This window comes from Electrophorus electricus, chromosome 1 (assembly GCF_041902795.1).
Source record: "Electrophorus electricus isolate QZ-2024a chromosome 1, ASM4190279v1, whole genome shotgun sequence".
NCBI classification, from domain to species: domain Eukaryota; kingdom Metazoa; phylum Chordata; class Actinopteri; order Gymnotiformes; family Gymnotidae; genus Electrophorus; species Electrophorus electricus.
Window position 1 is genome coordinate 25,191,394 of NC_137497.1, and position 72,089 is coordinate 25,263,482.

Consider the following 72,089-nt stretch of genomic DNA (forward strand, 5'->3'; position numbering starts at 1 on the left):
GGTTCACCAAGCTTAATCTGAACTGAAGAATTACAGGCTGTGGAAAAAAAAACAATTAGCAACTTCTATGTAATATACAACTGATTTGCAGTAACCTCAGAACTGCAAATCTGATATAAACATTTAAACATTATACAAGCTCCTTCTGTTCTTCCCCACATATCTGATGTTTGTGAAGTTTCATATGTTCTACCTTATATACCCCAGATAAAAAAAGTTCTCTCTGTCTACATAAATAATGGTTTAGTAACAATAACTAGATAATCCATGAGGACACTTACCCTCTATCTGTAGACTCACATCACAGATGTCTTTATCATTACAGGCGCAGGTGTACCAGGTCCTCTTAGTGTAATCAGCATCAGTGATGGTGAGGGAGAGATCTCCCTTCATGAAGATTCACCTTTACTGAAGGAAAAGAGCCTGAAAGAGACATTAAGAAAAGAGAGTTTAAAATGTTACACTGGTGCTTGAAAGCTTAGGAACTCTTTAGAAGTTTCTATATTTCTGCATATATATGAACTAAAACTTCATCAGATTGCCAAACAAGTCCTGAAAGTAAAAAGAAAAACAAATCAAACTAATTAAACCAAATATTAGACCCAATATTAGTCTATAATAATATTATTTATAGAGGAAAATGACCCAATGCTTCATATCAAGGCAATAAATATCAACTTGTAAACAATATTTATTATTTAGAATGTTATTTATTTTATCTGTTATATCCATGCATGATACAGCATATATAATACAAAAAATAATTCCCTACACAACTGAACCACAGTGGCTTTTAATGGAAAAATATCAGATTGGTATTGATATTAGACGACATTCAAATGCAAGACATCAGTATCAGATCAGTAAAGAGAAACTGGTATCATGCTCTCTCTATAAATACAGAAAAACAAAAAATAATCAACCCATTCACTCAGGCTACTTAAATATTCTTGGTTACTCAAAGATGCATTTCTATGTAAGAGCAGAACTGACTGATACTGCTCATTAGTACGGCTGCAGGGACATCTGTGCCTTCTATGTCTGTGTCTACATGACCATTCTGGTGATCTTTTAATGAAAGGCTTCTGAAATGCAAGTCTATTAGCAAAATGACAGGCAATCTGTCCAATGAAATTAATTAATTTTAGGTTTCTCACTCCGGGGGCGGGCCTATAGCAGCCTAAACCTTCTCAGTGTTCTGAAGAAAGGGTTACGACATTATTAGTAAAGCATCACTGTGTTCATGCTGCCTTAGCCATCTGACTATGAATGGGGTCTATGAGTGAGACAGACACTGTAGTTATACAGTAGGTACGACGAGCCGAGCATCCACAGTGCGTTATATAGTACAGTTCTCATGAATAGCAGCAATGCAATAAATATGTTTACAATCCTTTTAAATGTTAAACAAATGGATGATATTGTTTATGCTGTGCAGCGCAAAATGAATTATTAGAAACAACCATCAGGATGTATACATTTAATTTATTTGAATAATTATTTTATTAAATATAAAAAAGATTAAATAAAGATAAAGGTCAAGCCGGTACAATAGTCCGGTTAACACACCAAAGTCAAGGATGAAATTCTGATGACCTAAGAGAACCTGTTCTGTCCACTTACCAGCTATGACTGTCAGCAGCTGTAACAGCAGAACACAGTGACACCTGCTCAGCATGACTGAGGAGACAAAAGAGAACCCAGTGAGTACTGTAGAAAGGAGACAGGAGAACCCAGTGAGTACTGTACAGAGGAGACAGGAGGACCCAGTCAGTACTGTACAGAGGAGACAGGAGAACCCAGTCAATACTGTACAGAGGAGACAGGAGGACCCAGTCAGTACTGTACAGAGGAGACAGGAGAGCCCAGTCAGTACTGCACAGAGGAGACAGGAGAACCCAGTCAGTACTGTACAGGTAGGAGCAGCTGAGTAAATCTCAGAGTGATCACTATTAGTTAAAAAGTCACTTATTTACAGTACCCTGATTATACCCCCTGCCATAAAAGAAACAGGACTAAAGTGGCTACTGAATTTATGTATCACCGTCTCACTAAAACATCCACGTGTGAAACGCAGCTTTAGTTGAAAGAAATCACAGAATATTTCAGACATCTTCTGCACAAATTCTGGCATTTAATGAAACTGCTTATAGTAATAATGACTTGGGTTTGAACATTAGCAGGTTAGGGAAATTTACTTAAAACCTCTGAGAAGTCATTTGCCTACTCGAGAACTTCCGTGACTGGAGAAAAAAGCGCCCAAACTCTGATATGTGAACCCTGGATATTCGCCCGGGATTAAAACCCCCTGAGATTACAGCAAATAGCCATTTATAGCAGGAAAAAGGCGCAAGAATTCTTGCTGACGCTGCAGTAGGTAAAATGACTGACATGGCGAGAGTAAAATCACTGAGGAACGCAAAAAATAATTACATTACCACACCTTGCCATGTCAAATGAATCCTGTCTGAATATTCTTAACACACATGAGGTTCTGCGGACCCACCGCCCTGCACAGTTGCCCATCTGATCCAGCTCATGAAAGACTTGATGACCCAGAAAACCTAAAACTCCGCCAGTGGATGCAGTTACCAGCCTTAAATGTTCATGACAAACACGGAAATAAACCTGAAACAGTTTTTCTTTGGGCTGATAAGCTGTTCCTGGCAACATGCAGAATGAATTACTCTGTAATGCACCTATAAAACAGGAGTATTGTAACGGTCAGTAATTTGCGGACTGTCCCCTTAAGTTACGTTTACGTAAAAGGCGTGTGCACGTAGGCCACGCGGAAGAGTTGGTTTTGTACTGTACGTGACGGACGTTGCTGGACCCAGCTCTTCATTTATCGTTATTTACTTCTTTAGTAACGCGTTATGAGCTTTGGATGTTTTTACAACTCATGTTTGAGCTGCCTACAATACTCCAGGAGCGAGCCTGTGTCACGTGGTGAAAAACCAGCAAGTTTACTACTAAACTGAGTGAGTCTGGTCCGCATCTCCTCCAGGTGCTTCACACGCTTCTCTCTACCAGTTCCAAAGATCTGCTAATCTGGGTTGGAGTATAATTTAAACAGGACTAACTCCAAGCGTTACAGTATGTACTAAAGTAAACAGTTACTGTAGGTGCAAGGCAGGTGTTCTTAATAAAGTGACCGGTTAGTTTATGTAGCAACATTCGTACTTTTGGTCAATATAGCACGTGGATGTTCACAAGCGTTTGTGTTATAACTCGTTGGTGCACAAGTGGAGAATGAAGCGTCTGAGACACACGGAGCTGGTTGGTCTGATACTCACAAGTCCATGACTCATGGAGATGAGCCGAAGTGCCACAACAAGCAGCTACTCGCGTCTCCTCTCAGCTTCTCACACAAGCGCGATAATGTTTGTTAAGACTCTGGTCTGGTGCACGAGCTAAAGTCCCTAAATGAACACATGAACCCGTTCAACAGTCCGCGAGAACAACCAGAGTTCTTAGCAGACATGCAAACTTTAAAACAGCTGCACTAAATATTACATATTTACTTATCATCTATGTAGTTGGCTAGTTGCGTTCATAAATCAGACTTTCTGGCAACTAGCGCGCATATTTGGACGGTAATCAGAAGTACATCGACATATAAACACTTTTAAACTCACCGCTAAATGTCGAACTTGAACGTGAAACACGTAATGTTTCATGTTTTCCTAACTATCAAAAAAAGGTTCATTACTCGAAGCTTCATGATATAGCGCACAATACAGTGCGATTCGTTCTACAATGGTCAAGTGACCACAGAGCCGGAAATAGTGAGAAAAAGCGTTCTGAATTTTCAACATTTAACTTTTGCCATCAAATAAAGTAGAGTATTTTATAAGAACACTATAATAATAATAATAATAATAATAATAATAATAATAATAATAATAATGTATTATTCTTTAATTTATAAAGTCATAAATTGATGGCATTTTATCAGTTTTGTTTAGTGATAAGCTGTTCACAATTTAGAACTTAAATTTAAAATATATAAAATTGTTTTGCTCTTAAATATGACTTAGTAAGATGTGTTCTGGGTGCATTCTAAATGTATTCTGAATATATTACTCTTTTATGTATTGTAATAGAATACATCACATTATTCAGCCATCAAGGTATTCTGCCCTGGATGTATGTACCCACATCAGCAATGAGATTTTGAAGACATGCACAAGTTTTAAAAGATGGAAATAAATAAATAGATAACTAACTAACTACCTAAATAAATAAAGATCCCTTGCCAACCAGATGCACAAAGCACTTTGAAGTTTTGGCCACCAGATGCCGCTATTGTGCACTGTATCATGAAGCTACGAGTAATGAACCTTTTTTTGATACAGTTAGGAAGAAAGTGCCAGTGCGTTTGCCATCACTACTTGCCACGCTGTGCCAAGCAGCGTTCCTGGGTCCAGCAAAAATCTTCTAAATCTTCTATACCATGTTAGTAATACTAGTATTATTATAATTTTAAATCACTATATGAGATAATGAGAGATTATGAAATACATGTACATCTGCTCTGCTCCTAATCAAAGACATTATAATACAATAAAGACTTTGTCCTCTCTCACTGTCTATGCAATTAAACACACAAGCTAACTTTCTCCCACTACCTACAAGTTTAGAATCATCAGAACCTGGATGTAATCTAATAACCAATCAAATCATGTCTGTTTTTGAGACCTAGGTTAATATTATGACCAGGTAAACACTGACTACTAAAACAAGAAATACTCTCTGGTGTTACTTTAAAGGGACCTTGGTTATCTTTGTGTATGACAGGACATGTGGACCAGCTGCCCACAGGGTGTTAGAGGTGTGCTGATCACATGGGACTTTAACATCTGTTCTGTTCTGTTATTTAATTGTTACTGGGTAGAAAGTAATTGTTTACTTTGTACACTTGGTCATGAGTATCTGTAAATGTGTTACAAACATCCATGGAGAATCTATCCACACTCCCAGGAGCCTAACCATTGACTACTTGTTCAAGTGCTTGCTTATACAACTATACAGTCATTTTAGAAACCATGTGTATTTATTTGAAAAAGGTATTTCTTTGGCTTTGACTAGAGATGAAAGAATCCCTATTTGTGATTCTGGCATAGTGCTGACCTGATATTGGTACTGTACTGATCTAGTTCTGACCTAATACCTGCATAGTAGTGACACAGTACTGACCTGGTACTGACATAGTACTGACCTGGTACTAGCTTGGTTGTGGGTCTTGTGCTTGTACAAGTTTGTGTTGCTGGAGGTGATATATGTGTCAGTATCACTGTTGAGTTTAGAATATCCAGCCAGGCATCATCGTGAGGTGAGAAACTGAGCACTGCTGAAGAAATACAGGATGAGGTCTGTATTACATATGTAATGATGAGATACAGGGTGAGGTCTGTACTACATATGTAATGATGAGATACAGGATGAGGTCTGTACTACATATGTAATGATGAGATACAGGATGAGGTCTGTACTACATATGTAATGATGAGATACAGGATGAGGTCTGTACTACATATGTAATGATGATGAGATACAGGATGAGGTCTGTACTACATATGTAAGCTGCGTCACATCCCAGTGTGCTTCAACGAGGGTGAAAAGACATGATGATGATGATGATGGTGATGATGATGATGATGATGATGATGATGATGGAATATTGGAGCACAGTGTTGTAGAGTAAATGTCTTTCAACAAACATTTTAGGTATAAACGTCAGTGCCTTCAGTGTCCTACTTTGGAACACTCTTCCTATATGACTGAATAATTATATTTTCCTGTAGGCCTGAGTAACTTTTACTCTGTATGTTCCTGCATGTTTGAGTAATTATTATTGCACTGTATATTCCTGCATATCTGAGTAATTATTATTATTATTATTACTCTGCATTGTCACGGTTCTCCCCTCCCTGTCATCTCGGTCACTTTAGCAATCCTGTCAAGCTCTGTTTTGGCTTTACAACATGGTTTTCTTTCCATGAGCTTCTTTGTTTTGATTTTTCTGTTACTCCCCCTTGTCTGGTTGTTCTGCCTGTTTTCTCCTGTTTCTAATTGTTCCTTGTTAATTCGTGTATATATTCCTTGTTAACTCGTGTATATATTTCTTGTATCTCTCCAGTCTTGTCACCGGTTATTGTTCACTCAGCCTGTGTTCATTGTACTAAGCCTCCATTTATACTAAGGTCCTATCATGTTCGCTGTTCATATCGCCTGTGTTCTTCATTTCATGTTGTTGCCTTGTAACCTGTTCCCAGTTGTGTTTCTGTCAGTGTATTGGTTCTGTCGTGTTTAGCTTTCATTTTCTTTATCTTTTGTGGGTCTGTCCATCTCAATATGTTGACTCATTCCACTGACCCTGATTTTCTGTCCAGTATGTTCCAGAGAGCTTGCGTCCTCTCATTGGCCTGTTCCAATATTCTCCAAAAGGCCGCAGAGCACCATTGGTCTGTTCCAATGTGCTTCTCCAATTTGTATTGGCTCTGCCGTTGCCATCCCGTTGCTGTCCCAGCATCCTGCCACACTTCTGACTTACAGCATTTGGTAAGTGAAGCCAGGCTCCCTTTTTTACATTTTCCCTGCAATTTGTTTTTTTTCTAAGTGTTGCGCTCAATTTCTTACTATGGCTTTTATTCCCCGTCTTTGTATGTCCACACTTTACTGTAAAAGCGAGATTTAATGGGCGAAGTTAGTGGCCAGACCGACAGACCGAGCTAACTAGCTGCTCGTTAACCTGTCTGTGTCGGACACAGTGCAAGTTTTCTCTCAGACATCTTGGTTATCAGTTGTGGGTGAATGAATGAAGTTATATTTAGTGAGTGATGATCTCTTCTTCTTTTCTGTGGTTACCCTCCATTTATTTCCACTTCATCTGAAGTTAACATTTGCGGTACAATGACCTGTGCTACTGAAAATGACTGATTGTTATTTCAAACAACAATTAAATAGCACTTAAGCTTCACTAGCTGGGGATACAGAGTTATCTGGTTAAATGCAAAGAAGCTCCTTTTATCGAAATCCATTTTCAAACATGTTATTAACACAGTCCTGAGTAATGTACATTAATGCTGATTTTAAAAATGTTTAGGCATCAATTTTAGCATTAATTTTGGTTTGTTTCTCTTGATACCTTAGAATGTTTTCCAAACTGGTATCTCCATATTCCAGGCCGGCGCCTGTGAGGGTGAGGTGAGTGGCTACATATACAGCTGAGAGAGCAGAGACATACACATTAGTGGAAGGTGTGCTGGTTAAGTCCACCAAGAGGGTTGCTACTTGTGCTCTCTCTGACGGGGAGCATTTTGTAGTGGCCCATTTAAAAAAATGATGATTATCATCGGATTGGTTGTCTTATTTCATCAATGGCTACAATTTATCAGAAAAATATGGTAGCTCTAAAATGTATTTCAGTCCATCCACAGGAGTGTTTATAACAGATGAGGTCACAGTATCTTCAGATCTGGAAGTATAATGCTGTCTGTCCTCCCTCCCCAACCTATAAAGACCTTCCTGACTGGAAAGCAGACTAGTGTGCACTCTCAGGGAGGGTTGTCAGTGTAAGTATTATTTGTAAAAATATTAGCCTAATTAAATATGTGTTATGACCCATAGTGTCATAAGAGATAAATTTTACCTTAATCTGCACATATCTTATACCGACCATAACAAGCCATTACTGAAATGACAAACATGACACTTGTTTTTAAACTCTAAACTCGATTGACTGTTTAGATCTTGTCCATTGGTGTCCTCACAATAGCAGAGTGTAAATGAATTTTATATATTGTATCTAAGAACATTTATATAAATACTGTCTATGAAATCATTTCCAAATAGCATATGGCTAACAATACACTTTCTTACATAAACTGTGAGTCAGTGAAAGCACCACAGCAAATGTTGATTTTGCCTTTTAATACAATGGCATCTTCAGTATTTGAGAATCTAATTGGATGTGTTCCATCAATTATGTATTAATGCAATGAATGTTATGTTAAATAGCCTCGTCTTTTTATTATTGATTTGTTTTTTAAAGTTGACTACCATAAAACTCCAAAAGATGGGGCCGTTTCAGCCCGACCACTTGGGCTACTTTCAGGAAAAAAGCACGCATGAAGTGTCTCTCTGGAGAGAAGTTGCACTACACAAAATCAGCATGTCGGATGACCTGGAAATCAGTCACCTCTATATTAGAAAAAAACAAAGAAGACATTCAGTTTAGTTCCACTACCCATACAGCTATGAAGGTAAATCAGTTTTTTCTCTCTTTTTTCCTAAATTGTAAGTTTGTAAAGGTGCAGGTGGAAAAGGATTAAGAAACTAAAGATTTTTATGGGCTGGCCAAAATAAACTTACAAGGTATAGCAGCAGTTGTACCTTTGGGACAAGTCCAAATTGACTCAGGAATGTGCTATCAATAATTTTATGTCTACACAACTATAATTTACTTATTCCATGTGCCAATGCAAAGCAATATGATAGATATTTAAACGAGACCTAATTGGCTACTGGCTGAATCATAAGAGAGTATTCCACAAAATTGCTTGTTTTTGCAAGTTACACTGGCCAACCAGCAAAAATCTATACACTCTCCAGCCACCTTAATAGAAACACCTACCTTGTAGATACAGCTTGTAGATGTTCAGTTAAAGACTATATCCTGTCTGTTTCCATACAAGGTTTAGGTTAACCATCGTCCAGTACATTATGACTCATCCGTTTCTGATCACAGGTCAGCAGTATTTTTTTATTTTTCTTAACCTACCAATGACACTGACACACATGAAACCCTGGCAACACTACTGTTACTGATGTTTCACAGCAATGCCACTGCCATGACAGTGCTAACACTTTGTTGAAAATGGTTTATAACCTAAACAAATGCCTGGTTAGCAGTGTTCAGAAACTGACCATTGATGATCTGAACTCTGTAAAATGCACATTCAAAATGCAGTTATAAGCTTGGACAGGTACATAACAGTACGCATACAAAAATATTAACTAGCTAAAGCCTATTTGTATCTGGGTAAATGAAACAATGTCTCAGCCCTTTGTTAATATTATGCTTATATAATCACTGCATTAAGATAATGGTGTGTTTCTCTTTCCATAGGTTCACAGATAGCGTTAAACTTCATATTTCCTAATGTGACGGACGAGGGTTAAGATGGACACGCACACGCACGCAGACTTGAGGGGGGAGGGGCCATACCGTGACAGAGCCCCCCCTCAAGGGCGCGACTACCGGGCTGCGGCCCCGAGACCAATGCCAAAAGGTAACGCTGAAGGACCAGACAACCCACCACGGGCCAGTGCGAGCAGGGCAGCGGGGGAAAGACGGGGACCAAGACGATGACAGACAGGGACGCATACACTAACGGGCACAGACACAAAGAGGAACAAATCGACCGGTACATTTAGTGTAATCGGGACAGACACGGTGACAGGCACAGGCACATGAATGACCCCACACAAATTCAAGAGCCTGGGGAAGGGGGGAGGAACTCCAGCCAGTCCCCCAGTTGTCGACTGGGTCAAAGACTGACCATCTTGGCAGGAAGTGTCCCTCGCCAGCCTAGGTAGCGGCCACTGTCCCGGTTCTGGTACTGGTGCCTCTGCCTTTTTGCCTGCTTCGGCGTAGGTGCATACGCTCTAGAGTGCCTCGCCTCAGGCGAGGGAGTGTCCATATTTGACAATAGTGCCTCCCTGCTAGTCGCCTCTGTTCGCTAGCTCGCACCTGGGCGGCATGTCCTGGGCGGTGCCTTGCGTGCTGGAGGCTCCTTGCTGTGTCAGCTTTTGGCGTCGCCGTGGGAGAGAAGATCCCTATGAGGGTACTCTACCTCCATAGAAGTTTCCTCCTCACAATCGGAACAACTTTCCGACTGCAGACAGACGTCGCTGCACTCCTCTGTCTCTCCATAATCTGTGTCTCCCATATGATCATCCAGGTAGGGATCGTAGGACCCAGCAGACTCCATCTCCCAGTAGCGGTCCTCTTGATCCGGCTGTTCTCCATAGGACTCTGCACCGTTCGAACCCAGACCATACACAGGGCCCCCGCAAAATTGTTCAGCAGGTTCCTCCCTCCCGGTAGTTCCTTGGAGCGAGGCCAGGATGAGGGAAGGCCTCTCCGTTGGACAGTATGAGTCCACAGAGTTCGACTCTGAGTACTGGAAGTCGTTGTACCAGTCCAGGTCCCCCGCCGGGGGTTCCGTACACCTCCCCTGCTTCCGTACCTGGATCTGCACCTGGAGTCAGGAGGGTGCCCAGGACCACGGGAGACCTCGCTACACGTGCTGTGGGAGGGCATTGACTTCCCTTCTTTCCCTTCTTCTTTTTGCCTTTCCCAGGCATCCTTGGTAGGTCGGTGTTTCTGTGACGGACGAGGGTAAAGGAGGATGCGGGGACGAGGCACATCGAACATAAGCATACGTTTTATTTACACATTAAACATACACGTATTAACAATACTTGGATAAAACACCGACAACTTTGACGATACGAAACGAGACTTATATATACTCATGACAACTACACACAACAAGGATCAGGTGCACAACACAAGAGGGCGTGGCAATACGAACACACAGACATGCACACGCACGCAGACTTGAGGGGGGAGGGACCGTACCGTGACACCTAAAAGTAAGATGAAGCTTTCATATTAATCTGTGACTGTTATAGTATTTAGCTATAGCTGTTAGTAGTGATATTGTAGCCTGTTAAGGTAACTTTTTGTCAAATTTCTTATTTTGTTTGTCTTTTGTTACACTGTTTGCAGGTTTAACAGCTGGTGAAACACTTGACGGTTTGTGTAAGTGCAATTTGATACAAATTCATAATTCATATCATTGACATGTGGGCCTGATTATGTACTGTATGGAGTGACCTTAGTATGACATGATGGAAATGAATGTGTTTCTGTTCTCATGCTTGTTTGCAGGTTGCCATTACACCTGCAGTCAGTAGATCAAGATGTAATAAATGAACTTATAGGTGTATATGGAAGCACCAGATAGCTCACTCGTTCTTTCAGTAACTCTTCAAAATGCACTCTTAATATAAAGCAGGATCATATAAGTTGAAAGAAATCACATAAAATGTTTACAAGAATTTAGACATTGTTTGCAAGATAAAATGTTTTTTTTTTTAGACATGTCATAAGTTTAAATATTTCTATTTTGTGTTTCTATGTCCATAGGTCTGTCAGTTACATTAAAGGTGAGTAGAAAGTTACATAACTGGGGTGGTTCTGAAGTTACTGAGATTGTCCGTTATATGACAATATCAGTGTACTTGAATGTGTAAATTAACAATGCATATATGAAGTTTAAATTCTTTTATCATATGAGTATTTTTGTGCACAATACAAAGAGTTAGCTGTCCACATATGAAATCGACCAATGGATTTTGACTTGTACTCAATGCAAGACAAGGTTAGTCAGCTAACTTCAGAATGCAAAGTGTTTTTATAACTGGTCATATGTCATATTGGATTCTGTTTAAACACATGTAATGCAAGGGATCCCTAGTGTGTATGTATACTCAGGTTATTTGCTGCTAATAAAAGGGTAAACACACTAAGAACATATTAATTAATAACAGATAATGCATAACATAATTATGACATTTTGGCCCACATTCAAGTTCCCCTCTAGGCTGGACTTTAGCTTGAGTATTATTGACACTTACTTCTCTGTTTTCACATGAGCATCTGTATTTGATAGAGACTAGAAAGCACTTTTATAAGTCATCAAATGCTGTAAATGTACACTGATGTCCACATTTATATTTCTGTAATCATGGATTATTAGTATAATAAATGTGGTTGCTAAGGTGTTACCAATTTGCTTCTATGGTCTCGATAGGTGGTTGCTATGGAGTCCCTAGATGGTTGTTTTGGATGTTGCCAAGATGTTGCTATGGAGTTGCTAGGGTAAATGTGGGATATTTTGTTGTGGGGGTAAATTTGGTTGAGGGTTAAATGGCTGAGTGGTAGTTGAGGATGAGGGGTTGTTTAGTGTTTTTTTTAATGTTGATAACATGATAAATACTGTGAAATATCAAATGCAGTTTACATATAAAATGAAATCCTGAAATACTATTGAGCCTTCCCAGGAAGTTGCTATGTGGTTGCTGTGGCGTCCCAAGTGGTTGCTATTGTCTTGCTAGGTGGTTGCTATGGATCTTGATAGGTGTTTCCTATGGTATCCCAGGTGGTTGTTAGGGTATTACAGAGTGGTTGATATGGTCTCACTAGGTGGTTGCTGTGGTATCTCAGGTCACTGCTATGGGTTCCCAATTGGTTGCTATGGTCTTGCTAGTGGTTACTATGGAGTGTCAAGGGGTTGCTAGTGTGTTGCTATGGCTGTGGGGTGGTTGAGGATGAGTGGGTATTTACCTGTTGGGGTAGTTGTAGTTCAGGGCTTTTAGTGTAATGGTGTAACTGTTGTTGAGGGGTTTTTAAGCTGTGGGGGAATTTGTTGAGGGCAATTTGGCTGATTTGGTTGTTAATGAGGGGCTGTGGGGGTAATTTGTGGTGAAGGCTAATTGGCTGTGGCAAAGTTGAGGCTGAGGGGTTATTTAGCTGTTGGATAGTTGTTTTTGGATTATTTATCTGTGGCGGTACTTGTGCTAGAGTGCTATATGGAGGTGGTGGTAATTAGGGTTGGGATAATTGGTTGTGGGGTAGCTGAGGCAAAGGGGTTGTTTAGCTGTTGGGGTAGTTGCTTTTGTGGGCTAGTTTATGATGAGGTGTCATTGGGATTGAGAGGTTATTTTGCTGTGGGGAAATCATGCCTGAGGGCTGTTTAGCTGTGGGGTTAATTAGGGTTGATGGGTAATTGGCTGTGGAATAGTTGAGGCTGAGGGCTATTTGACTAATGGGGTAACTGTTTTTTAGGGGTATTTAATTGTTGGGGTAGTTGAGGGGATATTAAGTTGTTGGTGAAGTTGGTGAGGGCAGTTTGGATAATGGAGTAGCTGTTAAGGGGCTGTGGGGGGCTATTTGGCAGTTGGGGATATTTAAGTTTGAGAGACAATAACATCAAAGGAAAGAAAGAGGCAGCTCTGAAAGTTCTCTGAGAAAAGAAGTGGCAGAGAAAGAACGGAAAGCTTTTACCATGAAGAAAGTCTGAAGGAAGCAGATGACAGCACAACTCTCCTCTTCTCCTCCTCTCATTCACTCTTTCTCTCTCTCTCACACACACACACACACACACACACACACACACAGAGAAATAAGTGCTATTTATGAAGTTATGACTGACTGGGTGTTTTTAATTAAATTTAGGCCCTGGACCTTTATGGGGCCTGGCTGATTGAGCCTATGTGAGTGTGTGGGTGCACCTCAGTGTGTGCTGTGTGTGTTTATCTGAGTGTGTGAGGACCAGAGAGATGTGAAGTGCATCTAACTGTCTACTGTGTTGTTTACCCAGTTTCACCAGTGTGTGCTGTTTTGGTGTTATGGTATGAGATTTTGAGTGTTGACAGTATTTTATTGTAAAAATCCTTTAGGCATTACACTCATACTGTGTACAACATCTGCACCTGTATCAGTCCAGCACACAGAAAACAGAATGAAAAACCTTTCACAGTTTCTAAAGAGTTCCATGTTTAATGTGTAGATTTGTACAGAGAGTTTAACACAGTGAGGTTATGATTGCATTGTGTGTGTGTGTGTGTGTGTGTGTGTGTTCATGAGGTAGTGTATACTGCGAGAGATGTAACGTGTGTGTGTGTGTGTTTGTGTGTATGTGTTTTATACTCAACAAGCATGTGTGTATTATGATGTTCATCAGTTGTGTGTGTAGAGGAGTATGTGTTTCCCTGCAGACTCTGGTGTTGCTCCAGCACACAGGAGGCTATTCTAGCTCTCTCACACACACTGAGGAATGAGACCACCAAAGTCTAAACCCTGCATAGAGGGACTCAGTGAATGTGGGGTGGAACATGTGTAAGTGTGTGTGTGTGTGAGAGGAGACACTGTAGAAGGACAGAGTGCTGGCAGGCCAGTCCAGATACACTCCTACTCTGTTGGAGCTGGAGGGGGGAGCAGAGATGTCAGTTCTCTTCTTATTGTGCCAGACAGTGTAACTGTTGTCATAGCAGTACAGACTCCAGGACTTTACATTGAATCCAAACACACAGTCATCTGTGACTCCTTTCCTGCTGATTCCTTTATGTCACTGCTAGAGCAGCATCTTCACTCCACTCCACCTCCCAGTAACAGCGTCCAGTCAGACTCTCTCTACAGAGAACCTGATACAAGTAATCAAATCTCGCTGGATGATCAGGATATGACTGCTCCCACCCCACACGCGTCACCTTTCTGTTCCCCTCAGACAGAGAGAGAAGTGTGTGTGCTGTGTTTTACTGTGTACTTGTATATATCTGAACACTCTATTTACCTGAAGAGAGTGAGACTGTTTAAATCTCAAATAAAAGCATTAAGTGCCTCAGGCAGTTCCATATCACTATTAAAACCATTAAATCTAACTGGTCTGGTGTCTCTCCCTATCACCATTAAAACCGTTAATCCTAACTGACCAGTTTGTGCAATCAAAACAACTCTGCAGACACTTCACTGCATCGTCAATCCAGACCTGAACCATTTTAGACTTTGTTTCCTCCCTCTTTAAAACTGGTCTATATACTGGGACCAGATGAACAGTGTGGTGGTCACACACACCCAGTGGGGGTTCCTGGATGCTCTATTGGCATTTTTATAGACACATGACCATGGTCCAGGATTTTATTTCCTCTTGTAGGGCAGATAATGTACTGCTGGACATCTTTGAGAGTCTCTCATATTACAATGATTAAAATCTCCCATTGTGACGTTTGGGGTGCCAGGAGAGAGAGTCTGAAACTTGTGTATGACTCTGTAGATCATATCAGCAGTGTGTTTCATGTTGGCTTTTGGATGTTGTCAAATATATCCACCCTCCTGGCGTCACTGTCTCCGTGGTTTCCCGATCGTGTCTGTTTTCTTTTACTTCCTAGTTGTTCCATTTCTTGGTTTCATTTTGTCTGCTCCTCATCTGTTTTCCACACATGTTCCTTGTTTCTAGTCTTGTTAAGTTCCTGATTTAAACCCTGTCTTACTCTCTGTGTCTTGGCTGTTTATTAAATGTGGTTGTATTGGATGTTTGAATGTTTGGATATTTTTGAAAGCCCATATCTGTATCTGTAAGTTTGTACTCTGTGTATCCTAGTCTGACTGTTTGTCTTAGCCTTCGTGTTTCCAAGCCTCTGTTACAGCCTGCTTCCCTTGTTTGCCTTCATGTGTTTTGGTTTATAATGTATCCCCGTAAATCTCCGTGTTGGCTCTATGACCCTGGACTATCCTAACGACTACGACTCTGGATTTGCCCTTAATAAAGCCTGCTCTTCTCTGCACATGCGTCTGCCTCCTTACCACTCACCGTTACAGATGTACACAAACAGTTAAAATATTTGAGGAAGCACACAGAAAAAATAAAATGGACACACCAACACAGGTAGATGTTCAATGTGTGCAGTGTATATGGGAATGGAAAGCTGGTTCTCTCTCTCTTTGCCACCAAGACGGTTTTACGTGGTCGAGCGCCAGTGAGTCGTGAGAACAGGCATTTCCCTTTTTATGTTACCGGTTGTAACTTTAGTAACTTTATTGTTTATACATCAGATTAGATTAGTTAACTCTTTCCTCTCACCTGTGATACAACCTCCTTACTCCTAGAATTAGTTCCCCCTTCAGCTGCTTCAATGGTTTCCCCTTTTCCCCCTGACACATCTATTACACGTCACTCGTGTTCTCTCACCACGACTCTTGTTTGATTAATAAGTTTAATTTGTCTTGTTTTGGTTGATTAGATAGTAGTAGATTGCCCGTTGGTCATTCCCACAGGTTGCTTAACACAGTTTCACTTTTCTTTTTTCGTTATTAGCCTAGTTAGCTACTTTTATTCACCACAAATCATCAGTGATCATTTTCACACGGTTATGATCGTTATAGTGAGTCTAATGAACTAGACACTCCTGGTCATTAATAGAATCCTAGTCAATGATTGTTTTTCTTATCTCTGCTTATTCAATAAACATACTTTGGTTATAACGTCTGCGAGCCCAGAGTGATATTATAATGTTTGGTAGACGTGCAATAATCACATATCAAATTGGCGACTCTCATGATTCGAGACTGAATTATTAATCACTAATAAATTATTTAAAATTCATAAATATTTTCCTGTTAATCAGGGTCGTGCCCCAATTAACCTTATCAACTGTTACTGACAATTTATTAAAATGTTTAACCGCTACACTTTCATACACACACACACACACACACACATTGACACACTCTACACCTTTCTCTTTCTCTCACACAAATACTCTTACACACACTACGTTTCTCTTTCTCACACATACACACTACACATCTCTCTCTGTCACACTCTATACCTCACTTTGTCTCACGCACACAACACTCACTCACACGAACACACACACAATCCACCTCTCTCTTTCTCTCTCACAAACACACACACAAACATGCACTGTACACCTGTCTCTCACATACACACCTCTTTCACACACGCAGCCTCTCACACACTTCTTTCTTCATTCCCACACACAATACACCTGTCTCTCTCTCTCTCTCTCTCTCTCTCTCTCTCTCTCTCTCTCTCTCTGACACTCACACACAGTATAAATGACAATCTGTAAACCAGAACTCTGATGCTCCAACAAAGGACACCACACACACACCACACACAATAAATGATGCTCCAATAAAGGACTGAGCTGCAGTTGATTTCTGTACATATGAAATAAATACTGTTCTACAAGTTACACATGCTGTGGAATCATAACCTCACTGTGTTAAACTCTGTACAAATCTACAGAAATCTTTCCAATCAGGTGGAAATCTTTGGAAACTGTGAAAGGTTTCTCATTCTGTTTTCTGAATGTCGGAGTGACAGAGATAGAGATGTTGTACACAGTATGAGTGTAAAGTCTTGTGACAGTTACCCTCCACCACAGTGTGTACATATGGACTGTGTTAGAGATACACATGTGCTGTGTGTGTATATATATGTGTGCATGTAAATTAACACACAGGAATTGTTTCGTAAAACTTTATTGATGATGTGATTTATTAAGTGATGGTTAACATGGAAATAGTGTTATTTAGTGAGGACCTGCAGAGGAAGAGAAATATGTGTAAGTATTTGAGATTAAATATTGTTCTTATAATATATTACTAGAGTTTAAGTATAATGTTTATCTGGCCAGGAACGTTTGTATATTTTAATGAAGCAAGTAAAACAGGTTAAGAGAAAAATAAATACCTGTGAATTTTTTTTTTTTTGTGGAGAAGCTTCCATGTTGTTTTGGAGGGAAAATAATTTCCTGTTTTTCCTTATATAGGTTTCTAAGGGAAATTCAGTTGAGTGTTTTGAAGTTGATTGGGGTTGGAGAATTTATGATTTTTTTTACTTGAACTTACATTTTCTTACTTACTCTCTCTTTCTCTCTCTCTTTCCATCTGGAGTTTGGGTCCCCATGCGGCTCACCCTCTTTCTTTCTCTCCCTCTATTTCTCTCTCTCACTCCATCTGTCCATCTGGAGTCTGGGTCGCCGTGCAGCCCTCCATCTTTCTCTCTCCATCTTTCTCTTTCCATGCGGAGTCTGGGTGCCTGTGCGCACATCCCTCTCTCTGTTCCACTGTCTCTCCCTCAATCTGGCGTTTGGGTCACCTCCCTCTCTCTCTCTCCCTCTCCGAGACCTGGACTCGTGAGAGAGAGAGAGAGAGAGAGAGAGAGAGAGAGAGAGAGAGAGAGAGAGAGAGAGAGAGAGAGAGAGAGAGAGAGAGAGAGAGAGAGAGAGAGAGAGAGAGAGAGAGAGAGAGAGAGAGAGCCAGACGGAGAAGGACAGAGAGACATTCTGAGATTTCTCAATAACGTTTAATAATCAATTATGATATTCATACACATTCAAACACAGCATACAATTTCAAAAAGGAAAAAGAACATTTAAATTAAAGAAACAGCAAAACCCACTTCCTCATCTGTCACAGAGCACAAAACATCATTGTAACCCCAAATATTTCCAAAAGTAGTCATATCATTCATAGCAGAATAAAACTTAAAATCTAACACTATACGACTCTTCACCAATCTTTTAAACACATTTACAATACTGCTGTCTCTCTGACCCTCAATTAAACACTTCCTACTGATCCACACTGCCATCTTAGATTGCCATAAAATGAAATTCAGAAGTTGACATTGCGCTTTCTTCTTCTGTGTGTAATTATACCTACAAATAAAGCGTGCTCCCTTTTGTGAGACTGTCGTTCATAACCTCCAGCACATCCTCTCCAACCACACACCAGAAGGATTTGTAAAACTCCACTGGCAGTCCATCAATACCATCAATACCACCTTCCATGCTCTGAAGGACATCCTGCAACTCCACCAGGGACAGTGGCCCCTCGAGACCCAATACAGCCTCTTCTTCTACCTGAGGAGAACCATCTAAGAAAATATTTTCCGACTCTTGGTGTGATTTATATTCACTGATATATAGCCTAGTGTAAAATTGTGCTGCTCTTCTATGAATCTCCACAGGATCTGAGAGTAGAGTACCAGACTTCAAGGCACATATCCCAAGCAGGTCGACTACTTTAAGAGCCTCAGTATCCTCCACTACAAATTGTGGAACCCAGCTGTTGGGAACGGGCAGAGCCATGGCCCCAGACGTGACATAGCCACGCCCCCAGACATGGTTCTGTTGTGACTAAGAAAAGCTTTACCTTCTCACTCTCTCAGCCACTTTGCTTCATTCTGTCTATCACTCTGAGTTTCTACATCAATTCCTTTAAATTGGATTAACTGAAAAAGCTGTGTTCTTTTATTTACATCCCCAGCCCCATTAATAAGGAGGCGGACACGCGCAGAGAAGAGCGAGATTTATTAGGGGCAAATCCAAAGTCGTGGTCATTAGGGTAGCCCAGGGTCATATTACCAATACGGAGAGTCAGAGAATACATGATAAATAAACCAAGGGCTAGAATAAACGAAGGGAAGTAATGACAAACCAAAAACACACAAAGGCAAACAGGGAAAGCAGGCTATAACAGAAACTAAGAAGTAACATACGGAGGCTAAGGAAAAACAAAACAGCTAGAATCAAACAGGCTAACAGACACAGAGGCTTAGAAACAAAGATGGGCTTACATACATCCAATACATTCAAACATTCAATATATTCCACACAAATGCATGCAATGAATAGCAAAAACACAGGGAATCAGACATGGTTTAAATACATGAACTTAACAAAGGGACAGGAGTGAGCAATCAAACGAAAGGTGGAGAAAATGAAACTACGGCATGGAACTAAAATACACAAGACAGAGAAAACATGGAACATGGAAGCTGGGAGGGACTAACCGTGACAGGATACAGTTACAAATACTTGAATTTCTACATTCTCCTCATCAATTAATCTTCTGTGCCCTCTCTCCTCTAGACCTGCAAAGTCCTCCCCACGTGCTCCCTGGCTTACACTCTGCTGCCACAGGAGAGAACTAAGGAGGGTAGTGGAGGAAACCTCACCTAGATTCAGACCTCAGCTCATACCAGTCTCTCCTTTTCAATTTCTCACTGGAAGTAACATCTGCAAATTCAGAGAAAAATTTGAATCATCAGCATGTGATCCATACAAGCTCGTCACTATTTTTTCTTCTCTCCTTAATCTTCCCCCTCCCCCTCCTTCCTCATCTCTTACTCAGGAGGATTTCAGTACCTTCTTTGAGGAGAAGGTTGCAGCAATCCACCACTCCTCTTCCTCTGTTCCCACTCTTCCAACCAGTGTGCATTCCCCAACATCCAACTCTCTGACTTCTTTTTCTCCTCTCCTCAGATGTAATTCTTCAACTCCTGACTTCCAGCAATCCAACTACATGTCTGCTAGATCAAATTCCTTCCACTCTGTTCCAGACAATCTGCTTCCTTTCATCTCTGTCATCATCAAAAACTCCTTATATTCGGGACATGTGCCAACTGTATTCAAAACCAGCAGGGTGGTACCAATCCTCAAGAAGGCCACACTCGATGGCTCCAATGCTACCAATTGCAGACCAGTATCACTTCTCTCTTTCCTTTCAAAAGCCTTTGAACAAGAAATTTATAATCAATTGTCTCTTTTCCTCATCCAGAACCAGTTGCATGAGCCCAATCAGTCTGGCTACAAACTGGCACATTCTACAGAAACTGCCCTCTTAGCAGTTATGGAGAAACTTCATGCTGCTAAAGTTGCCAAGCTGTCATCTGTTTTGATTCTTCTAGACCTTTCAGCAGCCTTTGCCACAGTAAACCACAACATTCTCCTCTGTTCTCTCCAGGCTTGGTGTGACTGGCTCTGCATGGAAATGGTTTCAGTCCTATCTGGAGGGACGGTCCTATCAGGTGACATGGAGAGGATCCACATCCAAACCATGTAGACTCGCCACAGGTGTTCCACAGGGTTCCACAGGTGTTCCACAGTATTGGGCCCCCTTCTCTTCTCTTTGTATATTTGTTTTCTTGGAAAAGTCAAATCTCTCATGGTTCCTCCTATTACTGCTAAGCTGATGACACTCAATTACATCTTTCTTTTCCACCCTCTGACACACAGGTCTCCAGATGTATCTCAGCATGCTTGACTGACATTGCATCATGAATGACAGCCCACCACTTGAAGCTCAATCCCAGTAAAACAGAGCTTCTATACATCCCAGGTACACCCAACTCTTACCATGACATCACAGTTTCCTTTGAGAACTCCCTGGTATCACCAGCCAAAGCTGCCTATAGCCTGGGTGTAACTTTAGACAACCTGTTGTCGTTCTCATGTTTCAAATCTAACTCGGTCTTACAGATTTCTCCTTTGTAACATATGAAGGATTCAGCCCTTTCAGGAAGTTGCCCAGGTACTTGTGCAGTCTCTTGTGATCTCAAAGCTCCACTACTGCAACTTGCTACTTGCTGGTATTCCTCTAAGAGCCATCAGACCTCTACGACTGGTCCAGAATGCAGCAGCACGACTGGTCTTCAGTCTTCCGAAGTTCACCCGTTATTCCGCTGCTGTGCTCCCTTCATTGGCTTCCAGTAAATGCATGCATCAGATTTAAAACCTTGATGCTTGCCTACATAAAAAATGGTCAAGCCCCTCCATACATGAAGTCAGTGGTCAAAGCTTGAAATACCATGCTTCAAGTCTCATGGAAGACAAGCATCAAGAGTATTCTCTGGCTCCCAGATGGTGGAATAAACTTCCACTTGCTGTTTGGACAGCAGAGTCCCTTGCAGTCTTCAAACGCAGACTGAAGACCCATCTATTCGTTTTTTATTTATTTAAATGACCACTGACCTTGCTCCTATATTGACTAACTAAACTAGTACTTATTGTAGGGTATTGTTTATAACACTGATGTTATCTAAGAAACTAGTACTTATTGTTTATTACACTTACACTTAGATACACCTCATGTATCTTGTACTTCTAGGCATCAGCAGGGATCCCTGTATTTCTACAGTGTTCTAGCTCATTGGTATATTGGATTCTAACCTACTCTACTAGCTGGGATGTATTTTATGAGTAAATGACAAAGCATTTTATAAGTCATCTGGATAAGAGTGTCTGCTAAATGCAATATATGTAAATGATCTTTGTCTTCTTGTCTACTCTGGTTTGCTGCGTCTGATCTTTATCTCCTGATTTCCTCAGGTTTACTGTGTCTGATCTTTGTCTCGTGGTCTCCTCAGGTTTGTTGTGTCAGATCTTTGTCTCGTGGTCTCCTCAGGAAGCCCCGAGTGGAGAATGTGAAGAAAGCAGCAGCAGAGCAGATGGAGCAGGAGGCTCCAAAGCCAAAGAAGAAAGGGTTCCTTCCCGAGAGCAAGAAACGCAAAAAAAACAAGAAGCCCACCATACTGGAGGGAAAAGACACTACAGTCGCCCCAGCAACTGCAAGGGGAGGGGTGGAAGGGGGGAAGCAGAAGGAGGAAAAGAAAAGAGGAGGAGAGGAAACAGACTCCACCTCCTGTTAAAAAGGCCAAACCTCAACAGCTACAGAGCGAGAAGCAGAGAGGGAGGGACAGACAGCAGGTCAGCACTGAGTGAGGGGCACACAGGGACTGAACAGAGGAGCAGGACAAAGACTCTGAAATGGACCTGTGTAGACCAGTGCACATCAACCCTGCTCCTGGAGATCTGTATCCCAGCAGTTTAGCCCCACCCCCTGCTCCTGGAGATCTGTCTCCCAGCAGTTTAGCCCCACCCCCTGCTCCTGGAGATCTGTCTCCCAGCAGTTTAGTCCCACCCCCTGCTCCTGGAGATCTGTCTCCCAGCAGTTTAGCCCCACCCCCTGCTCCTGGAGATCTGTCTCCCAGCAGTTTAGTCCCACCCCCTGCTCCTGGAGATCTGTGGCAGTGGTAGGTACTTGACTTGTATTTGTAATCGGAAGGTTGCTCGTCCAACCACTGTGGCCCCACCTCTGCCAAGTTGCCACTTATTACTAAATGTACTAGAGTACAGTGGTGATTTGGGTTTTCAGATCAAGAATGCATAATACTCTTTTGTGTCTAACTGGCTTATGGGTGTGTTGTGAGAAGTGTCTAAGCATAAAGTTAAAGCATGAAGTGAGGCGAGGGGATGGACGCAAGTGCAGAGGGAGTTTATTAACAAACAAACATAAATAAACATAGTTGAACCAGAATAATAAAGATAATGAAGGTTAGGGCACAAAACAACAAGAACCTCACATACTGAACGAATCGAAGGACACACCAGACAGACATGGTTCACCAAACCTACAACCAACTAGATGAACCAAAATAACCGACAACGTGGGAAACAAAACACAGGGCTTAAATACATGATCTAATGGATGCTAAACAAGAGACAGGTGTAAATCATGAGGGGTGGAGAAAACGAAACTAAGGAATGGAATAATAACAAGGAAGTAAAGGAAAACAAAGAGGCGACAGGGAAACCATAGAAACGGGGACGCCAGGAGGGTGGCCAATCGTGACACTAAGTGAAGCTTTATTTTCTTTTCACTTAGTGTACCAAAGTAGCATATTAGACTAGTAGGCTACGAGTTATAACATCCCAAATGGAAGAAGATAACCTGCTTATACTGCAGTTGTCAAGACTGTTACTTTATCATTTACTATATCATCCATCCAGAGAGAGAGAGAGAGAGAGAGAGAGAGAGAGATAGTGAGTGAGTGAGTGAGTGAGTGAGTGAGTGAGAGTGTCATTTGGCATTTAAGATGGATAACGTCCTGGGTCTCTGAGGACTGACCATGGGAGGGTAAATTTTTGTCATTTTTTGTGCTCATTAGAGTGAAGTGGCCGTTGTGTTTGAATCAGGCCTGCCATGTATTTTATTTTTGTGTTCTGGTGTAATTAGTATAATTATGTAGGATTTTGTTGGGTGGGGAATTTTAGGTTTATGAAAGGAATAAGCTGAGAATAAGTTTGTTATATCCATTTTTATCTTCTCTTTTCTACTGTTATATAGAGATCTGTGTGCTAAAAGGTAATATCAAATAATTAATAAATATGTCATATGCAAATTTATGACATCCCACTAGTCATTGATTACACTCTGTAGTGAGGCTAGAAGTTCTCAATGGAATCTGGCTGTGGACTGCTATAAAGGACACCTAGATAGCTTACTCATAGATAGCTCACTTAATAGTTGAATACAGTTTTCATATGATGAGGAACCTGTGTTTGGTTCCTTCTTCTAACAGAAGAACACTGCCAGTGATCCAGCTGTTATTTATTCTTACTGTCTTGCATCTTTATCTCCTCTGCATGGCATTTATTTAATATAAAATGTAAATGATCAACTGTTATGTAACCAGCAATGCTAATACACATTTACTGCTATTCTTTTACTGTTAGACTGTGTTCTGTGTTCTATGTGTTCTAGGTGTTCTGTGTTCTATGTTCTGTGTGCTCCATGTGCTCTGTGTTCTGTGTTCTGTGTTCTATGTTCTGTGTGCTCCGTGTGCTCTGTGTGTTCTATGTGTTCTGAGTTCTATGTGTTCTGTGTTCTATGTTCTGTGTTCTATGTGTTCTGTGTTCTATGTTCTGTGTGCTTTGTGTGTTCTGTGTTCTAAGTGTTCTGTGTGTTCTATGTTCTGTGTTCTCTGTGTTTTATGTGTTCTATGTGTTGTGTCTTCTTTGTGTTCTGTGTTCTATGTATTCTGTGTGTTCTATGTATTCTGTATTCGGTGTTTATTATACAATATAATATTCTTATTTAGGACTCCTAAATTTGTCTTACAATGTAGAATATTATGTGTTAATGTTATATGGAGTTATCTATTGTGATTGTATCTAATGTGATTTAATAAGAAGTTTAATTCTCTCAAAAAATCCACACCAAATGTAAAACCTCAAACTGGTAGTTATGTTTCGCATGAATTTAATTGTGTTATTATTATTATTATCATTATTATTATTAAGTATGCCATGTAGTTTTCTGCTGTACCAAATACAGGTAAACTAATAAATAATTTTTCCACAGTACTTGAAATAAGCACGCACACACACACACACACACACACACACACACACACACACAGAGACACACACGCCCAGCATTCAGCCATTATCTAAATTACAATCATTCGTAAGTTAGATCTACAAACAAAATGGTTTGTTAAGTTCCGAAATGTTTCAACCTGCCGACATAGTGGAGATTTACTCTCAGCCTAGCCGCAAAACAAGTCCGTGTAGGCGGGACTGTGAAGCCATTGGCTGTATAGACTGCTTAGTCTATGATTGGCTGCAGCAAAATGATGGACAGCTAACTTTGGCTGATGATTGTCTTAACAAAAAATGACTGGAATAAGAAATCGGTTGTGTAATTGGCTTCATACGAAAATGATTGACATGTGCTCTACTTACGCCCACTGATGTTCCTGTAGTTAGTTCCTTCTCAAGAAAAGGAACTGTCTGAACTGTCACCATTATTGAAAGTTTGGCAGATTGGAGATATTTAAAATATTTAAATAGTTTAAAATATTTCACGGTAAATTAATCCTATTTGTTAAAATGCGATGTCGGTGCAGTTTAAACAGCGTGTCTTGTAAGTACATAGTTCTGTTTAAATCGTAGGTCCACCCAAACGTGGATTAAATGTAAAGATTAAAGTCCTGGTGAAGTTAACGGTACGCATCTAAAATGACGGACACTAAAATGGCCCAGTACGATCGCACAGTTATATTTTTAAATAATATTTAACTGGCTCAGATATACGTTGTCAGTTATTGTAAATCTCGATTTTAAGTCGTAGTTAGTCAGTAATCTTTCCAAATGCTCCCAGTTTAAACTCCTCTGGCCTAAACGTAAAGTTGCTGCTGTAACGTTTGTTTTTTACAGTTAGTTTCCTGTTCAGTTTCAGCCATTTTTAGTGTTGTCCAAATCCTTAGTGGACAGTTCAGATTCCCTGTATAGTTCATTATCTGTATTATTAGCTATAGTTTGGGATCGGACGGTCATTACTGACGTTTCTACGGTTGTTTGGAGTTTCTGAAGCGCAGCGTTTTGAAACACTGACCCGAAGTGTGGCGCAAAACGGCCATGTCACGTGACCACGGCTAAACGAAGCTTGTGTTTCTACAACTGTCATACAGAACCTGCCGCTCCTGTCTTTGACTGACAGTGTCTGAAAAAACCTGATCACACATCTGTCTCAGTCACAAACTCTATGAATGCTTATAAGTCAAGAAAACACACCCCAATTTTGAGAATTTTGTGAGAATAGAGAATTTGAGAGAAGGAGAGATGTCTAGATAGAAGGTTACTGATAGGACATATTGAGTGATATGCTAATGAGAGAAATCTAGTGAGCAGTAGGTAGGATAGATATAGTGACATTGATATATAGAAAGTGTATGTAGAGAGAGATTCTCTGGTTTACTGACAGGAGTGATGTACTATACATCCACACATTTATATAATGGTAAAAACACCTGTGCATACCAGCAAAAAGTGTACTATGTGAATGAATCTTTTCAAAGACTGAGGAGGTAATTTGGGAAGAGAAGAAGCCCCCAAAACAGCAGAAGAACTAATATTTTATAATATAAATATAAATAATAATAAATATATAAATTGTTCCTTTATTTTACTTTATTGATCTTTATTATCCATAATCATAATGATCTACATTCACAACACTTCCTTCTGCTGTAGATGAAACCTGTTCCACACAGACAGTTCATTAAATAGGTCTGCACTTCATAGACTACAGAGTTTATGTGAACCCACACAACCCTGCAGAGTTTATGTGAACCCACACAATTCTACAGAGTACATGTGAACCCACACAACCCTACAGAGTTTATGTGAACCCACACAATCCATGTGGTTATTTATCCCAGTAAACATATTGGCCTTTTGTTAATAAATTATCTTTCTAAATGTCATGATTTACACATGAAACTGAAATAACACGAATTTGAAATACCTTACAGAACACAACAGAAAACAGAAACATCATTTGTTTCTTTGTTTATTGTGATGATTTCTCTGAAATATTTATTGATCATATGTATTGATAACCTGGCATAACCCAGCAGAATAATATCTAGCCAAAGTAGTTCAGACTTTGTTGTTTCACAGAATAGAATAATCAAAATGTTAGCAAAAGTGGTCACTGTGGAGATCGTTGTCAGATTGCTTCTGTTCTAAAGGCCCAGAAGTGATGGAAGAATTATGAGTGAATATTATTTACTTTTGTTTTTCTATATAATATATTTATCCAGTTAAACATTGTCATTGGCTAAAGATATTGGTTGATTATCCAGTTAAACTCTGTGTCAGTGGCCAAAGATTAGGATTATGACCTTAATTATGATTATTCATAATTCATATTATTCATTAATCATAATGATTAATTATGACCTTCAGTAAAATTCATAAAACCAACCATATGGCCAGATTCAGAAAACCAGTCATATAAACTTTAGGTCAGATTCACATGCCAGAATGCCTAGATCTGCAAGACTTTCCTGGAATACTGGATTTTAACATTTCCCATACAGTGTTCGCTCGGAAGCATTGCAACAAAACCAAACTCAAATAAGGAAAATTCTTTATTAATTCTCATGAATCCAACAAGATATTTGATTGTGTGGACTATGAATCCACAGTGCCCCTTAGTGACTGTAACAGGTTCTTCAACCTGAACTTTTCTGAGTCCCTCTTTATAAATGTATGTTAACTTTCCCTGTCTTTGAAAGGCTCTGAGCGCGAGCAGAGACGGAGTCCCAGTATGGTGAATGCAGTTTACCTATGAATGAACCTGTCATTGCTGTATTCGCATATTAACATTTATACTTGCTATTATGTGATTACCTCTTCATTTCAAGTATAATAGACAGAGGAAGACTATTTGATCTATTAATATGAGAACAGTTATAATATTTGTGTAATAATCATGCTTTCTCTTAATGAAAAATGTAACTGTTTCCTATATATAGTTATGAGCTTTATATTGGTGGTAAGAACTTTTTCTTTTCATTTAGAAATATGTGGACTAAGTGCTCAGGTAAAATTAGTGTGATAAAATTGTTCCCACCTATTATGGCTTAAATGACATGTGACGGCCCGAGTGCCGCAGGGCAAGGAGCAGGGCGCGCAGACCTCTCTCGACGGAGACACACATTTATTAACGTAAAAAAGAAAAGATAAACAACACACGTTAACGGCATTCACACGTAACATCCAGTACACCATGAACATCTACTGTGAACACACCTAACATTTAACATGAACAATGACCGACTGCAAACTACACACAAACAGGCATTTAAATACATACATAAACGAAACCAAGAACTGGGTGCAGGTGTGTGCTAAAAGGGGGCGTGGTTACAAACAAGTCAGCATGAACAGTTAACAGTGAGCCCACTGCACGCGGTGGGCCATACCACGTGATCAGAGGGAAGGGGAGCGTACCATGACAAGACGATTACCACCCAACCCCAAGTAGCAATATATCAATATATCAATATCTGTTCCAGTTGTTTATTCCCCCTTTCTTTCCTTTTTACTATATTGAATTAATCATGTCTTATAAGATAACTCGAGATTAATGCCTGCCTGAATCAAAGCCTGAGACTGAGACAAAAAAAACTATGAATATGCATGAAAAGAGCTGTTGAGCCATTCCTTCCACGCTGCCCCCGAGATCAGTAGTTAAAAATCAATTCTCAGTATCAGATAGTCAGTTCAAACTTTACAAGAAGATACTTAAAGTCTGCACCTCTCACGAGAAGAATTACGTATTTATAATAGTGTTTAATTTCATATGTTTGTCTTAGACCCAATCTGCAAATCTGTCTAAACTTATTTAATTTGTTCTTCACTATGCCGTCAACTTAATCATCTTCTTTTTGTTGTTGGTAGAATTAGCTTTTGTTCTGTTTGGCCAACAGTAATTAGTTTTAATTTAGCCAACCACCAGCCTTAGGTTTAAAACAGTCTACATCACCCGGCTACAAACCTGTGTACTTCCTGAAATACCTTTACAAAATCTCAGGAACTTTGGCGAAGTTCAGGGCACTCCAAAAGATTCAGCCCGGCCAGTTTTGCTGACTTGGGTGATGATCTAGGGCCGCTGACAGCGCAGAGAAAAGTTTGGGATTATGTGTGGCATCAATTCATCCAGAATTCAGCCACTCCGAAGCTCTGCAACCTCTCCCTGAGCGGACTGATCATCTGGCCCTTCACTGACCCTGAAATGTAAAATCTTCTGCTTCATTCACAGGCTAAGCTCGGGGGGCCAGCCATGAGCCGTCATTCACATAGATAATTTTGTACTGATTTATTTTTCTCTCCTGTTAGCTCAGATAGTAACCTCAGGTCTAAGTTCATGTTAGGATTCCCCAGATAGTTGTTCTTCCCTTTCAGGTATTTTTACTCAATTCTCACTAATTAATTAATTTAACCATAGTAGCCTCTTGGCTAATTAGCGTTAGCTAAATTCTGTGTGTGTGTAGTTCTGGGTCTCTTGGTTACTCAGTTCTTTTTTTTCATGCAAGTCATTATTCTCTACTCAACTTATTTCAATTTATAATTTTTTTCTTTTTTCTTTCATCTCTCCTTCCTTTTTTATTTGTCTGCAAGTCTGCTACTTGTCTTACAATGTCAAAGATTTGTTTTATTCATTAATCAGTAAACTTCACATTTATTCATTAAGTTGGACATAATGTCAAGTATATCTGAAACAATGGCATTCGGTCCCTGCACAAAATATGAACTAATTTAATTTGGTAATTAATCAGTAATAATTGATAATCCTTTCCCTACTTTTATGATCATGCCCCCTGTTAATATTTCATAAATGAATGTAATTTTGCTACAGCTGAATCCTGTAACACACTCTGTATGTGTGTGTATGTGTATGCTTAATTAAAAGGAGACATGGCTCCTAGCCATAGTACAGACTCATGTATATGACATGCAGCCGTCTTCATTGTCTGTCTGTCTGTATGTATATACTGTATATGACTTACAGCCGTCTTCATTGTCTGTGTGTGTTTACTGTATATGATTTACAGCCGTCTTCATTGTCTGTGTGTGTTTACTGTATATGACTTACAGCCGTCTTCATTGTCTGTGTTTGTATACTGTATATGACTTACAGCCGTCTTCATTGTCTGTGTATGTTTACTGTATATGATTTACAGCCGTCTTCATTGTCTGTGTGTGTTTACTGTATATGACTTACAGCCGTCTTTACTGTCTGTTTGTGTGTATATACTGAGTGTGACATACATTGAACCCCCTAAAGACACCAACACTTTCTGAAATCTTCATACAGATTTTCTCATACAGATTGTTCTGTACAGGCCTGCCAAGATACACAATAACAGATAAACTAAGACATTTACTAAGACTCTGCTGGCTATGTGGTCTCCTGTAACTCAGGTAAGGCTTTGACCTTAAGTAAAGAAGTTAAGGTGCTAGTAACACCTAGGTCATGAGTTTGATTCACAGGGTGCACATGTACTGTCACACTGATACACATGTAAGCCACTCTGTAGAAGAGTGTCTGTAAATGTGTGTGAACAAATGAATCCATTAAATCCTCGATAAGGCTGTTTTCTTACTGGGTAACTCCATCACAAATGCCAGATTTTCCTAACTATTGTACCAAGGGTCGATTTCACACAGACACCTATAACAGAGAGCTGCAAACATTTTTGTTACATGTTTACATACTTCCCCACATATTTTTTTCTGGGTTAAATTTTCTGTATTCAAGATCAACATTTTTTATTCATACTTGTTTTTGAGAAAGACTTGCTACCTCTGAAATAATGTGGATGAACCTTTTTATTACTGTTGTATTTCGGTTGAATGTTGCGTCAGTTTGGTTATGGACAACCAAGAGAAAACAACCGGCAGGAGAACAATTCCAATATTTGAAAGTAATCATTAGGGGGCACTGTTTCACATTTTTATTAAACTGTCTCATTGAATTTGTGGTGGCTGGTATATTTGAGTAAGAGTACATAATTTTGATATTTTCATTGTTGAGCCCATTAGAGTGTCACTGCGCTGTGTCAGACCCACAGGCTGGGTGTTGTGTTTTGTGTTGGGTGGGCTGTGTGCTGTGTGTTGTGTGTCTGCACCAGAACAGTGTAAATGCACTGTAAGGCTCATCCTCTAGTAGTGTGCAGGTCATACCCCAGTCTACAGGACTACACATACAGTCTGATTACACAAACAGTCCGTCCACGTGCAGTCTAATTTCAGTGTCTATATCCCTGTCACATCTGGTCCTCCATGTTGGTTGGTTCTCCTTCCAGCAGCAGTCTGTGTGTCGCCTCCCATCTTACCCTCACAGGCCTGTTTTCTGATCACTTCCAACTCACACTCCCAGGTCTGTTCTCTGATCACTTCCAACTCACACTCACAGGTCTGTTCTCTGATCACTCCCATCTCACCCTCACAGGCCTGTTCTCTGATCACTCCCATCTTACCCTCACAGGCCTGTTCTCTGATCACTTCCAACTCACACTCACAGGTCTGTTCTCTGATCACTCCCATCTCAACCTCACAGTCCTGTTCTCTGATCACTTCCATCTCACCCTCACAGGCCTGTTCTCTGATTACTTCCATCTCACTCTCACAGGCCTGTTCTGTGATCACTCCCATCTCACCCTCACAGGCCTGTTCTCTGATTACTTCCAACTCATCCTCACAGGCCTGTTCTGTGATCACTCCCATCTCACCGTCACAGGCCTGTTCTCTGATCACTTCCAACTCACCCTCACAGGCCTGTTCTCTGATCACTCCCATCTCACCCTCACAGGCCTCATCTCTCATTTGTGTAAAAATAAATAATCTATTATATTTGTGTGACACGTGTGAATACACATATCTGCTCATCACCAGAGTAAAACAAGCAGACTGTATGACCTCAGACTACCAGAGTTTTCATAACAGAGCCACACAGTGGTAGTGAGAGATGACAAATGGGTAAAACCCAGTGAACACACAGAAACAATTTACTTACTCCTGTCTACGTCACACAGTTCACCCAACACACTCACATTCACTCCTCTCTACATCACACACACAACACACTTCACCCAACACATTCACATTCACTCCGCTCTATGTCACACACAGCGCACTTCACCCAACACACTCACATTCACTTCTCTGTCTGTTCCTGCACTGTGAACATAAACCGTTGAACATGTTTGTGAACCTTTAGTAAACTGGAGTCTGTTGTCCTTCTTCACACTGCAGGATGGACAAAGAACAGCTTCTCTTCACTTTAAATGACCTGGAGACAGAAGCGCTGAAGACATTCCAGTGGTATCTGAAAAATGGCATGGAAGGTTTCCCCTGTATCCCAAAATCTCATCTGGAGAATTCTAACAGACCTGATACTGTGGACAAGATGGTGCAGCAATATGGCCAAGATGGAGCTGCGGAGATCACACAGCTCATCCTGAAGAAGATGCGCCATAACCAACAGGCTGAGGCCCTGAGGACCAAACACAGTGAAAATAAAGCAGGTGAAATCATGTTCACTTTTTAAACTCACTATTTCAGGATTTTATATGCTCATAGCATTTGTTTTTGTTTTGTTAGTGAACTCAATGGACAAAGAATGTAGTGCCCTGTGTGCTGAAGTTAAGTGTCTTTATTGCCCTGTGTGCTGAGGTTAAGTGTCTTTATTGCCCTGTGTGCTGAGGTCAAGTGTCTTTATTGCCCTGTGTGCTGAGGTCAAGTGTCTTTATTGCCCTGTGTGCTGAGGTCAAGTGTCTTTATTGCCCTGTGTGCTTGTAGACACGTCATCTCTCCCTGAGTGTTTAAGTACCTCTTTATTAACACACTGAGCACTGGTAGACATGTCACCTCTCACATAGTGTTTCAGTACCTCATCATTAACACACTGAGCACTGGTAGACACGTCACCTCTCCCATAGTGTTTCAGTACCTCGTCATTAACACACTGAGCACTGGTAGACACGTCACCTCTCCCATAGTGTTTCAGTACCTCATCATTAACACACTGAACACTGGTAGACATATATAACCTGTTACAGCCCAGCATACATAAGACAGTTAGTGCACAAGTAAAGCCCTGCACACACTCTGTGGTTATGAACTAATGGAGGTAGCACTGACCAAATTGAGAAGGCAAAGCAGAGCTGCAGAAAGTAAGAACTATGATCCAGCTTGGTTCAGTTAAAGACTCATTGAGCCATTACAGACTGTTCCATCTCATAACAATGATCAAAACTTTGAATATCATTTGGAGTCTTTTTGATGTCTCCTTATTTGGTAGTACTACTGATAGTTATTCTACTCTGCAGTGGTAAACAAACTTCAGAGAGAACATGATATAAAGTTAACATTTTGAAACTACACTAAACAGGCACTTTCCTTATTCACAGGTTATATGAATCACAACTTTTTTCTTCCCACTTTTTAACAGGTGGAGGAAAAAGTGATCTCAGTAGTAGGAGAATGAAAATAAAATATAAGGAAAAATATGAGAAGTTGTATGAGGAGGCTACAATAGAATGTGATCGTGTGCCTATAAAAGACACTTACACTGAAGTTTACATGATCAAAGGATGCACAGGAGGAGTGAACACAAAGCATGAAGTGAGACAGGTGGAGGACTTTTACCCCAAAACAGAAGAAACACCAGTCACACTCAGTGACATCTTCAAAGTGCAGTCTACTGAAAACAAGCATGGTACTAAAGTCCTGACATTGGGAATAGCTGGAGTGGAAAAAACAGTCTCTGTGCACAAGTTCATTCTTGACTGGGCTGAAGAGAAGTGCAACCAGGACATAAATTTCATCATGTACCTCCCATTTCGAGAGCTGAACTTGATCAAGGATGAAAAGTACAGCCTCTCAAAACTACTTCTTTACTTCCATCAAGAACTCCATTCTGGAGATGAAAAGGAGATATTAAATGAAAAACTTCGGCTGCTTTTCATACTGGATGGACTGGATGAAAGTAGAATTCCTCTAGATCTTCATCAGAAGAAGGTATCTAATGTGAATGAGAAGACTACTCTTGATAAACTAATAATAAACCTCATAAATGGAGAACTGCTTCCTTCTGCTCTCCTCTGGATCACTTCACGACCTGCAGCAGTCAGTAAGATAAATTACCAATACTTTAACCCTGTTACAGAAATCCGTGGATTCAATGACCAGCAGAAGGAGGAGTACTTCAGGAAGAGAATCAGAGATGAAGATCAAGCCACCACAATTCTCTCACACATTAAGACTGCAAGAAGCCTTCATATCTTGTGTCACATACCCGTCTTCTGCAGGATCGCAGCCACCGTGCTTCAGAAAATGCTGAAGGATGGTACAGACATGAAAAATGCTCCCAAAACTCTGACAGAAATGTACCTACGTTTCCTGATGTATCTCACAGAGCAAATGACTGAGAAATACAGCACAAAGCAAAGCACTGACAATACAGTTCCATCCGAGACAAAAAGAGCAGAGGTGCTAGGTATCATGAAGCTTGGCAAGTTAGCTTTTCTTCACCTCCAAAAAGGACATCTGCTGTTCTATGAGAAAGATCTGAAAAAATGTGGCATTGATTTCCAAGAGGCTTTAGTGTACTCTCGAATTTGTACACAAATTTTTAAACAGGAGGGGAAGATCTTCAGCTTTGTGCATTTAAGCTTCCAGGAGTTTCTTGCTGCTGTATTTGTGTTCCTAACATTCAGGGATGAAGGCAACCCACTCCTTAAAACCCCACTGGAGAAAATTAAGTGGATGATAAAACACAGACTGTGTGATCTGCTTGAGACAGCAGTAGATAAGGCCATGAGGAGTGAAAATGGGCACCTGGACCTTTTCCTCCGTTTCCTCTTCGGCCTCTCACTGGAGTCCAATCAGAGGCTCCTGAGGAGTCTACACCCAGAACTGGACATCAAAGAAGAGAGTTTAGAGCAGACTGTGAACTACATCAAGAAAACCATCAAGAGAACAAAATCCTTTGAAGAGACTATCAATCTATTCCACTGCTTGAGTGAACTGAAAGACAACTCTCTGATAAGTGAAATACAGACCTTCCTGAACTCAGGGGACCTCTCAACACAGACACTCTCATCTGCACAGTGTTCAGCTCTGGTGTTTGTGCTGCTGATGTCAGAGGAGATTCAAGAGAAATTTGAGCTGAAGAAATTCAGGCCATCAGATAAAGGACTGAAGGAATTACTTCCAGTGTTGAAGAATACCAGGCGAGCTTTGTAAGTATCTTTTGGATTAATCATTTTAATTGTTAAAGTTTTCTATTACTGAAGCTCCTTCTGTATATGTATGTCCAGTGATGGTTGGTGCTTTGTGTGTGTGTGTGTGTATGTTCAGTGATGGTTGGTGCTCTGTGTGTGTATGTATGTCCAGTGATGGGTGGTGCTCTGTCCTGTCTTAACCGCCTCCCCTTCCCCTGCACCCAGTGCAGTAACCCAGGGGTCTGTGGTTCTGATAGAGTAGCTGTGTGTAAACTGGCTGCTGCTTCTTTTTCAGCTTTCCTTTTTCAGGGAGCATAGATAAGGGAACAACACTGTGTGTGTTGAAGTCACCACACTAGAGTGGGACAAGAAACTGAGCATGTAATTAAATTTACTGTAGGTTATGAGATCAAAGAATTTACGAGACAGGTGACATGGGACAGGTGAGATGGAACAGGTGAGATAAGACAGGTGAGATGGAACAGGTGACTGGAGTTCTTTATTGTGAAAAAACTAAATGTATCAGACAAATAAACTCTATTAACAGCCTAGCAGCACATGTAGCTTAAAGTGAAAACAAAAAACACTGCAAACAACACACCAGTGGTAAAACTTTAGAATATATTTCACCAAGTACAAGTCTATTTATCATTCCAGACACCATGTAGTAGTAAAGTTTAGTATTTATTTACCCAGGACAAGTCTATTTATCAGTCCAAACACCATGTAGTAGTAAAGTTTAGCCTGAAATGAGGTAAGGAATTGCTGATTATAATTATAATTATAATAAGAAATTATTATAAGATAAAGCATAAACTAACACTAACCAGGTAGAGAATTATCAATGTAAAGAACCAGGCTAACAAAGATTGCAAAAGATAAGGCAATGAATAACACGAACCAAACATACCAAATTACCTGAACATGTACTAAGCATAACATTGAACACAGCAGAGCAGCAGCAACAAACAGACAGGACACAGCACACAACAGAGCAGCAGCAACAGAGAGACAGTACACGGCACACAGCAGAGCAGCAGACATAGAGGGACAGGACTCATCATACAGCACAGCAGCAGTAACAGACAGACAGGACACAGCAGAGCAGCAGTAACAGAGAGACAGTACATAGCACACAACAGAGCAGCAGTAACAGACAGACAGGACACAGCACACAGCAGAGCAGCAGCAACAGAGAGACAGGACAGAGCAAACAACAGAGCAGCAGTAACAGAGAGACAGGACACAGCACACAGCAGAGCAGCAGACACAGAGGGACAGGACACAGCACACAGCAGAGCAGCAGTAACAAACAGACAGAACACAGCAGAGCAGCAGTAACAGAGAGACAGCACAAAGCACACAGCAGAGCAGCAGTAACAGACAGACAGGATACAGCACACAGCAGAGCAGCAGTAACAGAGAGACAGCACACAGCAGAGCAGCAGTAACAGAGAGACAGCACACAGCAGAGCAGAATGTGTGGTGGAGTTTCTGACCTACTGAAGGCCATAATCATCTGTTCCTCATGTCTGTCATTACAAAAAGCTTTAAGCCTATTTGCTGCCTCCCATAATCAATGTTAGTGGTTCAAACGGTTTCCACGGTAAATGCTCCAATCCAACTGTTCTGCCAGGCACTTGGCTAGACAACAATAAATTAAGCACTTCAGCCAACAGATTCTTTTCCACATCCTCCTTACTCTCTCCCTTAAGCTAAGACGAGGAAATGCAGCCTCAGCTTCATCTAAATTATGAGAGTCAGCTGCTACAATTTAAGATTTATTGACTCTTGCCATTGCCAACACTCCACACCTGCAGAGTTTCTATGTATTTTCTCAAGTCAAAAATGTGTTCGTGCTCCCTGCATCTCACTTAACAAATCACTAGTATTTTCTGATTTGCTTCGCTGAATTCCATCATTTATTAATATGTTGACTTAACCGTAACTTATTTGAGTAAATTAAATTTATTCCAAAATTCGCCACTCACATTGTTTATATTCTTATCCTGTAATACTTTAATTCCACCTTCTCCTACTGCTACTATTTTAATATGTCCATAATATGTACGCTCTCTACTGCTGTAACTGTCAGCAGTTTTATGTACTGTACCTCCATCACTTACTTTATTGTATTTATTACTAAAACCACATCAATATATTTTGCGTGTACGCATTTTATAATTAGATATTAATCATGTTTAAACAGATCTGTCTGCATATCCATTCACTTCCTTTAGTGATTAAAATGAGTGACCTCTGCCCTATACAACCATACCACAATAATCTTAATTATAACCTGAAAAAAACTGTTATGCTGGTATGTCGTATAATTGTACGTTATTGTTGGTAATCAATTAACTCGCGATAGCCACATCAAGACAAATCGTTTTTACAGACAAAACATTGAACATTTATCTCTTAGTGCTGTTTTAGCTCTACTATTCTTCTCTTTCTTCTCTTTTATTCTTTACTCTTTTTTGTTATTTTTATATTTTATCAGTCTATTCTCACTCTATGGACACTCTCAGTGAATTCTCAGTCTGCACTTTTAAGACACCCAAGACCTACTACAAAACTCTGTGGACAAGGTCTTAATGCCACCTATGCAGAATGTTTCAAACAGGACTTCTGCTTACCTGTAACAGTGCACATGTGTGGATTCAGACCCTGGTCACAGAACAACGCAGCTCTGGGTCATCTATCAGCTGGTGCTGATAACCCTACTGCTGACGGTGTGGGTCCGTTTGAAGAGAATAGCCGGTCCCATCTTTATTCTGAGCTTAATGTTACAAACAAGGCATAGTCCAGAATATGTCTAACAGTCACACACAACACACATTTTTATACAGTTTTCAGAAGTGATTATGTAATCATCACAACTTTTTTATATACTACAGTTTGAAATCTCCACCACTATGTTCAAACATACATTATTCAATATATACAAATTGAGATCCATCATTATGCAAGTTAAACTTGACACCATTATATCCAATTGGAAAATGTTCTCTTTTTTTTTAAACAAAGATGATCTCAACTCACACCACCAAACACCTGCAAGATGATGTTGCAGGTCAATATCACTCTGCCCTTGTGGTAAGATAACGAACCTTGCTTAGCCACAGAACTCTCAAAGAGGCTTTCAAGTCTTTTAAAAACAGAGATCTTTTCCAGCACTAATAAAGTTATTTCTCAGGAACAGTTCAGAGTAATCTGCCTTAGACTTGTACAGAATAATTGTATAAATAAAGTAATAAATCATTTATATAAAAATGTTATGGGGTATCTTAAGGTCAGAGGCCTTTTTGAGTCTGTACATGCAGAATAGAGGCTCTGAAACAGGTGGTTTCAAGGCTTCTGTACAAGTCAAAGGCAGATTACTCTGAACTGCTCCTATGAGAAAGAGCTTCATTAGTATTGGGAAAGATCTCTGTTTTTAAAAGACTTGAAAGCCTCTCTGAGAGTTCTGTATCTAAGCAAGGTTCATTATCTTACCACAAGGCCAGAGTGATACTGACCTGCAACATCATCTTGCAGGTGTTTGGTGGTGTGAGTTGAGATCATCTTTATTTAAAAAAATGAAAATCTTCCAATGGGATATAATGGTGTCAAGTTTAATTTGCACAGTGATTGATCTCAATTTGCATATATTGAATAATGTATGTTTGAACATAGTGGTGGAGATTTCAAACACTAGTATGTAAAGAAGGTGGGGCGATTACATAATCACTTCTGAAAACTGTATAAAAATGTGTGTTGTGTGTGATTGTTAGATATTCTCCTATGCCACATTTGTTTGTAATGTAATAAATACTGGACCAGCTATTCTCTTCCATTAATTTTTGAGTCTCCATCTTTATTTTCTATTTAAAGTGTACTTCATAAATGTACTGGAATGTGGGAAAAATCTAGGAACCACACTAGCTAGCTAATCAATGTTACCAAAACTAAGTCCAGGTGACTAGCAACCGGTGTTGGATCTCCACAGGAAATTCTAGTCAGACTGATTCATCTGACACTGTTCATCTCAAAATGTTTCACTCGATTTATAATTGTGTAACTTTCTACATATTTTTGTATATGGTCTGCAGTCCTCTCAGAAATCAGTTTATTAGCTCCAGCTTTATCTAGCTAGCTACATATGAACATTACAGGGAAGTAACTGTTTACTAACTCTGCTCTCACTAGCAAGAATTTTTTGTAGAAAGTGCCCAAGTTAACTAGATATATTTTTTTCTGTCAGATTTTGTGTCAATTTCTTGTCCACTTGGATTATTCAGTGTTCTTATGTCTCTCTTCAAAATTAATCTGGAAGCATCTGTTCCTCAATGACAGTGTTTAAACATAATATTTATTTACAATTTATTCAAATTGATTTAATTTTTGTACATCCTCACTGCAAATTTGGTCTTAAATTACATTGGAAGTTGTATTAAAAAGTCTTACATCTGAATTGGGGGTGCCTGCAGACATCCCATCACACTGTGTGTATGTGTGTGTGTGTGTGTGGGGGGGGGGGTATATATTTGTGTTCACATCTGATATTTTGTGTCAGGTAGATCGAAAAGTTGATTCATTCTCTGAGAATTTGATTTGTTTATTAAAAGAATTGGTATCCAGTTCCCCATAAACATTAGTTTAACTATCTGTGATTCTAGTTATTTGTTAGCTTAAGTTTAGCTAAATAATTGTTTAGATAAAAATCTTGGGTAAATGGTGAATCACTTCAATTAAACCTTCTGGAGGATTACGTGGATAATAACATAGTAATCAGGGATTAGCCACCGTGGCAAATGTTGATTCCTTCATATGTATTTGAATCCATTTGATACAGAATAAGGAGGATGCTGTTAATAGTAGTGCTAGCTAATGAGATACCTACAGCCTAATAGTATCTAGACCAGTGTGCAAATATATATGTATGATATGTATGATATATATGTGCATATATATTAGTGAGAAAGTGCAGAACACTTCATCCTTCCTAACACACTGACCTGTTTGTCAGTGTTCCATAGATACTTAAAGTTGTGGTGGACCATTTCTAATTTTGTAAAGTATATTTGATGTATTTGGTTGAATGTTTCACATTCATTGAGAAAGTGTAGCTCTGTCTCTACAGTATCTTTGTTACACTGATGTCTTATATTGGCTGGTCTGGACCGCCAGGCTGTGTTAACTGAGTCTGGACTTTGTCAACATGGTTCTGTGTTTAATATCGGTCACTTTGAGCAGGTCGTCTGCTACAGTGTTCTGTTTCTTAGCCAGTTAATACTGCATTTTACTTTGTACTTGTGTTTGTGTGTTCCAGTGGGTGATGTAGTTTTGTTTTCGAAGTGATATAATTTGGCTGGATCTGATTGTCTGTATTTCAGTGATTTTCTAATTTCAGAGGAATTATGAATTTTGACAGATCTGATTTCTACCAGATAGTGATTCAACCTGAATCTCCCTCTCTTTTAATGTCAGGGAGTGTAACAGCAGGGAGGAGGATTTCCTTGTAGTTTAAAGGACAGTGAGTCACCGAATCAGATTTACATCAGATTTACATCAGGTTTCATGGAGATTTATAATGTCTTTATCTTTTGTGTTATTTGTGAATTCAGTGTTTATACTTTTGTACCCAAACAGGGATGATTTTATGCCTTGAATATTCCATAGAGAGACAGTTAATGGTTTCATTATTTAAATGAAGTATGAAAGGAAAAACACAAATACAAACAGATTCAAAGTGAGATAAACCTGTAAAAGTGAAGGATTATGTTGTTACTATATGTACAAATATGTACAATTCATGTATATAAACATACATATTAAGATGGTGTAATGACTAACCTATAAACAGTGATGTTTATTTATTTGTCTATTTATTTATTAAATCATTTATCTATTTATTTATTTGTTGATTAATGAATTGTGAATTAGCTCAGCAGTCTGTTGCATATGAGTTTGAGCATCTGTGTGATCTCTCCATCTCTGTAGTGTTTGTGGAGGGTGGAGTTTGTACTACAGAGGCGTAGGTCTGCTGTTTGGGCTGTGTTTTGGGGGTGGGTGTTGATGGCAGGTGTACTTTACTGTGGATGGCTTGCTGGGAGGAGGGGAAGGTCTCTGTGGAGGTCTGTGCTACTCTTCTTACACACTCTGCTACACCCTTGCTTTGCCATCAAGTCATTCTGGATAATGAGGTGGCTTGGATTACCTGAGATGGCATGTGTAAGAAGCTGAAGGGCATTGCTGGTTCGGGAACACCAAACTTTTGCAACTTTAGATCCTGGGAAAAGCTGTTCCTCGTTTAAGAATTTTCCATTAAAATCAATTAAAATGACTATGCCTGCATCTGGAGGAATATTTGTATTGGGTTTTTTATCTGACTGAGTGTGGATGGACCGGATGGGGCTCAGTGTGGCAGTCTGTGGTTCAGAGTTGATTTAGTGTTGCTCTGCAGAATCAGAGGTCTGCTGGTTGGCTTTTAGTCTCTGTAGCTCCTCCTTCAGGGTGATCATGGTACTGTCCCTGAGCTGTAGTTCTTCTCTTTTAGTCTCTGTAGCTCCTCCTTCAGGGTGATCATGGTATTGTCCCTGAGCTGTACTTTCTCTCTGACTGCACTGAGCTCCCTCCTGAAAGCCGCTATGTCCTTCTGGGGCGCCAACACTTCTCCGCTCAGTTCCAGCAGTGAGTTTTTAACGGGTCCAGCTGATCTTTGAGATGCTGGGAGGGTTCGTTGGATGGTGGGTTGGACAGAAGAAGATGTTTGAATTCTGTTGTCTCAGCTTCCTGGAGAGAAAGACTTTCTCTTTGCTGGAATACCGTGATCTCCATTTGTCTGTGTTGTGCTGGTCTGGCCTGTGTTGTGCTGGTCTGTGAGGTGTTTTCGCGTCCCTCCCCTGAACCCTGGGCTACGTGGCTACTAGTCTCCTCCTTCTCAGTTACTCTCTCAGTCTCTGCTGCTGCTCTGATAAAGGTAAAGTTTTCCTGAACAGAGCAGAGGCCTCACTGCTTTGAAACATGATGGTGCCGTTGTGATAAATGTTCACAGTTAGGATGGTGTTATCCTCATCTTCATCTTCAATGACTATCTGTCTTCCATTACATATGCCCCTTTTTATGTGTGGCTTGTTATGGCACAGACAGCTCTGTGGCAGCTCCACTGTATTCTGTATATAACAGGAGACTGGTGATGGTGGTTTAGTTCACTGTATTCTGTATAAAACAGGAGACTGGTGATGGTGGTTTTGTTCACTGTATTCTGTATATAACCGGAGACTGGTGACAGTGGTTTTGTTCACTGTATTCTGTTTATAACAGGACACTGGTGATGGTGGTTTTGTTCACTATATTCTGTATATAACAGGAGACTGGTGATGGTGGTTTGGTTCACTGTATTCTGTATATAACAGGAGACTGGTGATAGCGAGGAAGAGATAGAGCAGCCTGACTGACTGACTGACTGACTGACTGACTGACTGGGGTCTGAGTCACACACACCTGACTGACTGATGGTGTCTACCTCAAACAAACACCTGACTGACTGATGGGGTCTGAGTGACACACCTGACTGACTGATGGGGTCTGCCTCACACACCTGACTGACTGATGGGGTCCCTGACTCAGCTATTAAGCCTCCAGGATTCTCGGTGCACCACAGAGACAGAACTCAGGACCTCACTGGGAAAAGCAAAGGCAGAGGAGAATGTTTCATGATCAGTGACTCATAGTGTGAACACAGGAATGTAATCACTAGTAAAAGATTCTGCTGTCTGCATTCTGTCCAATCAATACTGCAGTGTTCATTCTTCCATAATCACTATTGCGGTGTTTATTCCTCCATAATCACTACTGCAGTGTTTAGTCCTCCATAATCACTATTCTGCATGTCTTCCAACAATATTCTCTGTTTGTATATTAGTCTATTTGTATTTGTGAAACATTGAATGAGATCTATGTTGTTCTGTTTCCTGTTATGGTGTTAGGGGTGGGATATTTTGATATTAGGACTCTAATTATGGTAACTGCCATTCACTGAATTATGAACCAACCATCCATTATTTGGTCACCTGTCTTAGGTTGCTAATGAATGTTATTTGTCATGTGTTTGTCCATTTTGTCTTTGATGAAGACACAGTAGTGTTGAAATGTTGCTGTGTTTGTAAAATTAAAAGGCTGAAAATGTATCAGTGTGTTCCAGACCTTTCAAGCTCTTCTTTACATTTTTATTAGCAGTTCAGATCTTTTAATTCATCATCCTCTGACTGAACTACATTATTTACTGTATTTACTCATTTATAGACTATCTGGCTGTGGTCTCACTGGAGGGTCTTGCAAATCTCTCACATCAGTTCTACAAACAGAAAACTCACTGAGAGAGCTGGAGATAGATAATAATGACCTGCAGAATTCAGGAGTGGAGCAGCTCTGTGCTGGACTGAAGAGTTCACACTGTAAACTGGAGATTCTCAGCTGAGTTTCTGTGACTACTTTTGAATGTAAATAAAGAGCCATTTTAAAAAGGTCAGTGTCAACTCCCTTATAGTACAGTATTAAACAAACATTGCCAGGCAAGGCAATGCAAGGAGATTTACACTTTTATATTATATTATAAAGTTCTCTTATTTAAATATTTCTAAATATAGTTTTCTGTTGAAATCTCACTGCATTTTATTAAATGACCACACTGTGGAGACAGAGAATTACATTTGTGATGCATGAGCAGATTTTCAATTCTAGAAGAGAAATATAACATTGTAAAGAGAAGACCCAGATGAGTCCTTGTCCACATGTACAGGTGTATTTATTACAATGCTGCTTCAACTAGGCGCTTTGGCATTTTGTCCACAAGCTGCATTTTTGGTCACCTGAGCGCAGAAATTTTGCAAAATGTCTTTTACAATCACACATGATTCCCTTGTGTTTTTGGGTGGGAGACCCCATTTTCATTATGATTTACACCGTGTGTTCAACACATGTTGAGGTCAGCTGAACTGATAGCTGTGCTGGAGGAAAGAACTCCACTGAAAGAATCTCACTGTAGCTTCACAGATCTGCTGTAGTGTCAGCTGTGTCCACTCTCACTGTAGCCCCACAGGTCTGCTGTAGTTTCAGCTGTGTCCACTCTCACTGTAGCCCCACAGGTCTGCTGTAGTGTCAGCTGTGTCCACTCTCACTGTAGCCCCACAGGTCTGCTGTAGTGTCAGCTGTGTCCACTTTCACTGTAGCTCCACAGGTCTGCTATAGTGTCAGCTGTGTCCACTCTCACTGTAGCCCCACAGGTCTGCTGTAGTGTCAGCTGTGTCCACTCTCACTGTTGCACCAAAGGCCTGCTGACTTGTTTAGTTGTTTTTTTTGTGTGTTAATGTAAATGGTTGATTTTAGTGAATAAATTATTTGTGTGAAGTAGCGATATTGTGAGTCGAAGTTCTGATCCAACTGAAACAACATGTGAATGGTCCTCTTCTCCCCAGTATTTTACTGCACACATACAGTCCATGAAGGACAAACTCCAGGGGCACATTTCATGTCAACAGCAGACATGAGATAGTTGCCTCACACACACTTAACTGACTGATTGGGTCTGAGTCACACACACACACTGACTCAGCTATTGAGACTCCAGGATTCTTGGTGCACCACACAGACAGAACTCAGGACCTCACTGGAAAAAGCAAAGGCAGAGGAGAATGTTTCATGTTCAGTGACTCATAGTGTGAGCACAGGAATGTAAACACTAGTAAAAGATTATGCTGTCTGCATTCTGTCCATTCCTCCATAATCACTACTGCAGTGTTCATCCCTCCATAATCAATACTGCAGTGTTTATTCCTCCATAATCACTACTGCAGTGTTTATTCCTCCATAATCACTACTGCAGTGTTTATTCCTCCATAATCACTACTCTGCATGTCTTCCAACAATATTTTCTGTTTGTATATTAGTGTGGTTGTATTTGTGAAACATTGAATGAGATCTATGTTGTTCTGTTTCCTGTTATGGTGTTAGGGGTGGGATATTTTGATATTTGGACTCTGATTATGGTAATTGCCATTCACTGACTTATGAACCAACCATCCATTATTTGGTCACCTGTCTTAGGTTGCTAATGAATGTTATTTGTCATGTCTTTGTCCATTTTGTCTTTGATGAAGACACAGTAGTGTTGAAATGTTGCTGTGTTTGTGAAATTAAAAGGCTGAAAATGTATCAGTGTGTTCCAGACCTTTCAAGCTCTTCTTTACATTTTTATTAGCAGTTCAGATCTTTTAATTCATCATCTTCTGACTGAACTACATTATTTACTGTATTTATTCTTTTACAGACTATCTGGCTGTGGTCTCAATGAAGAGTCTTGCAAATCTCTCACATCAGTTCTACAAACAGAAAACTCACTGAGAGAGCTGGAGATGAATAATAATGACCTGCAGAATTCAGGAGTGGAGCAGCTCTGTGCTGGACTGAAGAGTTCACACTGTAAACTGGAGATTCTCAGGTGAGTTTCTGTGACTATTTTTGAACGTAAATAAAGAGGCATTTTAAAAAGGTCTGTGTCAACTCCCTTATAGCACAGTATTAAACAAACATTGCCAGGCAAGGCAATGAAAGGAAATTTACACTTTTATATTATATTATAAAGTTCTCTTCTTTAAATATTTCTAAATATAGTTTTCTGTTGAAACTTCGCTGCATTTCATTAAATGACCACACTGTGGAGACAAAGAGTTACATTTGTGATGCATGGGCAGATATTCAATTCTAGAAGAGAAATATAACATTGTAAAGAGGAGACCCAGATGAGTCCTTGTCCACATGTACAGGTGTATTTATTACAATGCTGCTTCAACTAGGCACTTTGGCATTTTGTCCACAAGCTGCATTTTTGGTCACCTGAGAGCAGAAATTTTGCAAAATGTCTTACAGGATGAATATATTCAGAAACTCCAACAACAGTGTTCACTGAGTGATTTTATCTAGTTTATGTATGGAAACACTGTAAACATCAGTCATTCTAATCTCTCTGCAAATAAAAGCCCATAAAATCTTAATTAAAATATTTAAAGCTGAACCATTGAGGTTCTGGACACATTACAGGACACTTTTACAATCATATGATTCCCTTGTGTTTTTGGGTGGGAGACCCTCTTCTCATTGTGATTTACACTGTGTTGAACACATGTTGAGATGAGCTGAACTGACAGCCGTGCTGGAGGAAAGAACGCGACAAGTTAATATTCATTCAATAGACCTGAAAGGTTTATTGGTTATTCCTTAAGATAAACCTGCGATCTCTCTCCACAGGTGTTTTTGTGAAACATGTAGCTGGCTAATATTAGTAACCTTAAGCTTGCCATGTTACAGTATATTGTTGGTTACTACACCTAGATACCTCACGCTGACATCATATTAGCTTGACTTAGGAGTGAATGTTGGTTGCTAATTTTTTCATCAAGCCAGAGACATCAAACAGAAATAGAACAGTGATGCTAGAAGACGTGGAGTCAGCAGAGAGAGAAACTGAGCAGACAGCTGACAGTAAACTCAGGACATCTGAACACAGTAGTGAGGAACAATGTTCAGCACTGGATGAGTGAACCTGTGGACTTAAGTACAAGAGAGAAAGAAAGACACACAAGACACAGGAAATCAGTAATCAGGAGATTAGGAGGAGTGAAGTGTGTTTGTGTGTGTGTGTGTGTGTGTGTGTGTGTGTGTGTGTGTGTGTGTGTGTGTGTGTGTGTGTGTGTGTGTGTGTGTGTGTGTGTGGCATGCTGGGTGCCTGATGTACTGTAACAAAGCTAATCAGGCTAATGTTAGCTTCCTTAAATCTAAGGAACTTGCTAGAATATAAAATACTCCTGCTTGTTCGCTTACAGTTAGTATAGAGAGACAGAAAACAACCAGGATGAAGAGAAAGGGTAATGCTATTGCCATGGCAACCTTCTTTCGTAAGAAGACAGCAGGAGAAAGAAAAGACAGAAGAACTTGGTGGTGAAAGTGTCCAGGAGGAGGACATGGAAGAGAGTGGACACAGCAGACAGAGACGGAGGAGCCAGCTGTGTCCACTCTCACTGTAGCCCCACAGGTCTGCTGTAGTGTCAGCTGTGTCCACTCTCACTGTAGCCTCCCAGGTCTGCTGTAGTGTCGGCTGTGTCCACTATCACTGTAGCCCCACAGGTCTGCTGTAATGTCTGCGGTGTCCACTCTCACTGTAGCTCCACAGGTCTGCTGACTTGTTTCATTGGTTTTTTTGTGTGTTAATGTAAATGGTTGATTTTAGTGAATAAATTAGTTGTGTGAAGTAGCGATATTGTTTGTGTGTGTGTGTGTGTGTGTGTGTGTGTGGTGCAAAGTGTGTGTGGTGTTTTGCAATCACATCAGAACTTTAGATCAGACATTTCTGCACCCATAATTCATCCTTTGATACTACATAATTCAGATACACTGAGAATTATAACCACACATAGAAATATAACCACACATAGAATTATAACTATAAGATCTATTTGTGTGTTAGAGAGACAGAACTATTATCTGTGTGTGTGTGTGTGTGTGTGTGTGTGTGTGTGTATGAGACAGACAGATCTATTATTTGTGTGTGAGAGAGAGACAGAACTGACTGACTGATGGGGTCTGCCTCATACACACCTGACTGACTGATGGGGTCCCTGACTCAGCTGTTAAGCCTCCAGGATTCTCGGTGCACCACACAGACAGAACTCAGGACCTCACTGGGAAAAGCAAAGGCAGAGGAGAATGTTTCATGATCAGTGACTCATAGTGTGAGCACAGGAATATAAACACTAGTAAAAGATTATGCTCTCTGCATTCTGTCCATTCCTCCATAATCACTAATGCAGTCTTCATCCCACCATCATTAGTACTGCAGAGTTCATACACTAATATTCACTACTGCAGTGTTTATTCCTTCATAATCAATACTGCAGTGTTTATTCCTCCATAACCATTACTGTATTGTTTATTCCTCCATAATCACTACTGCAGTGTATATTTCTCCATAATCACTATTCTGCGTGTCTTTCAACAATATTTTCTGTTTATATATTAGTGTATTTGTGAAACATTGAATGAGATCTATGTTGTTCTGTTTCCTGTTATGGTGTTAGGGGTGGGTTATTTTGATATTTGGTCTCTGATTATGGTAACTGCCATTCACTGACTTATGAACCAACCATCCATTATTTGGTCACCTGTCTTAGGTTGCTAATGAATGTTATTTGTCATGTCTTTGTCCATTTTGTCTTTGATGAAGACACAGTAGTGTTGAAATGTTGCTGTGTTTGTAAAATTAAAAGGCTGAAAATGTATCGGTGTGTTCCAGACCTCTCAAGCTCTTCTTAAAATTTTTATTAGCAGTTTAGATCTTTTAATTCATCATCCTCTGACTGAACTACATTATTTACTGTATTTACTCTTTTGCAGACTATCTGGCTGTGGTCTCACTGAAGAGTCTTGCAAATCCCTCACATCAGTTCTACAAACAGAAAACTCACTGAGAGAGCTGGAGATGAATAATAATGACCTGCAGAATTCAGGAGTGGAGCAGCTCTGTGCTGGACTGAAGAGTTCACACTGTAAACTGGAGATTCTCAGGTGAGTTTCTGAATATTTTTGAATGTAAGTAAAGAGCCATTTTAAAAAGGTCAGTGTCAACTCCCTTATAGTACAGTATTAAACAAACATTGTCAGACAAAGCAAGGCAAGGAAATGTACACTTTTATATTATATTATAAAGTTCTCTTCTCTAAATATTTCTAAATATAGTTTTCTGTTGAAACCTCACTGCATTTCATGAAATGACCACACTGTGGAGACAAAGAGTTACATTTGTGATGCATGAGCAGATTTTCCAAGTCTAGAAGAGAAATATAACATTGTAAAGAGAAGACACAGATGAGTCCTTGTCCACATGTACAGGTGTATTTATTACAATGCTGCTTCAACTAAGCGCTTTGGCATTTTGTCCACAAGCTGCATTTTTGGTCACCTAAGAGCAGAAATATAGCAAAATGTCTTACAGGATGAATATATTCAGAAACTCCAACAACTGTGTTGTAAAATGAAGTGTTCTAATGTAAGATTTTTACTGAGTGATTTTATGTAGTTTATGTATGAAAACACTGTCAACATCAGTCATTCTAATCTCTCTGCAAATAAAAGCCCTTAAAATCTTAATTAAAACATTTAAAGCTTAACCATTGAGGTTCTGGACACATTGCAGGACACTTTTACAATCACACGATTCCCTTGCGTTAATGGGTGGGAGACCCTGTTCTCATTATGATTTACACCATGTGTTCAACACATGTTGAGATGAGCTGAACTGACAGCCCTGCTGGAGGAAAGAACGCGACAAGTTAATATTCATTCAATAGACCTGAAAGGTTTATTGGTTATTCCTCAAGGTAAATCTGTGATCTCTCTCCACAGTTGTTTTTATGAAACATGTAGCTGGCTAATATTAGTAACCTTAAGCTTGCCAAGTTACAGTATATTGTTGGTTACTACACCAAGATACCTCACGCTAATGTCATATTAGCTTGACTTAGGAGTGAATGTTGGATGCTAATTTTTTCATTAAGCCAGAGACATCAGACAGAAATAGAACAGTGATGCTAGAAGACGTGGAGTCAGCAGAGAGAGATACTGAGCAGACAGCTGACAGTAAACTCAGGACATCTGAACACAGTAGTGAGGAACAATGTTCAGCACTGGACGAGTGAACCTGTGGACTTAATTACAAGAGAGAAATAAAGACACACAAGACACAGTAATCAGTAATCAGGAGATTAGGAGGAGAGAAGGAGTGAAGTGTGTGTGTGTGTGTGTGTGTGTGTGTGTGTGTGTGTGTGTGTGTGTGTGTGTGTGTGTGTGTGTGTGTGTGTGTGTGTGTGGTGTTTTGTATTACATCAGAACTTTAGATCAGACATTTCTGCACCCATAATTCATCATTTGATACTACATAATTCAGATACACTGAGAATTATAACCACCCGTAGAAATATAACCACACATAGAATTATAACCACATGTAGAATTCTAACCAAATGTAGCAATGTAACTAATAGAATAGAAGAATTATAACTATAGAATTATAACTAAATGTAGAATTATAACCACACAGAATTTTTGAAATCTTGAAATACAACCTTTTTCAAGGGGATGAATCAAAGAATGGAAGATACTTGTAAGTGATATAAAATATTAAGTGCTGGATAGAAATGAAACCTTTCTCAAGTAATAATATTTATGTTTATGTAACCCACACCCTTGATTTATTGGTGATGATTCACTCAAATTGTAATCTTATCGGTTAATTAATTCCCTGACTGACCTCATGTGAATATGATAATCTGATAAGGAATTAAACAGTATGTAGTTTATTACACACTATAATAATGGTTTTACCACTATATTAACTTGTGTACCCTGAAATTCCTCTGTGCTGTAAGGCCATTTTAGTGTGTCACCACAAGATCACTGATCCCATCTGTCCCCCCAATAAATATGTTCTGCAGGCCTCAACTGGACATTTGGTGCTAAAATTATTTCTCAGCCAGTAAATCAGACCTCACACTGATTAGTTCAGGGCCAATATAACTACTGTATATACACAGTAAACCAGACCTCACACTGTTTAGTTCAGGGCCAATATAACTATTGTTTATACACAGTAAACCAGACCTCACACTGTTTAGTTCAGGACCAATATAATAACTGTTTGAAATCTTATTTATTACATGGATTGACACAAGTATGTTTCATTTACTGTTTATAATGCTTCACCTCAACTGAAACATGTGTGTGTGTGTGAGGCAGAGACAGAACTATTATTTGTGTGCATGTGCGTGTGTGTGTGAGGGGGAGAGAGAGAACTTTTATCTGTGTTTGGGTGAGAGCAAGAGAAACAGAACTGTTATCTATGTGTTTGAGAGAGAAAAAGAACTATTATCTGTGTGTGTGTGTGTGTGTCTGAAATAGAGAGCGAGAGACAGTGAGAGATCTATTATTTCTATGTTTGTGTGTGTGTGAGAGAGAGAGAAACACAACTATTATCTGTGTGTGTGTGCATTTGAGAGAGAAATAGAGAGAGAGACAGATCTATTATTTGTAAGTGTGAGACAGAACTATTATCTGTGAGTTTGTGTGTGTGTGAAATAGAGAGAGAGACATACAGATCTATTTGTGTGTGTTAGAGAGGCAGAACTATTATCTGTGTGTGACCACCACTGATAGAATGTGCTCCTCACTGGACCCCTTGCTGTGCTCCTTGTCTTTCTGCTTCCTCCATACAGGAGAACAAACACTGACCACAGAAAATAATTAAAACCACAAGATGTCTGGAGGGCTCAGAAGTGCAGAAACAATAGTGAAGGTGTTTTGCAGGGAAAAGATATAAAATACAAATAGTGGGAGAGTCAAGGCACTGTTCTGTTAAAAAAAAAAGGAAAAAATGTCTAAAACTCTTATTTAATGCATTGTTCATAGCAACACTAATACAATGGCTATGCTACAGTTTTAATATGTTGCACATTATGTGTCCAAGCTACATCCCACACAATATAGTAACATGGCCGTCTTTAGGGTTCACAAATTATGAAGAAAATCATCAGTTTTATCTTAGTGTTTAGAGTGTTGGAGGCAGCCATTTTCAGTTGTTGGTTATTTCAGCTGCAGTTGATTAGAGAGATACCAACCTTTATACATCTCTGTTATGTACCAGTGTAGCGGTAGAGACGACAACAGCCACTTTATTCTGAGCACAAACCATTATTACTAAAAAGTGATAGAGATCTACAAACATGCCATCTGTCTCTATGGGGAGTATAAGCCAGAATAAAAACCAAACCCAACACATGCTCCACCCCAAACCTGTCTTCATTAAACATAAACCAGAAGAGGGAAAAGAAAATACAGTAGTAGATGTAACAAGCTCAAATCCACTCAGTGAATGTACAGTAATCTACACCCACAATATTTTATGTTGATACACACAGCCACACAATAGACTACACTACCCAACACTGGCACAATGACCTGGGGCAGTTGTTCTAGGACAGAGCCAACTCTGGAAACTGAAGGTACAAATCTGTGTTCTATTAGCATGCCTGTGTTCAGTCTGTCTATTAAATCTTATGGAGTGTTTGTAGTTTCACTGTAAGTGTAGTGTGGTAGCAGCAGGGTGTGTTTGGGTGTGTGTAGGGCACCAGAATGGTCAGAAACAGTATAACACCATTATATGTAGTGAAGATAATGTTCCTAATATTTTTCTCAACTAAAACTGGGAGCACACGAAACAGCAGAAAACAGTTTGGTCTGGAAATACAGTAATAACCTTGTGATTGTTGCCCTTGTGTTTTTAGGAAGTCTATGTTGACGTATTAAAAAATGTCAAAAGGTACAATAAAAACACTCCACAAATTTTTTAAATTGTACCATTTGAAAAAAATAAAGGTAGTAATAACATGAATATCCAAGAAGCACTTGTATCCAGCAGTAACAAAAATATAAGTGACAAGGTTTCTCAATTTGAGTGACAGTAATTTTATCCAATCACATATGTGGTAGGACGGCCGGGGCGGCAGAATATTGAATGACGTCATTACAGTGGCCAATAGCATCAGCGGAGCTGTTTTAACTTACTGGGGTGAGGAGAACCGTAGTGGATCATGAAAATGACAGAAAATCTCAAACTGGAATTGGAGGATATTTGCTGCTATGACCAAACCGTCAATAAGCAAGATTGGACTTCTTGTCCTTGCAACAACCAAGTTACAGTCTTTTGGAGAAATGCGGTTGGATCTTCACGTAGTTGAGAGCAGGAGGGAGGAGGGTGAGGGTGTAGCGGGAGAGTTGACAGGGATGTGATTTATAACATCTGTTGTTCATGAAGTACAGCTGTGTATTAATCAGTCATGTCCCCTACATCAGTTTAAACACATTTAAAGCTTGTAGCTAAGTTACAGGTGGTTACTAGGTTACAGGTGGTCACTAGGTTACAACCGCGATCACGCTATCCGCGCTTTAGCGATTCACGGTCAAGTCATCCGCGGTTTAAATTCAATGCTGATATATGCGTGATTTTACGGTATTTCACTGCTCACCGCAATCTAACTCTTCCTAAGCAAAGAAACAGACTTGCGTATTTTTAAGAGCTTTGATGGACATGCACGTTTACTACATTTAAAAGTACAAAATACAGTTTACTTGATTGAACTAGTTTAATTGCATAATTACATTAAACACAATTGGTAATATATTTACACAGCTTAATAAGCATTGTGGAAAATTCTTTTTCTACATAATGTTTCTCAGAAGGGTATTATAGAGCTTGACTACCAGCTGAAACAGGGGTTATCATTAGTGAAGTGTGGCAAATGTGCAGGGCAGGGTAACTCCAGGGCTGAAATATTCCACTGCCAGTTGAATGGTGGCCCTTGGCCATCACCAAATCATTAATAAATCTATATTGAAGTTTTACATATTTTTCTGAATTTTAACAAAATGCAAAAACAGTTCCACTACCACATGTGAGTAGAACCCCTTGACTGTTAGCAGAGTAAATTTGGACACTCACTGTACAACGTCTTCATAAATCCATATTAAAGTCAAACTACCTATAGGCGAAATAATGCACTCATTTTGTATAGACTGAATTGGCAGAGTATCAGCAGAGTAAATTTGGACAGATTTCACTCTACTATTTTTCATAAACTCCTATTAAAATAATAATACGTTTGGGTGAATTCATGTACTCATTTCATTCAGGTTGATTTTGGATATCTATTTCTCAGAAATGTCCCATAAAGCCAAGACAGTTCCATGACCACATAAGAGTACATTTATATTTACTTTTACAGCATTTGGCAGATGCTCTTATCTAGAGCGACTTAGAAAAGTGCTTTTTCATTTCCTCATAGAACAGATCCTAGCCAGTAAAGTAGGTTAGAGTGCAAGATACCAATGAACTAGAATACTGTTGAAATACAGGGATCAATGCTAATGTCTAGAAGCACAAAATACATTTAAGCTCTATAACAGACAATCAGTACAATAAACAATAAGTACTAGAGTTAGTCAACACAGGAGCAGTCAACATCAGAGTAATAAACAAGTACTAGAGTTAGTCAACATAGGAGCAGTCAGAGTAGTAAACAATAAGTACTAGAGTTTGTCAACATAGGAGCAGTCAACATCAGAGTAATAAACACCCTACAAGAAGTACTAGAGTTTCAGTTAGTCAACATAGGAGCAGGATCAGTGGTCATTTAAATATTCCACAAACAGATGTGTCTTCAGTCTGTGTTTGAAGACTGTGAGGGACTGCTGTCCGGACAGCACGCGGAAGTTTAATAATCCCATATTAAAGTCATACTACCATTAGGGGAATTCATGTACTCATTTACAATATGCTGATTTTGGATATCTATTTCTCAGAGATATTCCCATAATGACAAAATAATTCCACTATACTATATACTATGGAGTATGTTGTGATATCTGTTGTATCTACTGTAGGGTATATTGTATCTACTGTAGAGTATATTGTAATATTTGTTGTATCTACTGTAGACTATATTGTATTGTCTGTTGTATCTACTGTAGGGTATATTGTAATGTCTGTTGTATCTATTTGCAGTCTAGCTATCTGTAATTTTGAGAAAAACACTTGTGAAAATCTGGCATCAGCTTTACAACTTCCAAAAAGTATGCATCGCTTAGGATTTATTTGACTTTATCTCTGAGTCACAGGTCCATAAATGTGACAGTGTTATTACACCTGTTATCACAGCCAGATGTAGAATTCTGCGAAGATTTTACTGGCATCATCTCATACAGTCTGACATGTAACAGTCTTATAAGACCACTGAAATCACACAGTGTAAGTCCAGCTTCAGGGTTCTTCTGATGTAGGTTAATAGTGCACTAGAGTTCTGAAGGGCTGAATAAAAATAAGAGCTAAAATAAACACAGACAGCAGCGATCTGGAGAAGAGTGAACAAAACCATCTGCCATGGAGGATGCCAGAGAGAGATGAGAGTGGAGGAACCTGCCACTACAGTTACCAGCTTCTCTAGCTGCCCCATGCAGGCTGTTCTGGAAGTGCATCTCACTCTCTGTCTCTCTCTACCTGTTTCCCTCCTTTCTGCAGACTGTCTGGTTGTTTAGTCACAGAGGAAGGCTGTTCTTCTCTGGCTTCAGCTCTGAGGTCAAACCCCTCCCACCTGAAAGAACTGGATCTGACATACAATCATCCAGGAGAGTCAGGAATGAAGCTGCTCTCTTCTAGACTGGAGGATCCCCACTGCAAACTGGACACACTCAGGTATGTAGAAATCCCCTTAAACACACTGTGTTTGGTGTGAACACACACTCCAAATTTGAGAAGCACAAATCCAAGTGAAAAATTATGAATTTGGGTGTGCACATATGTCAAATAATCACCCATAACAGCAGACACAGATATGAGGTTCAGTCACTTTAATAATTTTCATTTATGTGAGAGGAACAGCCAGTCCAATTTCCTCTGACCCACTTCTACAAAACAGACTGATTTATACTTCAGTATTACTCGAATACATACAGTGTCATACATGTCACACGTGTTCTTATTCCTCAAATACATATAGTGTCATATATGAGACACACACACAATCTTATTCCTCAAATACATAGTGTCATGCATGATACACACGATCTTATTCCTCAAATACAGTGTCATACATGACACACACGATCTTATTCCTCAAACACATACAGTGTCATATATGACACACATATGGTCTTATTTCTCAAATACATACAGTGTCATACTGTCGTACAGTGTGCCGTTATTGTGAGCGTGTTTATAGTGAATTATAGTAGTGATGTAAGCCATCGCAATACATGTAAAGGTGTAATCAAATATCAGAATACATATAAATGTATAACGTAATGAAAACTGATGCACAGTTCAGTCCATATAAATCACTGCAGTTCAAACTGTGTGATGGGTTCTGAAAAGGTGAATCCAGAATTGACAAATGTTTGTTAACAACTGTAGAAAACAGTCATGATGAATCTTGACAGTGAGTGTTTAGGTTAGTGTTAATATTGCCCTCTAGTGGTGATGTGCAGTAATACTGCCCTCTGGTGGTGATGTACATTGTATGTGACGAATAAACCGAACTTGAACTTGAACAAACACACATACAGTTCCATCTCTCTCTCACACACATACACACTCACACCCACACAGAGAAATAGGGTTTGAGAGAGAGAAAACAGATTTTTCAGAATATATAAATGACATCCTAAGATATTCTCTCTCTCTCTCTCTGTCTCTCTGTCTCTCTGTCTCTCTGTCTCTCTGTCTCTCTGTCTCTCTGTCTCTCTGTGTGAGCTTTACTGGCATGACCAAATGCAGTAACAGAACTGGCAGTATATAAGCAAACAGTATTACAATAAATATGAATGAACATTTAATTAAGGAAATTAAGAATTGTGTTATAAAGAACTTGAAAAGAACTGAATTTGGTATTAAATAAAACTGAAAGATGTGAATAACAAGGATGGCAAAATATAAATAATTAGATAATACATAAAGGTGATGAACCGGGCAGTATAGTGTGTGTGTGTGTGTGTGTGTGAGAAGGAGAGAGAGACAACTATTATCTGTGTGAGAGACAGAGAGAGAGCGACAGAACTATTATCTGTGTGAGAGAGAGAGAGACAGAACTATTATCTGTGTGAGAGAGAGAGAGACAGAACTATTATCTGTGAGAGAGAGAGAGACAGAACTATTATCTGTGAGAGAGAGAGAGAGAGAGAGAGAGAGAGAGAGAGAGAGAGAGAGAGAGAGAGAGAGAGAGAGAGAGAGAGAGACAGAACTATTATCTGTGTGTGAGAGAGAGAACTACTGTTTGTGTGTGTTTCTTTAGCGTGGAGCACGCAGTGGAGATCAGATTCAAACCAGGACTAAGAAAATGTAAGCAGTAAATATAACACACAAACACAAACACAAACACAAACACAAACACAAACACAAACACAAACACACACACAAACACACACACAAACACACACACAAACACACACACAAACACACACACAAACACACACACAAACACACACACACAAACACACACACAAACACACACACAAACACACACACACACACACACACACACACACACACACACACACACACACACACACACACACACACACAAACACACACACAAACACACACACAAACACACACACAAACACACACAAACACACACAAACACACACAAACACACACAAACACAGTATTTGTGATCTCTACTCTAATGTGTCTTATTGTGTTTAGATGCGTGTGATCTCACACTGGACCCAAACACAGCACACAGACGTCTCTCTCTGTCTGAGGGGAACAGAAAGGTGATGTGTGTGTGGGAGCAGCAGTCGTATCCTGATCATCCAGAGATATTTGAATACTGGGAGCAGGTTGTGTGTAGAGAGAGTCTGACTGGACGCTGTTACTGGGAGGTTGAGTGGAGTGGGTGGGGGGCTGATATATCAGTGACATATAAAGGAATCAGGAGGAAAGGACTCAGTGATGACTGTTGGTTTGGATGTAATAAAGTCCTGGAGTCTGATCTGCTATAGTAACAGTTACACTGTCTGTCACAATAAGAAGAGAACTGCCATCTCTGCCCCCTCCAGCTCCAACAGAGTAGGAGTGTATCTGGACTGGCCCGCCGGCACTCTGTCCTTCTACAGCGTCTCCTCTCACACACACACACTCACACACACTCCACTCCACATTCACTGAGCCCCTCTATGCAGGGTTTAGGGTTTATGCTGACTGCTTATTGTATGTGTGTGAGCTAAAATAGCCTCCTGTGTCCTGGAGGAACACCTGAGTCTGCAGGGAAACACACACTCCTCTACACACACAACTGGTGAACATCATACACACATGCCTGCTGAGTATAAAACACACACACAAACAGACACACAAACAGACACACACACCTCTGTCACATACACACACACTTTGCTCTTTCTCTCTTATACACACACACTCGCACTCTACACCTCTCTTGCACGCAGTCTTGCACACTTACATGCACACACACAAAATACACCCCTATCTCTCACACACACTCCTCTACACACACAACTAGTGGACATCATAATACACACATTTCCTTACATATACACACACACCTCTCTCTGTGTCACACACACAGACACACTACACTTCTCTCTTCGCACGTGCACACACACACTCTCTTGTGTGTGTCTCTCTCTCACACACACACACACACACACACACACACACACACACACACACACACACACACACACACACACACACACACACACACACACACACACACACACACACACCTTTCTCTCGCTATCTCTCTCTCACACACACACACAAAATACCACAAAATATACCTGTATCTTTCTCACACACATACACACCTCTCTCACACACACTCTTACACACACTACACTTCTTTCTCACACATACACGCTACACACCTCTCTGTCATATACTCTATGCCTCTCACTCTTTCACACACATCACTCACTCACAAACACACAATACATCTCTGTAACACACATAATACACTTCTTTCACACAAACACATACACAATCCACCTCTCTCTCACACGCACACACATATACTTTGCCTTTCAGACACAAACATGCACTCTACACGTCTCACATACACACACATAATATACCTGTCTCTCTCACACACATACACAGTACACATCTTTCTCTGTCTCTTACACACACTACACCTGTCTCTCTCTGTCATACACACACACGAACACACACCTCTCTCACACACGCAAACACACAGTACATCTCTGTGACGCAAACACACACACACACACACTACAAGTCTCTTACACAAATGTATGCACGCGCACACACGCACGCACGCACACACGCACACACGCACACACGCACACACGCACACACGCACACACGCACACACGCACACACGCACACGCACACACACACACAAAACACCTCTCTCTCTCTCTCTTACACACACACACACACACACACACACACACACACACACACTCACACACTCACACACTCACACACTCACACACACACTCACTCTCACACCCACACACACACACACTCTCACACCCCTCTCTCTCTCTCTCTCTCTCTCTCTCACACACACAAAAAAAATACACCTGTATCTTTCTCTCATACACATATATACACACACACACACACACACACACACACACCTCTCTCACACACACACACTACACTTTTTTCTCACACATACACGCTACACATCTCTCTGTCATACACGCTAAACCTCGCCCTCACACACACACACACACACACACACACAATAAATGATGTTCAAATAAAAGACTGAGCTGCAGTTGATTTCTGTACATATAACAAATACTGTTCTACAAGTTACACATGCTGTGGAATCATAACCTCACTGTGTTAAACTCTGTACAAATCTACACATTAAAGGTGGAAATCTTTGGAAACTGAAAGGTTTTTCATTTTGTTTTCTGAGTGTTGGTGTGATACTGATACAGATGTTGTACACAGTATGAGTGAAATGTATTATAGAAATGTATTGTTAAGTATTTGAGATGAAATATTATTCTTATAATATGTTACTAGAGTTTAAGTATAATGTTTATCTAGCCAGAAAAGTCTGTATATTTGATTGAAGTAGGTAAAACAAAAGTAGATTAAGAGAAAAATAACATACCTGTGATTATTTTTGTGGAGAGACTTCCATGTTGTTTTGGAGGGAAAAGAAACCATAGTGTGTTAAAGGGGACTTTTATGGGGAATATGCCTGCCCAAAGACAGGAAGTGACATCACCTAATTTGCTGTTTTTCCATATTTAAGTTTCTAAGGGAAAATTCAAGAGAGTGATGTTTTGAAGTTGATTGATATTGGAGAATTTATGATTGCTGGACTTTTATTTTTCAAAATGCTAAACTTTCCTTTTTTGAACATTTTTGTATGTTTTTGATGGGATGTGGTTTTTCTTTTGCACTGGAGCACTGGGAGCCAATAAAAACCTTTTCTTTTGTATCCACTTGCAGTGCTTAATGTTACCGCCAGATATTACTGCATTACAGTAGTCCAATCTTGATGTAATAAATGCATGGACCATCTTTTCTGCATCATGTGAGGAGAGTGTTTTGATTTAAATTGTGAATGTGCTCATTATACCAAGGTACTAATTTTTTGTCCCTAATGATTGTATTCTTAAGTGGAGCAACATCATTAAAGGTGCACAGGAACACCACAAACAAAGCACACGGGGCAGAGCTGGGCAGAGATCTATTAATAATAAAGACAGAAAAAAGGGCAATTAAATTCTGCACACATTTGCAACACAGCGAGCCAAACTTATATCATTCTAAAGGTCTGGAGTACCAAGAGCTGAGCAAAGAGAACAGTAACCTCACTCAGCTGGTCTGGTAATACAGTTCAGCATTAACACACTAACACTACACTAACACACACTAACACTACACATGCTCAGGACCAGAAAATAACAGCAAACCCAATCAGAATCACCAGAATTACAAAACAACATCACTTATTGGGAAACTCAATCAAAATGTTTTCTGGCCCTAAATCAAAGGTACAGTGTGGCAGATTACCTAAAAACACTGTCTGATCCAAAACTGAGGTCCACCCTGACCAAGTACAGACTCAGTGACCACCGCCTGGCCATAGAGATCAGCAGACATAAACAGTCCTGTTTACCTGAAGAGCAGAGACTGTGTCAGCAGTGCCAGGACGATAATATCCAGACAAAGCTGCACTTTCTGAATGAATGTACAACATTTATACAGATTAGAACTAAATTCTTTAAAACAATTAGCCACATATTCCCTGAGTTTAAAAATTTCCCTGATGAGGAGAAGCTGCCGTATGTTGTTGGTGAACATAAAGAGTTCAGCACACTGGCAGCGCTGTACGTTCACTTCTGCTACAGTCTGAGGGACAGTGAGTGACCAAGTCAGATACCAGAGACACAGAGACATTATTATTATTGTTATTGTTATTATTATTATTATTATTATTATTATTATTATTATTATTATTGGTATTGGGTGTATTGTTGTAGTTCTATTATTATTGTTGTTGTTACTAATATTGTAAGCGGTTATAATATTGTTGTTGTCATCTGTTGTTAGTGTTAATGTCTTTATCAACGCTTTAGCAAGAGAGAGGGAGATGCACACGGGGACCCAGACTCCTGATGGAGGGAGAGAGAGAGAGAGCGAGAGGGAAGGAGGGCCACACTGTGACAGACTCTGAATGGAGAGAGAGAGTCTCTCCTTCTCCATCTGGAGTCCTGGTCCCTTCCCTCTCTCTCCCTACATCCGTAGTCCCGTGCGGCCCTCCCTCTCATTTCTTCTCTCTCTCTCTCTCTCTCTCTCTCTCTCTCTCTCTCTCTCTCTCTCTCTCTCTCTCTCTCTCTCTCTCTCTCTTTCCATCTGGAGTTTGGGTCCCCATGCGGCTCACCCTCTTTCTCTTTCTCCCTCTATTTCTCTCTCTCTCTCTCACTCCATCTGGAGTCTGGGTCGCTGTGCAGCCCTCCATCTCTCTCTCTACATGTTCCTCTTTCCATGCGGAGTCTGGGTGCCTGTGCACCCATCCCTCTCTCTCTCCCTCTGTCTCTCCCTCAATCTGGAGTCTCTCTCTCTCTCTCTCTCTCTCTCTCTCTCTCTCTCTCTCTCTCTCTCTCTCTCTCTCTCTCTCTCTCTCCGAGACCTGGACTCCAGATGGAGAAGGGGGAGACAGAGACAGAGCGAGAGAGAGAGAGAGAGAGAGAGAGAGAGAGAGAGAGAGAGCAGCTTGGAAACCTGAATTCAAGATGAAGAAGAGGAGAGAGAGAGCTCCATGGGGACCCAGATGGAGAAGGATAGAGAGAAATTTTCAGATTTCTCAATAAACTTTATTAAACAATTATATACAAGCACATTCAAACACACCATACAATTTCAAAAAGGAAAAAAGAAAATTTAAAGAAACACCAAAAACCACTCCCTCATCTTTCACAAAACATCACTGTAACCCCAAATATTTTCAAAAGTAGTCATATCATTCATAGCAGAATAAAACTTAAAATCTAACATTATACGACTCTTCACCACCTTTACAATACTACTGTCACTCTGACCCTCAAACACTTCCTACTGAGCCACACTGCCAACTTATTAAATTCAGAAGTTGACATTGTGCTTTCTTCTTCTGTGTGTAATTATACCCACAAATAAAGAGTGCTTTCTTTTGTGAGACTGTTGTTCATCGTTCAGCACATCCTCTCCACCCACAGACCAGAAGGATTTGTAAAACTCCACTGGCAGTCCATCAATACCTGGGGCTTTCCCACCCTCCATGCTCTGAAAGGGAACCTGTAACTCCACCAGGAACAGTGGCCCCTCGAGACCCAATACAGCCTCTTCTTCTACCTGAGTAGAAACATCTAAGAAAATGTTTTCCAACTCTTGGTATGATCTATATTCGCTGGTATACAGCCTAGTTTAAAACTGTGCTGCTCTTCTACAAATCTCCACAGGATCTGAGAGTACAGTACCAGACTTCAAGGCATGTATCCATCTGCTCTGACCATGTTTATGCTCTAAACCAAAGAAAAACTTGGACAGAGAGTACATCTGTGTCATGTTCTGAAAAGGAGAACACACCAGGGCCCCCTGTGCCTTTACCCCAAGCAGGTCGGCTAGTTTTTTTTTTTTTTACTTTAAGAGCCTCCTCCACTACAAATTGTGGAACCCAGCTGTTGGTAAGGGGCAGAGCCACGCCCCCTGACATGACACAGCCACGCCCCCAGACATGGTGCTGTTGTAACTAAGGAAGGCCTTACCTGCTCACTCTCTCGGCCAGTCTGCTTCATTCTGTCTATCACTATGAGTTACTTGAGCAAAATCTACATCATTTCCTTTAAATTTGATTAACTGAAAAACTTTGTTCTTTTATTCACATCCCTGGCCCCATTAATTGTTGCCACACCGCATACACTCATTTTGAAAATGAACATTAAATATAAACAAAAAAGTGACACAAAAATTAAGCAATCTTCTTACCTTCATCGTTACGTTGCGGAGTTAGATCAGTAAAACCTTCCTCCTATAAATTGCTTCTGAAACACTGTAAAGACTGTATAAAACCTGCCAGATCTGGAAAGTCCTCTTCCACCCGAACCCCTTTTGCATGTTTTGTATTTTCCAAGAATGTTCTGATCATTTTCAAAGTACACATTTCTCGAGGTCCACAGGGCTGTTAATACAAGGAAACATTTCTTTCCTGATATCATTCTGATGCACAGGTAAAGAGGAATGGAAAAGACCTCCTGCAGCTCTGTCAAAATCTGGGTCTGTACATTGTCAACAGTAGGTTATGAGGGGACTCTTTGGGAAGATCCACCTTTTGCTCACCTCTTGGCAATACGGTGGATTACATGATAACAGATTTAGATTTTTTCTCTCTCAGTACATTCACTGTAAAGCTACTAACCCCTCTGTCTGATCAAAGCCAAATCACTGTGTTCATTAATAGGACAGAGACTAGCAGGGCTGCACCCACACTGACCAGTAAGCTGTTTAATACCAGGAGACCATACAGATGGGCCCAAAACAGCACAGAGGAGTTCCAGAAAGCAATCAGCTCTCAAGAAATTAAAACATTTTTAGATACATTTCTTGAACACTCTTAATAAAGAATGTTCTAAATCAGAAGAATTGGCTTTTCAAAACAGTGACATATGGATAACACATATTAAATCTCTTTACAATCAATTATTCAAAAATACAAGACCTGAACAAAAGCATATAAGTTAATCCCTTGGACTCACCCACTACTGAGCAGGAACTTAGAAATCAAATTTCGACTCTTAAAATAAAAAAAAGCAAGTGGGTCTGATGGCATTTGAAAGGAAATGCCCAATCTCCAGACCTGAACCCCATTGAAAACCTCTGGAATGTGATCAAGAGGAATATGGATGGTCACAAACCATCAAATAAAGCCAAACCCCTGGAATTTCTTTGCCAGGAGTGGCGTAAATTTACCTAACAGCAATTTGAAAGAGTGCTGGAAAGTATGCCAAGACGCATGAAAGCTGTGATTAAAAATCAGGGTTACTCCACCAAATATTGATTTCATCCTAAGTTGAAATATTAGTACTGTGTTGTTTATAAATGAATATGAACTTGTTTTCTTTGCATTATTTGTGATCTGAAATTGGCCAATGAATTGGTCGACCACTACTTCACCCTGTGCTTCATGATAAACAACTGACGGGGTGAGGTCTCGTACGGAGGTCTAGGATCCATTCCTCAGCTATGATTCTACACCAATAAATTCCCCTCCAAAAAAAGAAACCCAATTACCATAGCAACATGTTGTCACGGTTAGTCCGTCCCAGCTTCTGTGTTCTATGTTTTCCGTCTTGTGTATTTTAGTTCCATTCCGTAGTTTCGTTTTCTCCGCCCCTCGTTTGATTTTCCACACCTGTCCCTCGTTTAGTTCATGTATTTAAAACCTTCTTGCCCTTGTCTTGGCTGTTCATTGCATTTGTCCATTCGTTAGACTTCATTGTGTTTGGTGAATGTTTTTGAAAGCCCGATATGCATGTATTTAAGTTTGTACTCCGTGCCTTTGTGTTTATGCTAGACTTCGTGTTTCGTAGCCTTTGTTATAGCCTGCTTCCCCTGTTTGCCTTCGTGTGTTTTGTTTGTTTGCTCATGTATCCACGTACTCTCCGTGTTGGCTCCATCACCCTGGACTGCTACAACGATTCTGATTTTAGATTTGCCCATAATAAATCTCATTCTTCTCTGCGTCCGTCTCCTTACCGCTCACTTACATTTGTACAGGTCATTTATTGAACAGTTCTGTGGTTAACACTGTATTCAGCACCCATTCCACACTGCCACTCAGTTTTTAACTGTTTATATGTGATTGTCATGTAAGAGAGAGTTAAACAGATGAAATATAAATGACCACTGTGAACCACAAACATTACTGGGTGCTGAAATAGATTCAGTAATGAACCTTCATTAATTCTAGTTAACAAAAACCTTATAGCCAGACCTGCCTAATCATGAACACACAACTAATTAGATCAGGAAACTAAGCTATCCTTTAGACATACTTACACACCACCATAAAACAGACTAATAAACATTATCTACATGTAGTCCTCTGGGGAAAGGAATGCGTATATGATGTTTTATGTGTATTTATGTATAAGTACTGTATATATTTATTTCATTTCTTCTTGTTGTTGGAAGGAGAAATGGTGAAATTGTTTACAGTTTTTCATGTGTATACTTGATTTCTGTGAGCGTTATTGTCACAGACTGCTACTCACCCATAAGTCACGTGGTGAGGCCCGCCGCGTGCAGGGGGATCCACATGTACTGTGAATAAATGTTTTGTAACCACGCCACTTTGGGATTACATACACAGGGTTTATTGTTAAGTTTCAATGTGTCTATACCCTGTCCGTGTGTGTCCCTTTGTTGGTCATTGTCGCTACGTGTGTGTTAACTCCTGGCCCTGTAGCAGTCAGTGATGGTGTAGTAGTTATGCTGTGTGTTAATATGTAAATGTAGTCAGTGATGGTGCAGTAATTATGCTGTGTTAATATGTAAATGTAGTCAGTAATGGTGCAGTAATTATGCTGTCTGTTAATATATAAATGTAGTCAGTGATGGTGCAGTAATTATGCTGTGTTAATGTGTAAATGTAGTCAGTGATGGTGCAGTAATTATGCTGTGTGTTAATATGTAAATGTAGTCAGTGATGATGCAGTAATTATGCTGTGTTAATATGTAAATGTAGTCAGTGATGGTGCAGTAATTATGCTGTGTGTTAATGTGTAAATGTAGTCAGTGATGGTGTAGTAATTATGCTATATGTTAATATGTAAATGTAGTCAGTAATGGTGCAGTAATTATGCTGTCTGTTAATATATAAATGTAGTCAGTGATGGTGCAGTAATTATGCTCTGTTAATATGTAAATGTAGTCAGTGATGGTGCAGTAATTTTGCTGTGTGTTAATATGTAAATGTAGTCAGTGATGGTGTTGTGATTATGCTGTGTGTTAATATGACAGACTGGAGCTTCAGCAGTGATCATAGTTATGACGGAGCACAGGTGGTGATCAGGGTGGAGGTTGTTGTTGTTGTTGTTGTTGTTGTTGTTGTTGTTGTTGTGTACCCCCCCCCCCCCCCCCAAGGTGTGGCTCATTCTCTCCACTGGTTCATTCACTTTGAACTCTGAATATATTTCTATTCTACATTTACAACAATATCTCTCTACAATATCTCTCCTCATTCTCACTCCTCACTCCTACTTACTCTCTCACCCCTCACACCTACTTACTCTCACCCCTCACTCCTACTCACTATCACCCTCACTCCTACTCACTCTCACCCCTTACTCCTACTCACTATCACCCTCACTCCTACTCACTCTCACCCCTCACTCCTACTCACTCACACCTCACTCATACTCCTCACTCTCACTCCTCAATCTCACCCTTCACTCCTACTCCTCACTCCAAGTGAGATACTAGTGATGGCCCCTACTGTGCCCAGGCTTCGGAGCGCATGTTGAGAGATCCAGGAAGTCTTTTATGAAACATGTATCGAGGCTTGGTTCTTTAAGGACGAATGACGTCACTGATGATGCCTGAAACCTCACTGGTTCAGGAAGCATTTCGAGTGTTGGCGCAATTAATAAACACACATAAAGTGCAATGGATCCATGCTAAATTTGCATGTTTGTATTCTGTCAATTTGCCTGTGACATTGATGAGCTTGTTTTCATGGAGCCTGCTAAAAGGAAAAGGGTTTCCCCTGTATGGAAACACTTTGAGCAGATCTCTCCAAATAAGGTATTGCACATAATATGCCTGTAAATAATGAAATGTGTTACTACTATAATATTCACAAGGCATTTTTTTTTCCATTCCAAGCCACTGGGATACAACAACAACACTTCATCTATGTTATTGTACTTGTCATGTATAATGAGGGGGATAGAGTTGGATCCAGCCAAGGTGGGTATGCGTTTCCAATTTTCATGTTAATCAACCATGATAATAATGACATTGATCACGATGCTACATTCATCACACACATCAAAAAATAAAAACAAAACATGTGCACATGTTCATGTAATATTTTTTTTCACTGTTAACATTAATATGCACATTATATATATATATATATATATATATATATATATATATATATATATATATATATATATATATATATATATATGTGTGTGTATGTGTGTGTGTGTGTGTGTGTGTGTGTGTGTGTATACTGTATATACATATTTATATACTGCATTATTCTCTGCACCATGTTATTTGCAGTTTGGATTGGATTACAAAGAGTAAAAATGACAAAGTGTAATCTAATCTTTACAAAGCAGTGACCAGAAAGGAAGAGCTGGATGAGGCTTTGGTCTCCATGATTGTTAGAGACACACAGCCATTTAGCACAGTTGAGGATAAAGGCTTCAGGGACTTCGTAGCAGAATTTGATCCAACCTATATTTTCCCAACTAGGAAAGTATGTGTGGTGACATGGATAAATTATGAGAGTGGTATTAAAAAAGGATATTTTCTTCCTTCCCTTTAAACCACAAAAGCCGTGATTGAGGCCCAACATCAACAAGAGAAAGAGAAGACCATAGCTGAGGTCCAGAAAGTTCCTGCAGTGAGTTTGACAGCAGACACGCCTACTTGGCTGTGACCTGCCATTTTATAGATGACAACACACGTCTGAAGTCCACATTACTTGGTGTAGTGAAATTCCCGCAGGCACACACAGCTGAAAATTGGGCCTGTGTGAAATCCTCTCTTATGGAAGAATGGGAAATAAAATCCAAAGTAACATGTCTAGTTACTGATGGCGCATCTGATTTGATTGCTTGTGGCAATTAGCTGAAGCTGCCTCATGCCTTCTGCATTGCTCACACCCTGAATATAGTTGTTAAAAAAGCTCTTGAACTAACCCCAGTGCTGTCTGCCATTCCTACAAAGGCAAGGAAGCTGGTGGACTATTTTAGAAGCAGCACAACTGCCAAAGTTAGTAACATTATTTTCACATTTGTTTACACATTGTTTTATATTGCTACATATGTAACGTTTAGGTTTTTATTGTTAAAGGAGAAGCTGGACCTTGTTCAAGAGCATATGGGAAAACCAAAAAAGAAACTGATTCAGGAGGTTGAAACAAGGTGGTACAGCAGCTTTCAAATGCTGGAGCGATTAGTAGAACTCAGGGAGCCTGTAAGCATTGGCAGGCTTACAAACTGGTATTCCTGCTCTGACCTCTGATGAGTACAATAATGTTTGTGAGCTCCTGTCTATACTGTCTCCTTTTCACAAGGCCACACTGGTGCTGACAGAGGAGAAAAAGGTATCTGGCTCCAAAGTGGTGCTATTATTGAAAATGGTGGAAAAGATGCTCCAGGAAGAGGCAGCAAAGGTAACGGTAGCTAGTGAACTAGGAGAGACCTCATCAGGCTCCTTAGGGAAAAGCTCCACACAGCATGAGCATTATATCGCTGGGAACGCTGCTAGACCCAAGATACAAATCACTTGGATCCTTTAGCCCAAAAAAGGCAGATGAAGGAATAAAACAACTCACCTTTGAATGTGTCAATGTAATAGGGTCTAGACAGTCACATTCAATACCAGCTGCAGCTTCAACATCACAAGATGCTGTAGCTGAAAGACCTGGTTAGTATTTTTGCATTGGATTAAAGTCATTTTCAGAGTTATAACCTCATTCATATTATCTGGTTTTGCTTCTCAGGAAACAAACCGTGGTGTGATTTTGATGCCACATTCATGGAGGCCAGAAGAACTCACAATGTCACTGCTGATGCCACAGTTGAAATGCAGACCTGGCAGAACTGAAGAAAAGCAGAACACAGGGTCCCCTCCAGTACTGGCAGAGGCAGAGGTGCATATATCCAAATCTCTACAGGCCTTTTCAGTACCATGTGAAAGTGTTTTCTTCAAAGCCGGGGAAGTTATTTTCAAAAAGAGAAACCAACTGAGTCCAAGCACAGTGAAAAAAAATATTATTTCTTAATAAAAGTGAATGAAGTCACCACAGTATTCATAAGCATAACCATTTTCCCATCTTTGAAAAACACTGCAACAGTCTTAAAAACATCTCAACATAAACATCTCATGTCCTATTTGGTTTATTTAAACATTGACTGAAATCAACCTGTTTTTTGACAATAGTAGACCTCCAAAACCATTACCTACACATCAAAAACAGATTAGATGAATGAATGAACCACACAAAATCATATTAAGGTGTTTCTTTAACCTGTGCCAGAAGCAATCAGGGTAAAACACAAGCCAAATATGATGCCTTACTGGCTCCAGAATATTCATTTCAGTGTCTACAGATAGACTTTACGCACATTCCACCTTGTGGTCAGTTGAAGTACTTGCTAGTGATTGTAGACAGGTTTTCCAAGTGCACTGAGGCGTTTCCTTGTTCTAAGGAAGACTTGCAACAGGCCTGTCATCCCACTGGAACTTACGCTAACTTCATTTAGATTTAAAAAACGGATCAAAATGTTTCCTCCTTCATTTAAATCATCACATCCATGTTCAGGGAATTCTTGCATCCTTACGGGACTCCCAGGAAGTTCAAGAAACATGTGTAAGAGCCCTGCTGTTTACACTGCTTTTTGTAACCCTAGTCACATATTTCTATCAACAAAAATTCAAAACAAAAAGAACAACAAAACTCCCCGAAACTGTGCAAACCATCCTAAAACAATAAAGCTGTTCTAGGTACAGCTGCAATTTAGCAATTCCTGAAAAATGTATTTTCATCTCGACCAGTTCCACTCCTTGGTCTTCTGTGTTTTTTTGCACCTATAAGGCTTGTCTTGTACATATTTGTTTGTTGGTGGAGTTGTTTGTGTTAACATTGCTTGTTTACACTCACCTGCTGTCAGAGGGTATATGTATTTTTTCTGTCATTTAGGCATCTGATAAAGTGAAAAAGGAATTAATCTACAAAACCAGACTGAGTCGATCTACTAACAGGTGGTAGTGTGTAACACTGACAGGGGTAGAAAAGAGAAATTTTTTAAAACCAGAATTTACAGAATTAATTTTTCACATTACATTCTATGTTACATAAAATAGAAATTTACTTCAGATCTCAAGGCAGAGCTGTCTACTGTATGGCAAATAGTACATTGTTAATACATAGATTTAATTAAGTATTGAACACACTCGTATTGGCTGAATGAACCTTTCACATTTCTGTCATGTCTATCTGCCTAACTATCAGGTGTGTGTGTGTGTATGTGTGTGTGTGTTAACTCTTCTCTCAGACTGTCAGCTGGAGAAATTACCCATGAGACCACAGAACAAGGCACGAGTCATTGGTGCTGCGAAACACACGCACAAGTTCTGCAATATGGAAGAGGATGAGAGCGTGTACTTGAAAAGGTGTGTGTGTGTGTGTGTGTGTGTGTGTGCGTGCATGTGCGTGTGCACACTTGTGTGTTTGTTATTGTATGGTTGATGGATATGTATGTGTAGGGCAGTGGTAGCTCAGTGGTTAAGGTACTTGACTTTTAATTTAAAGGTTCAAGTTAGCACTTTTGGGCTCCTGAGCAAGGCCCTTAACCTTCAATTGCTCAACTTGTACTCAGTCATAATTGTAAGTCGCTTTGGATAAAAGTGTCAGCTAAATGGCATGAATGTATTGGTACATTACTATTCTAATAAATAATTAAAATGATCAAGGCTGGCTGTATTTGTGTTTGTAAACAGCTAAATGTCTTTCAGGGCAGAGGGGATCGAGTGACAGTACCAGAAGAAGTGTGGGAAGTACGACGACCTTCACTCACATCAAATTCAAATCTCAAAAGTAGAAAATTTCTCTGTACATCAAAAAAGGAAAGAAAACCAGTTCAGCTGCAGAACACACACACACACACACACACACACGCACACAAGATGATACACAGTGACATGAATTACATTCCATTAATGTTAGTGCTTTGCTATAAACACTTTCTCTCTCTCTCTCTCTCTCTCATATACACACACACACACATACTTCATAATTTCTGGTGTTTTAAAGGCTTTTCTGTGTGTGTGTGTGTTCTCATTCTCTTTCTCTCTGTCTCTCTCTCTCTCTCACTCTCACTCTCTCTCACACACAGTCTCTCACATTCTCTCTCTCTCTCTCTCTCACTCACTCACTCTTGCATGCTGGCTTTCGGTAACACTGCCCTCCACCACCTGCACCTCCCGTTCTCCACCTGTACCTTGTGGCCTCTGCCCCCTGCCCTGCCCCCAACCCCACCTGGCTGACTGAGAGAGTACTTGGCCATTCCAGCCAATCCGAGCATCAGGGTCAGCTGTTCCAGAGGACAGACGAGTGTCATGGCAGACGCAGCGCGGTTAAACACACCGAACAAGTCGCTGGCGTAGCATTAAAGGCGGCCCGGGTGCTGCTGAGCGTATCACTGGTTCAGACCCCAGACTGGGCAGAGCTGCTGGTGAGGATGATGGGAGATTACAGGATTTCACATCCCCAGTGCCAGAGTCCTGGCCGAGAAATGAGGAACTTCTGGAAGGTTCTGCCATTAGCAGTTTGGGCCTGTTAATCTGGAACCCTGGAAATCCCATCTGCTAGTCAAGCATAATCAGAGGGGAATTATGTTCAAAGTGAAACAAAATAGCCATTGATCTGGTTTTAGTAGTGCATGAATATATCAGGATTATTAGGCTATTAGATTAAGCAAATATTATAGTCATAATAAGGGAATATAATTATTATATTAAATTATTACATCAGAAATCCCTGTGGTTTGACGTCCCTGATCTTCAGTGGGAATAACCATCTTTACAGTCACCAGAGGACCACACTCGTTAAAACCAAGGCTCTGAACTGTGTGTATGTGTGTATACACACCATCAGTATTGTATAGCATAGTACGTCGACTCAAACACTGCGTCATAGCCATTTATGAGAGACAGAGTTATTACACATCAAGCACAGACACATTTCCATCAGTGTGGATGTTTATTTATTAATGAAGTATGATCAAACTCATCTTCAGGGTCTTCACTGGGATGTCCTGCATGAATTTAACCTCCTTTGTGTGTGTGTGTGTGTTTCTGTGTCCTGTTGGTAAAGGTTAATACTTGTCTCAAGAGATTGT

General features: G+C 40.0%; 1 protein-coding gene, 1 long non-coding RNA gene and 1 pseudogene across 12 annotated transcripts in view; 2 read left to right on the top strand and 1 right to left on the bottom strand.

Moving 5' to 3' along the window:
• LOC145657549 (uncharacterized) overlaps nt 1-21 on the bottom strand; it is a 2,626-nt gene extending 2,605 nt beyond the window's left edge. The window contains exon 1 of the long non-coding RNA XR_014123312.1: nt 1-21. This exon is cut by the window's left edge and continues 251 nt beyond it. This is a non-coding gene — a long non-coding RNA (uncharacterized LOC145657549).
• Nucleotides 22-2,806: 2,785 nt separating this feature from the next.
• LOC145657544 (uncharacterized) lies at nt 2,807-24,574 on the top strand. Of its 10 annotated transcripts, none has more exons than XR_014123308.1 (12): nt 2,807-2,981; nt 6,396-6,564; nt 7,156-7,209; nt 7,525-7,577; nt 8,057-8,267; nt 8,700-8,752; nt 9,134-10,379; nt 10,802-10,834; nt 11,222-11,241; nt 19,540-20,544; nt 20,686-20,788; nt 21,854-24,574. XR_014123308.1 is itself a non-coding variant. In XM_081713006.1 (10 exons), the coding sequence occupies exons 7-10, from the start codon at nt 9,188-9,190 to the stop codon at nt 22,277-22,279; spliced, it is 588 nt and encodes a 195-aa protein (XP_081569132.1). In that variant the 5' UTR covers nt 2,807-3,007; nt 6,396-6,564; nt 7,156-7,209; nt 7,525-7,577; nt 8,057-8,267; nt 8,700-8,752; nt 9,134-9,187; the 3' UTR covers nt 22,280-24,574. The 10 variants fall into 10 exon arrangements, 3 of the variants coding, with proteins under 3 accessions (XP_081569132.1, XP_081569134.1, XP_081569123.1); XR_014123304.1 differs by having other exon boundaries at nt 9,134-9,296; XR_014123299.1 differs by having other exon boundaries at nt 9,134-9,296; nt 20,414-20,544.
• An 8,466-nt stretch (nt 24,575-33,040) lies between these two features.
• Nucleotides 33,041-57,881, top strand: LOC145657541 (NACHT, LRR and PYD domains-containing protein 3-like; annotated as a pseudogene). The gene is made up of 6 exons (XR_014123297.1): nt 33,041-34,829; nt 45,124-45,294; nt 48,243-48,413; nt 54,973-55,146; nt 56,741-56,787; nt 57,154-57,881. The product of XR_014123297.1 is annotated as an NACHT, LRR and PYD domains-containing protein 3-like (transcript).
• The last annotated feature ends 14,208 nt before the right edge of the window (nt 57,882-72,089 follow it).

Bases quoted from the DNA above. Each gene is read 5' to 3' on its own strand.
- LOC145657544 (XM_081713006.1), top strand. From the start codon at position 9,188: ATGGACACGCACACGCACGCAGACTTGAGGGGGGAGGGGCCATACCGT. The intron at 9,297-10,801 runs GTAACGCTGAAG...CACTGTTTGCAG, and splicing joins CCCGAGACCAATGCCAAAAG to GTTTAACAGCTGGTGAAACA. The intron at 10,835-11,221 runs GTAAGTGCAATT...CTATGTCCATAG, and splicing joins TGAAACACTTGACGGTTTGT to GTCTGTCAGTTACATTAAAG.